Source organism: Suillus paluster (genome assembly GCF_016628075.1).
Source record: "Suillus paluster strain FC165 chromosome Unknown EDB91scaffold_183, whole genome shotgun sequence".
NCBI lineage: Eukaryota > Fungi > Basidiomycota > Agaricomycetes > Boletales > Suillaceae > Suillus > Suillus paluster.
In genome coordinates, this window is record NW_024537743.1 from 1 (window position 1) to 57,403 (window position 57,403).

The 57,403-nt window shown below is 47.5% G+C and overlaps 10 protein-coding genes across 10 annotated transcripts; 5 read left to right on the forward strand and 5 right to left on the reverse strand.

Moving 5' to 3' along the window:
• The first annotated feature begins 612 nt into the window (after positions 1–612).
• Positions 613–1,623, forward strand: EDB91DRAFT_1175549 (uncharacterized protein). The gene is given in 3 exon segments (XM_041320366.1): positions 613–850; positions 870–876; positions 926–1,623. The coding sequence occupies 3 exon segments, from the start codon at positions 685–687 to the stop codon at positions 1,422–1,424; spliced, it is 672 nt and encodes a 223-aa protein (XP_041169449.1). The 5' UTR covers positions 613–684; the 3' UTR covers positions 1,425–1,623.
• A 26,545-nt stretch (positions 1,624–28,168) lies between these two features.
• Positions 28,169–28,357, forward strand: EDB91DRAFT_1003178 (uncharacterized protein; the record flags this gene model as incomplete). The annotated part of the gene is made up of 1 exon (XM_041312266.1): positions 28,169–28,357. A coding segment is annotated over one exon (189 nt), but the record flags the coding sequence as incomplete, so codon positions are not given.
• A 186-nt stretch (positions 28,358–28,543) lies between these two features.
• EDB91DRAFT_1064206 (uncharacterized protein) lies at positions 28,544–28,996 on the reverse strand (the record flags this gene model as incomplete). Its single annotated transcript, XM_041314672.1, has 2 exons — positions 28,544–28,644; positions 28,696–28,996. The coding sequence occupies 2 exons, from the start codon at positions 28,994–28,996 to the stop codon at positions 28,544–28,546; spliced, it is 402 nt and encodes a 133-aa protein (XP_041169451.1).
• A 6,286-nt stretch (positions 28,997–35,282) lies between these two features.
• EDB91DRAFT_1256305 (uncharacterized protein) lies at positions 35,283–36,688 on the reverse strand (the record flags this gene model as incomplete). The annotated part of the gene is made up of 5 exons (XM_041324136.1): positions 35,283–35,906; positions 35,952–35,994; positions 36,037–36,125; positions 36,181–36,383; positions 36,439–36,688. 5 exons carry the CDS (start codon positions 36,686–36,688, stop codon positions 35,283–35,285), a joined length of 1,209 nt encoding a protein of 402 aa, XP_041169452.1.
• A 335-nt stretch (positions 36,689–37,023) lies between these two features.
• On the reverse strand, positions 37,024–37,959 carry EDB91DRAFT_1256306 (uncharacterized protein; the record flags this gene model as incomplete). Its single annotated transcript, XM_041324137.1, has 3 exons — positions 37,024–37,296; positions 37,437–37,707; positions 37,769–37,959. 3 exons carry the CDS (start codon positions 37,957–37,959, stop codon positions 37,024–37,026), a joined length of 735 nt encoding a protein of 244 aa, XP_041169453.1.
• A 150-nt stretch (positions 37,960–38,109) lies between these two features.
• EDB91DRAFT_1256307 (uncharacterized protein) lies at positions 38,110–41,752 on the reverse strand (the record flags this gene model as incomplete). Its single annotated transcript, XM_041324138.1, has 8 exons — positions 38,110–38,378; positions 38,434–39,288; positions 39,338–39,538; positions 39,586–39,938; positions 39,992–40,485; positions 40,532–41,314; positions 41,344–41,680; positions 41,748–41,752. 8 exons carry the CDS (start codon positions 41,750–41,752, stop codon positions 38,110–38,112), a joined length of 3,297 nt encoding a protein of 1,098 aa, XP_041169454.1.
• Positions 41,753–42,283: 531 nt separating this feature from the next.
• On the forward strand, positions 42,284–43,322 carry EDB91DRAFT_1256308 (uncharacterized protein; the record flags this gene model as incomplete). Its single annotated transcript, XM_041324139.1, has 4 exons — positions 42,284–42,477; positions 42,553–42,966; positions 43,020–43,123; positions 43,183–43,322. The coding sequence occupies 4 exons, from the start codon at positions 42,284–42,286 to the stop codon at positions 43,320–43,322; spliced, it is 852 nt and encodes a 283-aa protein (XP_041169455.1).
• A 189-nt stretch (positions 43,323–43,511) lies between these two features.
• Positions 43,512–44,432, forward strand: EDB91DRAFT_1256309 (uncharacterized protein; the record flags this gene model as incomplete). The annotated part of the gene is made up of 1 exon (XM_041324140.1): positions 43,512–44,432. One exon carries the CDS (start codon positions 43,512–43,514, stop codon positions 44,430–44,432), a length of 921 nt encoding a protein of 306 aa, XP_041169456.1.
• Positions 44,433–44,648: 216 nt separating this feature from the next.
• Positions 44,649–45,935, reverse strand: EDB91DRAFT_1088319 (uncharacterized protein; the record flags this gene model as incomplete). Its single annotated transcript, XM_041316402.1, has 5 exons — positions 44,649–44,851; positions 44,934–45,089; positions 45,139–45,531; positions 45,592–45,768; positions 45,824–45,935. 5 exons carry the CDS (start codon positions 45,933–45,935, stop codon positions 44,649–44,651), a joined length of 1,041 nt encoding a protein of 346 aa, XP_041169457.1.
• Positions 45,936–46,535: 600 nt separating this feature from the next.
• On the forward strand, positions 46,536–48,086 carry EDB91DRAFT_1256311 (uncharacterized protein; the record flags this gene model as incomplete). The annotated part of the gene is made up of 6 exons (XM_041324141.1): positions 46,536–46,673; positions 46,737–47,249; positions 47,298–47,576; positions 47,640–47,694; positions 47,742–47,972; positions 48,031–48,086. 6 exons carry the CDS (start codon positions 46,536–46,538, stop codon positions 48,084–48,086), a joined length of 1,272 nt encoding a protein of 423 aa, XP_041169458.1.
• Between the last annotated feature and the right edge of the window lie 9,317 nt (positions 48,087–57,403).

Below are 57,403 nucleotides of genomic sequence, written 5' to 3' on the forward strand. Positions count from 1 at the left end.
GGCAGCGCTGGGCTTGAAGTTATTGCCGCGGTCTGCCGCGGTATACCGGCGAAACTAACCTAATAAGTTCTGGGGAGGGGCAACACCCTGCCAATTTCAATCTCCGACAGTGACTAGTCTATAAGGGATTACCACTAGTTAGGCGTTAATGGATGGTCGCATAATGTATCTACCGCTACAGCTCAAACACATCACCAGTTGCTAAAACTTGAAGGGGGACAATGGCGTGAATTCCGAATCCAATTGTATTCTTGGTGCCACTTTTCAGAAAAACACGGTTTAGAAGGGGATGCATTCCAGCACAGGAGGCAGACAAGCAAATTTTTATTAAATTCCACCAAGAATACAATGAACGAGTAAATCTAGTGTATTCTAGATGGTCATTTACACACCAGCACAACGTAGTGGGGTGCGAGCGGTAGGTCAATGATTGTGAAGATTCGCTGCTGAGTAAGCATAATAAACGCGTCGCGTCGCGTCACATCAAACATCCTGACACTCTGCAGACCCAAATGCCAGCACGATACACAAAGCACGACCGTTGGAAACCTTCGAGAAAACGGACAATAGCTCAACAGCAAGTCACATCACGCATGAAAGCTCAGAGCACTCACACAAAAGGTCTCCTGAAGGAAAACATCCCTCCTGCAGCTACAGTTTCGTCCCCCAAATTAACCCTACCTGATGCAATCCTCCCAACATCAAAGAATTTTCACGTCCGCTACAGAAATGAGCGCCGATGCCACAAGCGGACCAGGAGTCATGTTGAAAGGCTGGAGGCAAGCTTACAAGAAGCACAATCAGCTGTTGTCGGGGCTGCCTCACAGGCTCGGGCAGATCAACAGTCACTCACAGCTGCACAGACGTCACTCACAGCTGCAAAGAGTGAGGCCAAACACTTGCGAGAGCGCAATGAGATCCTCACCAAACGTAACCATGCTCTTGGTATGCGTGTTTCTCGCGCACCTCTCCAGAAAGCACATGCCATCAAGAAGGCCACTGCTCGCACTATAGCACAAACCACAAAACATACAACATTTGCCCTGAAAAACAAGAATATAATCACTGATACTGTCCGCGACACAATCTGCGAGCTCGTAGCAACACACGACGTACCAGTATCGAGTGTTCGAGGTGTCTTTGGTGTTATCGCAGAGGACATCAACAAGATGCGCGTCGCTGAGCTGGACCTGCAGATCCGCTGGCATCGCCAATTCGATTCACAAATTCCTGCAGCGAAGGACCTTAAAGGCAAGAAAGCACCGGAGAAAAGGGCCATTCTGGCAGCTGCAGCAGAGCGGCTTTCTAGTGGGGAAGTAGGACCCAACACTGACGAGGCTGCGACGATGCAGGAAATTGAGGGACATGACACCACCAATGTTGGGGCTCTCTTAGGGGACTCCGATGAAGAAAATGACTCGTAGACGGCCGCTCCTCTTAAAATTTGATAGGCTCGTATAATCCACCTCATCTATAGTTCTTGCTGATGGCTCGGCGACCTAAATTCTTGTCGTGTAGGTGTTTGGTTACATGTCTACACCATCTCGTACTTATTGACCACGTATTTCGCCGATACTTGATTACATAATATCACACTTTGTTTGGTGGCGCTGCGCCTCCCCATAATAACTCAGCACTTGATAGAAACTCGAATACAGGATCAAAAATAGTATCCAATGTAACTACTTTATAGCTTGCCAAGGTTCCGTGCATCGTCCAACTCTTTTTTGATGAATTCAGCTACGTCCTTCACTGTCACAGTTCGTTCTTGCTTCTGACGCCAGCAGCGTCTCATGAATTGCCAATGGCGGTCATCAATAGGAGGTTCGGGATGTCGCAGAGGTTCCTCGCCCTTAAACTTCTCACTGATGACCATAAAATCGGTCCAGGTGTCGTAGGGCACGCGGCCGGAAAGTACCTGCGTTGCGGAGTTAACATGCAGATTGGCAATTTAATACCACAGCGGTGGCTGGCTGACTTGCCTGCAGTATTACACAACCCACAGAATAAATATCGCTCTTTATACACGCACGGCACGAAGATCCGTCTGGCAGGGGAATCAGTAATTCTGGTGCAGCCCATCGTACATTCCCTGGCTTGCAGGATGTGAAGTACGATTGTCCAGTGAGCTCCACATCCAAGACTGAGAGGCCAAAATCCGATAAAAAGGGCTCTCCCCGTCCGTCAATAAGTATGTTCGACTGTAGGTTTGAAAATGTCAGTTTACGAGTTAATATTACGGTTCACGAGCATACCCCTGTGATGTCGCCGTGTATGACCTCTTGCGAATGAACTAAAGGCCCGTCCATCAGAATATGCTGGCGTTTGTCCGAGAGTGCTTACGGTATGAGACTGCTGATACCAATCCTTGGAGCTTAGAGCGAGGGATATATATAAGTTGGCCTTATTTGGTGAAGTGGGATGGATTAGGTATCTTACAATGTGGAATCTCTGCGCCAGAGAGAGATCTTTATTCAATTCCAGGTAAACATTGAGTGGGCCATGCTCAACCCACGGACAAACTAGGGCTGGAAGAGGACCAAACCCCCATGTAAGTCCAAGGAGCGGTAAAATGTGTACATCCTTGAGGGCCGCCCATATTTTTGCCTCGCTGCATAGACGCTAAGATAATATGAGATCGTGGGATCACAAGGGATGTCGATGCCTTACCCTGCTCTTCTTCTCTCTGTCTTTGACATCGCCCTGAATCCTGATTGCTTTCACAGCGACCTAGAGGACAGTTAACAAGTGTGAGACCGATGGGTGTAGTTCAGACGAACCTGCTTGTTATCGTTGACCCAGATACATTTCCATACATCACTGAATCCGCCATTGCTGTCAGCGAAGGCACCCTTGTTCTTGATCTGACCACTTAGGTCAGGAAGACCATCTATGACGAGTAGGACACTAATTCGCCATGATTTAGAGTGGAACATCAGAATCGCTAGGTCACCAACATTGGTTTATCGGTTTCGTGGCTTGTAACCGGCTCTGATGCCGCCAGGTGATGTATGATGTCCATGCGAGGTTGATCCTGCAGCAAAAAAATCAACATGCTGCTCTTGATGGAGGAAATTTAATTACACACTAGGGTATGTGGACCGGACTCCAACGGACAGCCATTCTCGGGAGGCTTGGAGGGCAGAATCCGACGAACCGCCTCCCAAAATAAGGTTGTGGACCACCCACGAGTTGGGCTAACTGGTGACTCGGCCTTCTGTTCTGACATCACGAAGCAACAGGGCAGGGAGAAGATGAGGGCAACACAAGTCCTTACTTCATCTTTTATGCCAGACGACAGGTCCTGGATTTGGTAGAGTGCTGATTAGCATGTTGACTTGCAAATTCTTGAGATACCGGTTCAACAGAACTCTAAGAATAAGATTTAGATGCATTGCAGGAGCGCTCACGGCAACAGTTCAATACTTCACCGTCCCGGATGGAGTGGTTGACGCTCTAGCCACGAGGTGATCAGCACTGAACAGTTTGGTTAAGACGAACAACGGCGCTTGTGAGCTTAGATAGTGGACGATCACCATCAGAACGATCCATGTCAGATACGCAAGGTGTCGTGACACTGGCTTCTTCGTGACGGATTTGGATGCTGTAACCATATTCGCGAGGCCATGCAGAGAAGACGACCTCATTGCATCAGTTGATGACATCCTGGCACGGATAACCGATCAGTGACTGGTTCACTGATACCGAATCAAGCGTTGGGGCCAGTAATATTGCATGGTCCTTACTATGTAAGAACTTCCGAGGATACAGAACTTAGTTCAAATGATGAGCGATGGTTCTTGTTGCACGAAAATAGGAAGTAAGGTCCGTACGATTAGGCATGATTCATGATAAGCCAGCCCCAACAGATTAATCGGAAGATGTTTCATGCTGTAAGATGTGGAGCTGGCCTTTGATGTACTCATCTACGTGCTGAACAGATGGTCTGTAGTCCTTGATTGACCAGCAGTTCAGAATGAAACCCCAATGGTGATCTATGATGGCGGGGGACTCAGAGCGCAACGGTTTTGTTCCGAGAGAAATTGCAACCACTACTTGTGCGTCCCGTTTGAACTCGGAGTATGGAGCCTTGCCCGTCAACACCTAGTGCAAGGGTTAGAATATTACATGAAAGGAATGTTGGTCAAACCTGGAACATGATACACCCAAACGAATATATGTCACTTTGTGATGTTGGGATTATGGTTGCACTATCTTCTTCGGGAATTGCAAGAAGTTCGGGTGCTGTCCACCGCACAGTGCCACTCAAGGCGGACGTGAAATAAGACGTGCCCACGAACTCCACGACTATGACGGAAAGACCAAAGTCAGATAGATGGGCCCTCCCATCAGATGAGATGAGGACATTGGACTTCAGATATGATCATTATCAGCGATGAATTCAGCAAACTACCTACTCACCCCAGTGAGATCGCCGTGAACAACAGAGCATGAGTGAACTGAAGCAAAACAACAATTAGCGACTATGCTGCAGAACAGAACAAGGTACCTACGGTATTGAAGACCCGCGGAAACATCACTGAGCTGTGAAGGCATGGGTAAACTTTCAGACAAATCATACGGTACGTACCAGTTGGAAACGATTGATCATGGACAAAGTCTCGCCAAGAGATTCAAGATAACATGAAAGCGATCCTTTGTCGTACCAGGGACAAACCAGTGCGACGAATGGGCCAAATCCAGACACAGTGCCGTACAGTGGTACAACGTTATCGTGTCTAAGTCGCGACCAAACTTTAAGCTCGCGGCGAAGCCTCTATAATGACCAATAGGCGACGCTTATGAATTGGATGGAGCACGCTGACGAACCCTACTTTTTTTCTTCGTATCCTCTTCATTTACTGCTTGAGTCCTGATTGACTTCACAGCCACCTGCGGTATCGTCATCAGACTCGGACACCTTCAGAGAATTCGGGACTCGCTTACACCAACAATGGCACCATTCCTGTTCCATTTGCATCGCCAGATGTCACTCAATCCCCCGAAAGAGGTAGCATAAGAACTTGTACGGATCAATTGGCCGGTTAAATCAGGTAGGGTATCCGTTCTGAACCAAGTCATCTTCAATACCATAGGTTGAAGATCTTCAGCTATAGGCCTCACCGGTTTTTCGGATCATTTAAATCCGAGTCGGGCTGTGGGGAACTGATGGTAGATGCTCCAAGTGACAGTGCCCGAAATTGGAGTATCCGAAGCATTTTGGAGAAAAGTTGGGGCTTGGGTGTCCTTTCAACTGGCCCATGGGGTGGTGAACTTGCGGTGCAATTTTGCGCTGGCATTTCAGAAAGCGAACTCGATAGACTAGACGAGGATCTAGTGCGTAGAACATCAACTGAGTTTCGACGTCCGAGTGCAGCCAAAGTTTCGGCAGTCTGCTGTAGTATAAATCAGTTCTTCCGTAAATTGGTTACAAAATGTACTGGAAGAATCATAGTAAAGTCACTCACAGACTTGTGTTCCGGAATTCGACAACGATCATGAGACGGTCCGTCGACAGCATCGTTCGGAGCATTACCATGATCCACGTTCAAGTCTTTACCAGTGGTCGGATCCAAGCCGGGAAGCCTCTCCGAGAACAGCACGCACAGAATGGACCGACACCACGAAAGAACGCTGATGATGGACGAAGAGGCCATACTGCCTTACTGCGCTTGGGGCAATCCGTAGAACACAGTAAGAACGGCTGGTGTGCATGAAATACACTTCTAGGTTGTTAGAACCCTGTCCAAGTGAGGAGTACTAGGGTTTGATTGCCAACACGCTGCAACTATGTAAAACACACTGCAATTAAACCACATTCCATTTGCATAACACAGCAGTAATAATCCATCAAAAGTCCATCTATGTTAGCATGACAGAATATTACTGGATACGATGGAGCAATTACCTCAATACCTGTGATTGACGGCCAGAAGCTGAAGCGTAATTTGACCATGGAGCCTCGAGGGTAAGTGCGTACTAGTGGTCACCTGCATGCAAGCAACCGTGACGAGCTAACCTTAACCTTACACTTATAGAGCACGAAGATAGTGCATCCACTGCAACTTGCTAGCTTCAATACGAACTTCTCTAGCCTCCCTTAGGCACAATATGAACGTCCCGAGACAAGTTCAAGGACATCCCAACGATATCCTTGTGTAGTAGTAGTACATATGTTTGCAGTAATAGCGCCTCCATGGCAGGTGTGAAAAATTCAAGACTCTGGTTAAGCCGGGCTGCCCTTAGTCTAGGGTTAAGGTTAATACTCTACTGACGCGAATTGATAGATCTTCCCACCTATTCCTTTAATGTCACCCACCACACCATACGTGCAGTCCGGGGAGCCTCTCAATGACTTCCTTCGTTCATTTTGGCAGCGGCAAGTAGACGCAGCAGAACAAGAGACGCCAGATTACAGGCATCCTCCACTACCGCTCGCACGCATTAAGAAAGTCATGAAGAGCGATCCAGATGTGAAGGTACGTCGCTCCGTCATAAACGGTGCGAGCTTTTACTGACTACGTTTACAAAGATGATCGCAGCAGACGCGCCCATCTTATTTTGCAAAGCATGTGAAAGTGCGTCTCGTGGTACCCTTTACGCCACAGAAACTTAATATTTCCATTCTCTTCCTGACTGTGTCGGGTAAAATTTCAACACCGCTCGCCCACCAAGTTTTTATATCTGAAATAACTGCTCGTGCATTTATCATAGCCGACTCAAATAAGCGTCGAACACTGTCCCGTGCCGATATTGCGAAGGCCCTCGCAAAATCAGACCAGTTCGACTTCCTGATCGATATTGTTCCAAGGGAGGAGGGACTTACGGGATTGACTCAGAGTGCTGGTGCCGTTGCCGGGGGATCTGGGTCAAATATGACGAACTTAGTCGCAGGTGTACGTGTTATCAATGCAGCTTGTCGTACCTCTCAATGAACTTCCATTTAGCCGAGCCAAGTTGCTCCCCATCAGGATTCTGAGCATCATGCAGGCGATGAGTCTGGAAATATGCCTTCTTCGGTGGTACTTGATCAGGTAAGGATTGTGATTCACTCTGTGGCGTTAGACCCTACTCTCTCACCCCCGAGGCCCTGTTCTCTCCCACTCCTGAGAACCGTGCAGCGTGTATGACGTTCTCACCCCCCTTTTCACAGCTGCAGTCTCTATTAGCGCCATCGAATGCAATGCACGCATCGTGACCTGTTCAAGCATCCATCAGTACATGGTTCACATCACGGATTTGAAATAGGGTTGCGCCGGGTTGCGCAGGAAGGTCTACATTTTTAGCAGGGTCTGCATCGGAGCGCATTGTGGTAGGACATTCAGCATCTGCTGTCATACCTACACCGGTTAGATTTGTCACACTCGGCGCGTATTCTGCTCCCACAGAAGCTTTCAATTAGATGGTGTGAACCAAGGGCCCTATCAGACGCCTAGTCAGCGCAGTCAGTGCTGTGGCATGCTGCATTCAAAACACACAGTCAACGTGCAACTGCGTGAGAAACATGGGCCAATGTTCTACTTTCAACCTCTTCCATCTTTCATCCCAGAAATACCCTAGAAGTCAGGAATGTTCGCCGAGATTTTCGGTTAGTGACTTGTAATCGTTCAAGCAAGCTCTTGGTTGATTTTGTGACCATCATATTTCTGGCTGATGTCAAGCACACTGCACTCGGGCTCTGCTAGCTCTTGGTGCAGATTTTATATTCATTCGATCGACTGAGTGGCTATAATCTGTTACCAACCACTTTGTGAGGCTCTTGCGTGATGAGTGGTGGGATTGATTGTCAGATACAACAGAGTCCTCCTACTTCGTATCGTGATGTCGTGGCGTAAGTCTGCGACTCGTCACAAGCCTAGGACATAGCCAGCTATGAAGTGACATACGGAACTCGGTAGCGGTGAACTAAGATACTGACTTTAGATATCTGCCTGACAGCACAACATTCGGATGCGCACATATGGTGATGATATGGTGATCTCTGAAACTTTGGCTCAGAACCAGTCTTCAACATTGAGCCCGACACAGCCCCTCCTAACCAGCATCCCAATGTTGCCCTTCGGTGCCGCATCAGTATTTGGACCCGTCGAAAAACTATCGTTGAATGATCCCTGTTTGGTATAGTGTCGGACTTCTAGTCCTCTCCACCAATGAGAGCGCTCGCTTAAGCTAGGGAAAGCTTCAAATTGTCAACGTAAGAGAGGCCTCTCTCAGATGTGGGTCTTGGATGAAGATGATGTAACGCTACGGCCGAGAGTGGTCTCTGAATTAGTATATGCACCTGCATAGAAACCTCTCGGTTCCGGATCCAAACTCTTTCACAATAAGGGTTATCTGTTGAGAGACTCCTTTAAGTATTGGCTCTGTGACGTTGCGTATAGCCTTAATTTTTTTCCTGTACACCGTCTCTTGTTACTCAATCTAAACTGCTGGGTATTCGTAAGTACTCGATACGGTACACTAAAATTCCTGACTTACCGCGCATCTAATTAACTGACGCGAGTAATGTTTAGTCGAAGAAGAGTGATACCCGGTTTCTTGACTTACGGAGTCGGTCAATGTCCGCGGCAATGGATTGCAAGCGACTTCATCTTGTATAACCAGTCAAAGAAAGCGAGTAGCTCCCATCGAATTGCTTCTTCTGCAGGAGGAACGATTCTCTCCAAGTGAAATTTACTCGTTTGTAAAATTCATGCATGCTCCAGGTATGCGTATTACTTCCTGTACAGTGTATTTCGAGGAACTTACAGCTCTTTAACGTTTAAACCTCAAAACTCCCGAGGCGCAAGAGTTTTCCTGTGTCCTCGGATAGGCTGTATATTGCTCACTGCCGGGGATTTATTCAACGTTACGGTGCGAACTCGCCGAACTGGATCGCATAGCGCCTGTCCCAAGTGCCACGATTACTCACCAGGTAGGCTGTGGTTTGTAGTACTATTACGTTTGGTTATAATGCTGATCTTCAATCGGGATCATAGCAGAGAGCATAGGATGGATTGGATGATTTTTGTGTAACGGAATGAATTCTTGATGTGAATTATTATAGAACACAGGTGCACACCGTGGGTACAGCTGGAGAATCTGAGTGAATAACGCTCCAGTACATATCTAGACCCTGGTTTGCTGCATGTACTGAAAGTTCGGTTCTGAGAGAACTGGGTAGTTCGGACCTCGGAGTCCTGCCCGTATGGAAGTGCCAGAATGCAGTATTAAGAGTCAAGACCGAATCATTACATGGCGGGGCTAGCGAGGTTTACGTTTCCAATTTGACCACACGGCATATTCCTGTGGAAATTCCCGTTGGCGCTCGAACCTCGAGTATCGTACAGGTCACAGCTAGTCAACAGCCAGCGTCCTCGAATGTCAGTATAAAGGCAGGAATCTCGCAAAAGCTAGCATCATTCTGGAGAGTTACTCTAACTGTCAGACGATAAAGATCTAGCTTGTCCGATTTTATCACGCTACACGGCCACATGGTTTCTCTTTCCGCCTGGATCTTTAGTGTGTTGCCTAAAAATTGGGCATGGGGGGTCCAGCCGGAAACAGAAGTATCGCACTCGACGCACCCGGGTGTAAACCTCGATGATAATCAGTGAGTGAACTTTGCCTCTTACCGCGGCAGAGCTCCAATGTCTGGCTAATCTTTCAGTGAATCTAGACGCCTAAACGATCTTACTGCGAAAGTTGTCAAAGAGTTTACTTATGCCATTGCTCAGGGTGGCTTAGGGGACGTGTGGAAATGCAGATTCGCGGGAAAGGACAATGATGTCGAGGTTTGTATAAGTTTCGTACTAAATTCTGGCAATCTAATGTCGTTTCAAGGTGGCGGTTAAATGCGTAAGAATCGAAATTCCGGATGATCGTTTCAAGGACATCGTCAACAAGGTTGGCTGATATGATCCAGATCCTAGAATACTAGTGACATAAAAACATTTCCAGAGGTTAATGGACGACTTCCACAAGTGGAAACCCCTGCAGCACGATAACATTCTTCCCCTGTGCGGGATTACCTATGGGTTTGGTCCAGTACCAGCTATTGTTTCTCCGTGGATGCACAACGGATCCTTGAGCACATATCTCGATAAACATTATGACAGTCTCTCTGAGGCTCAAAAGTTCGGCTTGGTAAGTTTTCCTCAATATGACCGCTCCGCAAGTCATGACCGTCGTAACAGCTTGCTGATGTAGCTGCTGGTCTTCAATATCGTACGTCATGTCACATCTGGATTGCATCAAGATAAGTTGATATATGACGCTTAGTCCACTCTAACGAAGTGGCACATGCGGATCTCACAGGTGTAAGTAAACGCATATGCATACACGTGAATGTTCTTACGTCCTCTTAGAGCAACGTACTCATCGACAGCGGTGGAAGAGCTCGGCTAGCGGACTATGGCCTACTGACTACATGCTCCGACCTAAATGGGACCTCTTATATCAGGAGTAATGTGCGATGGGCTGCGCCAGAGCTTTTTGAAGTTCCCGACACCGAGGATGTGCCTGGCCCACCAAAACTAGACAGTGATATTTATTCTTTTGGATGCATCGCATACCAGGTCTGTCGACGGCGTATATTTACTGTGTTGTTTCACTCATTTGCGCTAGGTTTTATCGGGTCAGCAGCCGTACTGTGATATTCGCAGTGATCACCAGGTTGTTGTGGCTATACTTAGGGGTATCAAGCCTAGGCGTCCAGAGATCCCTACCATTGATGATTGTCACTGGGATTTCATCGAGGAATGTTGGCTCGAGATATCACAGCGACCTCCTATTGCTGATATCCGGGATTTGATGTATCGCTACAGGGATGCTATGTGTTAATTGTTTTTATATCAGACGAGTTTGGCAATCGACTTCTTGGGACTTTCGTGCACATTAGGTGGGGATTCGTAATTCGAACAAGGCTTGCGACTGTCAACCCCTACCTGGTTGTGTCATTCACGTGTCTAGAACTATGGCTGTACGGGCGTTCAACTCGTCTCTTGCTAACGAATATAGTGACGATTCATGTAGGCTACTTCTGTTCCGTCAATGTGCATGTATCAAGCCAGGACATAAATACAGATGATAACTCGAGTCCCCTTGTGATTCCCGCCATGACGTGATGGCGAACGGAGATTGGATCCAGCAAAATACCGCGATCATAGCGCGCGTGATACGGGCAGTCCGAGCAAGGACTCCGACGGGAATTGAATGCACATTTTTTTTGAAGGTACACGTTGCAACCAGACAGGTCCGTTCAATTATTCGCTGTGGTAGAACGCCCAGAGAAGACAATTCAAGCGGCATGAAAGTAGCTTTTGAAGCAGGTGGCGTGGCGGTAAGGACCCTCTGGTGAAACCAGTGGGTCTGGTAATGGTGTAATCTAGGGTGATCGTGCTGATCGGCAGCGTTGGGATTCGCTGCCATCGAGCAAGGTTGGACGGCGATTCTACATCATGATTTCCATGGAAGAGAACGAAAGGACTGGCGTGGCTGACCGACTTACTATGCATAATTCGGGAGCCGTCCGCTAGGCTCTACATGATAGCACTAAGTAAACCGACATCCGTCCATTTGGAATGGAACTTTGGAAGATGAACCAATTAATATTGGATCTTGGTAGAATGGAGTTACTTATTGTTTCCCGCGTGCCGCATCTGCGAGTGTAGGCCTCCCCTTGTTAAAAGACCATGAACTATGACTCTATCACCTAGATGCCTCTTCCTTTCTTATCCTGCTACCGGTCTTGGTTGAAGAAAATCGGGAGGAAGTTACTGTGGTGGAGAGGTCTCCCGCCTACAAGTCTCACCGAGACAGACCCCGACAACCAGCGAGTTCATAATAGTACCCTATAATGATGCAATTCCTCACATTTTTAATGCAGCCTACCTGACCTCACGGGATTCCTATCCAAGGAGTCGTCCAATCCCATAGCGCACGGTAGTTTCGGGGATGTATGGAAATGCACCTACACCGCGTCCGACCAGGAGGCAAGCATATCGTGTACATGATGTACTAGTCTAGCTAAACGATCTGAATCCATGACAGGTAGCAGTCAAGTCCATAAGGATCGACGTCGCAGGCGACGATTCCAAGGCCAGAATTACCCAAGTACCCTCGGCTTCCCATTTGCATCTGATACGCTTGCTCAAATATCATGGCTTCACAGAGACTCTTGGCCGATTTTCGTGCACGGAAACAACTGCAAACACGAGAATCTTTTGCCTCTGCTCGGTTTCAGTAACGAGTTCGGGCAACTCCCAGCGATGGTTTCCCCTTGGATACACAACGGCTCGCTTACCACATATCTTGAACAAAATTTCACAGAGTTGACTATCGAACCTAAACTTCGAATCGTGAGTTCTCCCCCAAAGGCGTTCTCACATGGTATTCAATGGACTCTTAGTTGCGACAAGTTGCTGCAGCCGTCAGGTACCGTAGTTGGGATCTTCATTAGTTGCAGAAACACTGATTTACGGCATTGTAGTTCACTCGAAGGGTGTTGTTCACGGTGACCTCACTGCCGTACGTAGTTCTCTGATACCCTCCTTCTAGCTCTGATGATCAGATCTGGAATGATAGAACAACATTCTAATAGATTCCAACCACAACGCCCACGTAGCAGACCACGGGATCCTCACCATGTGTTTCTGAGCTCTCAGGTACTTCATACATCAGAAGCAATGTGCGGTGGGCTGCTCCAGAGCTCTTTGAGGGTGCCCGAGGACGAAGAGTCGTTGACTTCTCCAAAGCCAGCAAGCGATATTTATTCCTTGGGATGCATCATGCTTCAGGTTTTTCGCATTCCTAGTTGTGTTGGTTTGCAACTGAGCCTCTGCAGGTTATGACAGGTCAACAACCCTATGCAAATGTACGGAGCGATCATCAAGTCACTGTCTTGATACTCAAGGGTAACAAGCCCACAAGGCCCGCGAGTCCGCACATCGCAGATTCTTTCTGGGATTTCATCGAGAAATGCTGGAATGATATAGGACGTCGCCCCTCTGCTGTTGAGGTTTTGAGTTTTTTAGGATCAGATCATGTCATTGCGCTAGAGTCCAAGTGAAACAGTAAATTTATCGGAGAGTTGATCGATATTATTTTATCTGCTACCTTGATTTATGTATATGTATATATATGTATATATATGTATGTTTCATTATTAGTCATATTACGTACATTATGTGAATACTAATAATCGTCCTTCTCGTCCTTCCACTCATGATTCCATTGGTATCACTAGCAGTACTGATAAGTGTATGGAGAATGATTAACGACCCTCAGCTAGGCCCTCCATACTATCCGATATACGAGTCCGTACTTAGCTTCTCAGTAATTTCAAGGATCCTTTCTAAAGCTCATGCGATCCTATAGGAAGTTAGGAACAGTGAAATGAGTAATCCCCCGTTGTGTCCGCGCTCAGCATCTTTGTGCTTGACTCATGAGTGTTGATGAGCATGGGTAGGTTTTTTCACCAATACTGATTAAGGTGCAATGGGTGCTCATGGCGGCCCGGAGAAGGCAGGCAAGCGTCTCCTCATGTACCTCTTGCCACAGTGGATTCTGTGCGTTAGCCTTCTGGAATTATTTGCTCGGTATTAGCAACTGTTCGACAACGACTCCGGAACGCCTACTCGGAGCGGTGATGGACGCTGAGTGGTATGTGCAAACTACTACTAGCTTGGTTTAAAATTTACATGCTGCAAACGTTCAATTTAGGTTTCTGCGGGGTCTTCGGGGTTTGTGGCATATATTTCCAGTGCAATCACGAGATGAAATTCTACAAGAGATGGCTGTGCTCGTGCTATTCCACCTGATCCGGAAGTCACACGACGAAGTAGAGCCGCAAGCATTCAGGATTGATCAAGGCGGTAGAAGGACCTGTTCATGATTTTAGGGCGGTTCAACGTCAGACAATCAACGTTGGATGATCGAATTCAGAACTTCGGTTTCGGCTCAGGAATACACGCATGCGGGAGGCCTGTCAGGCTCCAATGACGTAACAAAGCCTTGCCCCCGCCTGTCACGAAATGAAGATAATCATACAGGCTGTGATAGGGTCCAGCCAGCCCTTCTTTACGCCAGTAGGGATGCCTTTCATTCCGTATCTTCGGGCATGAGTCACATGGTATGAAAACCTCACGGTCAAAGAGCGACTCCAACATGGCCTGGTTGCCAATTCAGCAGGTAAGCGCTCAAGTCACTGCGACATGTCTTCATCTCAGAACTTGTTTGAACGACACCGATGGACAGCCTCCTTTGGCTGACATGGACGTCTGACTTTCTCAAAGGTCCATATTTTCGCCACGATGATTGTCTAATGCTACCGAAGCTGCTGAGAGCCAATACTGCCTCGCGCAACTGCTGCTGTTTTAACAACTGGGCTTATCAGCGCCACCGATGCTCCATCCCTGACAACATGCTTTAAGAATGTCATGTTTATTGTCTGCCGTACACGAGAAGCAGGTTTCCACTTGACGCCTGCAGAATGGGCGTTTGTTGTGGAAGGACAGCATTCAGCGTCGATCTCATTCGTCCACAGGGTTACGTTCTAGTCGTGATGTCCTCAGTTGAACCCTACGCAGTCTCTACTCCCCGCAATTGTCGGTGGGGAACTTCGCGACGTTGACATACTGAAAAGACTACATATAAGAAGCAGTTCATCGGTACCGGAGGGGTAGGAGCACCTTCCACTTTGATTTCCAGTCCACATGCTTAAAGGCCTACGGAAGGTTGTGCATTTATTACCACGCATCCTTAAATTCATCGACTCTGGTAAGCGACGAATTGGCCCGGCACCAAATGGCAAAGCATCTACTTCTGACACAGGGGACTCGTAAGTTATTTCTTTACTACGTCGGGCCAGGACTTTTAAACATCCAACTGTAGCATTGTCTGTATTCAATCAAGTGATATCATCAGGCAAACGAACTACCCAACTGCCTCGGGTGGTCTTGGAGATGTTTACAAGTGTACATGGAACTGCGACGCAAGTCCGCAAGAGGTATTTCATAAACTCGTGTTCTCTGCATGTACTAACTCTGACTTCAGGTCGCAGTCAAATCCCCACGATTCCCAAATTTAAGTGATCATCAGGCAGCTGTCAAAATCAACAAGGTATGTTGGGATACGGTCTGAACTTTGAAGGAACTTCATTTATTGTTGAATGCAGAACCTTGACCGCGAGATCCGTATCTGGGCCGTATTAGAGCATCCATATGTACTGCCCTTGTATGGCACTGTAGAGGATTTTGGCCCGTTTCGCGCATTGGTTTCCCCCTGGATGCCGAACGGGACTTTGAACTCCTATCTTGACCATGCACTCGAGAGCCTCACAATGATGGATAGGCTTCGCCTCGTGAGTTTTATTTACGAAGCCGATTGCTAGCAATTGACCATTCTCAATAGCTTCAACAAATCGCTGAAGGGCTCAAGTATCGTGAGTGACGGATTGACTCGGACCATAGAAGCGACCGACATAACTGATGCCTATGCTTCGGACTCCCAGTTCACGACAAAAACGTGATACATGGTGACTTGAGCAGTGTAAGTTTGCATATGCTGTGCATCCATGATATTCTTATCGTGGTCGTAGAATAATGTTCTTGTTGCTGCCGATGGATCCCCTCGCCTTTCAGATTTCGGTATCTCGAATATCATGGTACAATCCAACCCTGCCTTTTCCTACCACACCGGTGCAGTACGTTGGGTCGCTCCAGAGCTCCTCAATGCCCCAGAAGATCAACCTATACAATGCGCAACCAAATCTAGTGACATCTACGCTCTCGGTGGTATCATGCTCGAGGTCAGTCTCTCGTTGGCTTGCTAGTGATACTCACACCTCCCGCTTGCAGGTCCTGTATGGGAAACAGCCCTACTGGTGGCTTAAAACCGCCATACACGTTGTTTCTGCGAGGTTCAAAGACATAGAACCCATTGACTCCTCCGTCAATATCCAGCTCAATCATCTAGATTTCATGCGGCGGTGTTGGTCAATAAAGAGCGAGATTCGTCCATCGATGGAGGAGGTACTAATCTACCTTCAAGAAGCACTGTCGAATGAGACTTCTCCTATATAAATTCTCAGTTTGAAGTGATTATTTTTCTTATATCAACCCCGGTCTTGCGTCCTTTTCACCTTCATGTATCATGTTGGATATATATTCTCACTTTGCCATTTCTCTATATACTATAAGTACACCGCTGGGTCGGCACCTACATTGTGTACAGGGGAATATTTATGTGCCAGCAGACTGCATACAATACCAAGCCCTCGTGGCACATGAAGAGGGCGTATATTTTTGCCGCCAGACTCTGGGCCCTCAAAGATGCCTTACGACATGCCTGCTGCGGAGACAGGCAAGACTAACACCTTCATACGTCTCGTGCACATGATCTCTGAAATATCTGAGAGTCTTGGCCCTGTCCCTGGTATCAAATTTCCTCGTTTGTCCAACAAAAGTACTGGAGGACATGGCCGTAGGGCTCCATCGACTCGCACCACTCGTCAGTAAACTGTACAGCGGCAGACTTCGCAAGATTGTACAGCAAGCTACGGCTGCTCAAAGCATGGCAGTTCACACAGTATATGTAGCCACCTTGGGACGACTCGGAAGTTCAGGAATCAGAATCAGGCCTGCACACGAGAAATATCATTATCATATTGTACATTTTAGTAGCCAATAACTCATGTGATTGGTAGTATATCACACCGATATCTCACGACGACACAAAACCTAATTCTTAGGACCCAGAACCTGCATGATATGGTCGATCGTTGGGCGCTCTGCCGATATCCTATTCAGACATCGCGTTGAGAGCTGTCCATACACCCCATAACTCTGTATGCCGTCGAAAGGCTCCCGCCCTTCAAACACTGCACTCATAACGGCAAATGCAGATTTGATCGTCTCGTAAGGTTTCTTTCCTGAGAAGATCTGGAGCAATTATAAGAAAGCTATTTCAAGAATTAATGATCCGACTGACCTGCAACATCACGCAGCCATACGAATAGATATCCCCAGCTTTGGTTGGCTTCTCGTCCCCGAGCGCCTCAGGGGCCATCCAACGCGTGTTTCCTGGATGACAGGAATTGAATGTGGTGTTTTCCGCCTCGGCAAGAATTATTGATAGACCAAAGTCCGCGAGACGGAGGCGACCAGAGCTATCGACCAAAACGTTGGTCTGGTCACAATTCATTAAATTCGGCCGCATGCTACATGTAAATTAGGATGAGACCTACCCCTGTCAAGTCGCCGTGCACAATATCTCTCCCGTGCACTAAGGGACTCTAGTCTTTAGTATATCATGTGATCGTTACATTCATGAATGAGACATACGATAACTGAGGCCAGAAGCCACCTGTTGTATCTGAAATTGTGTAAGTATTATAAAGCCAGTGCGATAGCCATCCACTTACAAGTTCTAGTTTCCGATGGTCAGACAGTTTGGAAAACTCGCGCCTTAAGTAATCGTTCAGTGATCCGTTTTCCATCCATGGAGATACTAGCGCAGGAAGTGGCCCAAAATCTTCGGTGACACCCTCGAAAGGGAGGATGTGGTCGTGTGACATCTTGATCCAAACATAAGCCTCACGGCGAATTCTCTGGGATGGTGAACAAAACCATCAGCGAGTGGAAATGCGACTCCTTCATGCCCTAACCTTGCATGTTCTTTTTACTAGTTCTATATCACTTGTGTGAGGAATCCTGATTGATTTGACAGCGACCTTGTTTGTGATCAATAACAAGTTGTCTAGTACCCACTGTTTCTAAACTTACAGTGCGAGTCTCGGATTGTGTAGACATAGAACATTTCCAGACGTCACCGAGCCCTCCTGAACCATTAGCAAATTGTTCAAGTCTTTGAATGGCTGTCGCATGAATATTGGGTGGCTCAACCTTGAAAGCAACTCGGTGATCCTGAGGCTGGAGATTGCCATTTCCCGTCTGTCGAGGGTAATCTGTGACCGCCGTACAAAATGAATGGAAGGACATGAACTTACCGCCGGATTTTGAGAACAACAATTACCCATTGCAAGACAATAATGCAGTAGGCGGCTCGCAGCCTGCTAGCAGCGTCCAAGGCAGCGAAAAGCAGCTGTGTGGTGCCACTATTCACGCGACTGGTTTTGCGGGTATATATTTGAGAATTGCGACGCGTGCAGAGAGCAGTGAACCATCACGGCAACCCGTGGGCCGTCCGACCGGCACATCATAAAGGCCTATCTCTCAACAGGTTACAGTTCGAATCAAGTTCGAATGAAACTTTGACAAAGTTGCTGTGGCAAACTCAAAATCGGTTAGTCAGATATTACGGTTAGCATCAGGCTTCGGCGCCGACACCATACTGTATGTTGGTCGTTCAACGTCACCAATTCCTGTCCAAAATACGTTGTGCAGTGCACTAGCAGTGCCTTCGTCCTTATTGAAGAAGCTGTGGTCACTGGTGATACATAATATTCTAGGAGGAACCGATAAATCCAACTCATATTGCAGAAGTCCAAAAATATTCCGTTATGTATGCGCAAAGTATGAAAATTTCATGGACAAAGATAAATCTTCCCATCAGACTACCAACTGAGTCAGTGCACACTGCACTCATTGTTCGGTGACTTCGGCTATAACGCCTAACTTACCATAAAGGCGAGTTCTTCAGGGCTCTGGAAGTTCTCGATGAGGTATGTAAGGCATCATGTACCACCACACACCATATACAGCAAACTAATATGGGTCCTGTGCGATGGTTCTCACAGGTCACCACCTACTAATCTACGATTACCTACACACTTAGCCGCGCCCTGACCAAATCATTGAGCATACCTGTTCGACTATTTGAAGATCACGAAGCTCGTGTATCCGCAGTCACAGTTTTCTCTGATAAACGGCGTATGGTCACATGCTCGTACGACGCGATGCTTCGTCTGTGGGACCTGACGACAGGTGTAGCGTTGAGGCTCGCCAGGGGATAGTCCACAGAAATATACCGTTTCTGTAGTTCCTCCACCAAATGAGAACGCCCACTTTAACACTGGAGATTTTGGAAAGCCTCACGTACGAACGCAGTCTAGGGAGCCTCAGGCTAAGTTCGATTATCCTTACTTGTACGTCTGTCGCGCTTAGGACTTTCTTAGTTTCGAAGGAGACATTCTTACATGAACCGGATGACATTCCGGTGCGGCTGTTTGTTCTATGAATTATGAATTGCATTCGAGTCTCGTCCGGCTTCATCCAGGGTTCCTAGAACCTCTGATGCAGTGACTCGGGATCAGATTAATATTGCTGAACTTTTGTGACTTGAGCGCGCGCTCGCACAATCTTACGGATCTATCATTTTTACCTCATCTTGACGGCAAGTGCTTAGTATCCCAGATGTGACATCCCGGTTGTGATACTCTAGGTTTGTTCGGTTTTGGCAAAGTCTGGAGACTCGGTCGATCTTATCCTCCAATGACAGGCAAGAGCTCTACGATCCAGCGCTACACAGTCACCGGCGCAACCCCTTAAGAACAAGACAGGCGTCATGATCTGTCCAACAATTTTCCTTCTATCGACGCCACTTATCGGTCGTTAACGCGGGGAGCACCAATTATTGACGCCTTTCGGTCTGTTTTAGGCTACATAAAGGTCTTATAGCTTGCTTTATGCAAGAGCAATGCAAGAGGCTATGCAGGTCGTAGGAAAGCGCCCATAGCACGACTGCACACAGGAATTGGGATTCCTCGCTTCCTCGGTCTTACCAAAAACTGTTTCAAGACATCATGTCGCGTCGAGATCTTTCATGTCGTGGAAAGCTGCTAGTCCTTGCAATTCGAGTCTGCCTCCAACAAATCAGTTGGAGAAGCTGAGCACTCAGCAAAAGTCCCGCACATCACCGTGACAAGTTTGGAAAATAAGTAGAATAATTGTAAGTGAGTAGGGTTGGATGGAGAAGTTACGACAAAGTGAAGATGGAGGACTTCCAGCGTCAATCTTGTATCTGTGTGGATCCACATGCATGGATGAATATCGATGAGTCACACTATGTACATAATACAATCAAACATGCGCATCGTAGGGGTATCTTCTTTCTCCGAGTCTGATGGAAGACGTGCATAAATCAATCGCCATGATGTGAAGATAATTGAAACAACACAGCCATAGTACTATTAACCGTCGCACAAGATGCTTAGGCCTCGGAGCAGGACGCTCACTGAGGCCTCGTTGCTAACCTAATAACTAGTAAGCCCTCCGGCCTTGGCAGGCGTCAGGCTCAAACAGGTCCGACAATGACATAGGGCCTCGTATGATCATGGTATTTATTTTTACCCTTACGGCGTTGTTAATTTGTCTCTTCAAGAGTGGGCACATATAAGGATGTCCGCTGCGTCTCCTTCGTCCCATCAGTTGTCTAACTCTTGTCACGGTCATTTCGAACACTGAGACCTTTACTAGTACTTCGGAATGGGGGATTACCTAGCCGTAAGTCGATAGGACTTATGCATTGATTACAAACTAACTGTATTAGCAGGAGACCGACCCACTGGCAGTCTTCAAGATCGGATTCGAACCAATTCATGTTCCTACGACAGCTATTCAAAGACTTGAACCATTTCCTAATGGTTCAGGAGGGCTCGGTGATGTCTGGAAATGTTCTATGTCTACACAATCCGAGACTCGCACCGTAAGTTCAATGGGTACTAGACGCCTCGTTATTAATCATAATCAAGGTCGCTGTCAAATCGATCAGGGTTCCTCACACAAGTGATGTAGAACTAGTAAAGAAAACAGGCAAGGTTAGGGCACGAAGGAGTAGCAATTCCACTCGCTGATGGTTTTGGTTGCGTCTCAGAAAATTCGTCGTGAGGCTTATGTTTGGATCACGTTGTCACACGACCACATCCTCCCTTTCGAGGGGGTCACCGAAGATTTTGGACCGCTTCCTGCGCTGCTATCTCCATGGATGGAAAACGGATCACTGAACGATTACTTAAGGCGCGAATTTTCCCAGCTGTCTGACCATCGGAAACTAGAACTTGTAAGTGGATGGCTATCGCACTGGCTTCATAATACTTACACAATTTCAGATACAACAGGTGGCTTCTGGCCTCAGTTATCGTACGTCCCATTAATGAACGTAGCGATGCGGCATGATATACTGAAGACTGAAGTCCCCTAGTACACGGGAAAGATATCGTGCATGGCGACTTGACAGGGGTAGGTCTCACCCCAATCTACATGTAACATGGCTAAATTCAATGAATTGCGGTCAGACGAATGTTTTGGTTGATAACACTGGTCGCCTCCGTCTCGCAGACTTTGGGCTATCGATGATCCTCGCTGAGGCGGAAAACGCCACGTTCAACTCATGTCATCCAGGAAACACTCGTTGGATGGCCCCCGAGGCTGTCGAAGACGAGAAGCCAACCAAAGCTGGGGATATCTATTCGTATGGCTGCGTGATGTTGCAGGTCAGTCGGATCATTAATTCTTGAAATAGTTTTCTTATAATAGTTCCAGATCTTCTCGGGAAAGCAGCCTTACGAATCGATCAAGAAAGTAGGTGCCGTTATGAACGCAATGTTGCGAGGTTGGGAGCCTTTCAACGACATACAGAGTTATGGGGTGCATGGACAACTGTCAATGCGATGCTTGAATAGGGAACCAGCCGAGCGCCCGACGATCGACTACATCGTGCGAGATCTGGGTCCCAGTAATTAGGTTCTGTGTTGTCGCGAGATATCGGTGTGATATAATGTACTATATGATAGCGATCCTTTGCAATATTTCTCGTGCGCAGGTCTGATTCTGAACTTCGTGCGAGTCGGTGGAGCCCCAAGACCCTCCTTACTCTTTGTTCCCGAGCAAGAATTAAGGCGTGCACCCACTCGCGTGAAAACACATTCGCGTCCCTAGCCAGACGATGTCATATCGTCCCATAAGACAGCGAGCCTGGATGCGGGTGTGCATGCGAAGGTATGATGGGTTTCGCTTTTACAGTATTATGAGTCACAGGTACCGAGCCCCCGGACATGCGACTCTATATTATACTCAGAGACACTATTCTATGAGAGCATGGAGGTAGTCAGAATAAATAAGGCATGAAAAAGAAACACTTTCGAATCGAGACCTTACGTAGATGAAGTTTCATGGGAGATAGCTTTCTCGAGAAAGTCCGACACGTCATCCACTGATGGACGATTCTCACTCTTGATTGACCAGCACCGCCGCATGAAATCAAGGTGATGTGCTGGAATTTGCATGGTGTCAATAATGGGCTCTTGGTAATTGAACTTTAATGCCACGACTTGCAGGGCAGTCTTGATCCACCAGTAGGGAAGTTTCCTGTATAACACCTACAGAACCTGTCAGGTGTCGTAAACAACGTAAATATGAGACTGGCCTGAAGCATGATACACCCAAGAGCATATATATCACTGAATTTAGTGGCGCATTGCACAGTTTGGCCTTCCTGATGGACGATAAGCTCCGGAGCGGCCCAACGAACAGCGCCGGTGTGGTAGGAGAATGCCGGGTTGGACTTTACCATGATATTCGAAACACCGAAGTCTGCAAGGCGCGGGGATCCATCGGCAGCAACCAGGACATTGTTCTACAATCGTGATCAGAGGATAATGGATGCACATCGTATGCAGACGTACACTGGTAAGATCACCGTGAATCACGTTGTCATCGTGGACTGTCCAAAGCATCGTCATCACTTCAGCCCATGATTGCCATAGCCAATCCGTTGCTCACGGTATTTGAGCCCCTCCGTAATCTGTTTAAGCTTTGAGAAATAGTAAGCTCCGGTAATAGGCTTCGTACAAAAACTTACAATGTGAAGGCTACCCATAGTCGTGAGGGTTTCATGCGCACGATTAAGGTAGAAGTTCAATGTTCCGTTCGGCATCCAGGAGGAAACCAATGAGCGAAACGGCCCAAAACCTGTTACGGTGCCATGCAAACGTAATACATATTGATGTTCCAGTAGGGTCCATATCTTAATTTCGCGGTCAAAATTCTACGTTCAGAGTTCTAACAGAAATGAAATTCAGGCACGTGGCAGTAAACACACATGGTTTATTTTGGCAACTTCGGCTTCAGTCAGACTTGGAAACCGTGGCGATTTGACCGCAACCTGAGCATAGAGTGAGCACAAACATGGAGATGATGGATGTGTGAGATACCTCTTCTGGACTTGCGCCCCTGTTTAGCAAGGTACATTTGTACACGTCTCCAAGCCCACCCGAAGCTATCGGAAAATTGGTTTATCTGATGACGATGCTTGGGTCCAGAACGAAAGAGCCGTGCGTTGATGTCTGAGGAGTCGTGATCTGAATTAAAGAGACAAGTTGCGAGCCATCTTTCTCAGAAATGGGATGGCATCCACTTTGGTCAGACTCCAACCCATCCGCCTGTGGGGAGAAGTCCTCTCATCCTAGAGCAGCCACGATACAAATAAAACAAAACATTAGTCATCATACTATAGCCGAAATTTTGGAGGACAACTCCCCCACAGAGCGACTGGTAAAACTTGTTATGGCGCGATAGTTGGGCCTTGTTTGTCCCGCCCAAAAAATTTCAACCTGCCGCCTATCTCACACACCGGTGGTTTCGGAGTTTTGACACAAGCAAGATTTTAATCAAAATAAGGTTGATAAATCAAGGATTTTCACTTCGAATTTCGACTTGAGAACAACGAGAAATTTGGATGAACGGGGAAAGGACAATACAAAGTGACACATTTTGACAAACATTTTATGCCCTGTCTCAATATTTGAGGTTTTCAACCAGGAAAATATCAATATACATTTGAAATTTTGTAATAAAAGGTAAATACAAACTTTTGAGTGCAAAAAAATGTTGTGTAAAATATTATATAATGATAGGCATTTCCCATGACAGTTAAACCCAAAATTTTTCTTGCGATGAAATGTGATAGGGGAAATGTGAAGTTTGATGCATGGGAAAATGACATGTGCATCCAGTGGGCATTCATTGCGCGTTCATAAGGGATTTGTTGGGCATTCAGCATATTATTAAGGTAATGATTATGGTAAGGTGGTAATGGTATTTGGTATTACATAGTCATGTGTGACTGCTCTACAAGACAAATCTGATCAAAACGCAAATTGATAAATGTCAACGGAGTAATTGCAATGTCTGTAGTGTTCTTCTTGAGGTGACACTTAACTACATTGGAGATAGAACCGCGATGACTTCTGTGCAGAACAATACACTGTTGGTTTTTTTTGTGTGGGGGAGCTGTGCTCAGATCTGTGGCAGGTATATGATAGTGCTGAATCGCAGTGGCTGCACCATTCGATGAGCAGAACACTGCAACATAACCCTCGGGGGCAGGTCCATTCAGACCGAGGAAGGGGTCAGCACAAGCCATCAACACAAATTGGTTGTGTAGCCTGCCTCCCATGAATGAGGGCGAGACTTTCAACATTGCGTGATAAGTAGTGAATTTGGAAGAAAACTCCTTGTTCATCAACCAAGCTAACGGGCCTAGGATCAAATAAGTGGGAATGTTGTGGACAGTTCTATTGAAGGACTCACTCTCTTTGGGTTCCTCCATGCTAGCATCAATGTTATCCAGCATGTTGACAGTCCAGGGGTCAGGTTTGGCCATCTGTGAGGGATTGAGGCTAGATGAAGGACCCTTGGGGCTGGTGGTCCAGGTGGTCCAGGCGGTCCAGGTGGATGACGACATGCTAGGATCTACGATGGAAGCTGACAAGCTCGAGGGAACCTTTTCAGGGGGGGGGTGGCGCTTTGAGGTTGCGGGGCTAAGTACGATCTTTTCCGCATCTCACAGAAAGATAACATGTTGGTTCCTTCGAGCATGGTACCATTCAACCTCATTCCATACCTAAATACCTATGAAATTAATTCATTGCAAACATGTGTGTGTCGCTTACCTGGTAGCAACGTCCTTGAGTTGATTTGTGGTGCGCTGCTGCCCATGCATGGCAACGGTACAATTCTCGGAGGTGAAACTGTACAGCATGGCTCGGTAGCCCTTGCGGTCACCCCCAATAATGAAAACTTCTTGGCCGATGTCCTTTTTGAACACATCCAAGTTGGCATTGTGTACTTTGATCACGAATCCGATGGGAATGTCAACCTGTCAGAAGTCAGACATGCATAAGTCGAGGAGAATTAATACTAACTAGCGAGCGGTCAATCTCAGAGAGTAGGGTCAAGCAAGCATTTGGAAAGTCAACGCTTCGCACGACCCCTTTCATCGGATACTCTGGCCCATGGGCGACTCTCACAACATCTCCAGGCTTGACATCATAACCCCTGTCTTGCGTATACTGCAGTGTCTGGAGGTTGGGGATCCGCTGAACAACTGCAACAGGAACTGGGATATTCAACAATCCATCCTGGAACCACAGATAATTCCCTCCCTTGGAGAGCCAGCGCACGATGCCAGATTTCCCCATGTGCTCCCCCACAAGCACATCTATGGAATCCCCAATTTGGATGGATTTAATATTAGGGAGAGGGTTAAAAGGTTGCTGAGTTGGCAGCCGTGCTTGCAGCGTGTGACTCAGAGGGCGACGATCTAGGTAGTACTTGGAAACTTCCAACTATGCCTTGTATTAGATGTTTTTTTTTTAAAAAAAATTGACAAGAGACATTTACCTCTTCCTTCGAGATGTCCTGACAAAGATGAAATATATCATCTACCATTTGAATGATGTGCCCTTCCACACCTAAGTATGGACCTCCTACCACTCAAACTGTGTTGCCGACCCGAAACACACGCTCTATGTCCTCTAATTGGATGTCTATTTCCTTTCGGCGACCACTCAAGGTCAGCTCCAAGGTGACAACACCAGCAGGATGGTCAGTTGAAATGACCAGACCAATTTCTGAACTAAGGTCTCCTTTGAGAATCCTGGCCCAATCGCCTACGCACAAGAACTGCATGGCAAATGCAACTACAGTTGACTTGAGAAAGGACTGGCCCCACCCAGATTGTAGGTGGAGTTGAATGTCATCAGCATGAGGGCAGACGACACGTTCTAGGCGATCACAATGAACACTTTTAAGTAGGAGGCCCATATAGTATCTTTCTCCTTTGTACTTGCATCCTACAACTTCCTCGCCGCGATTAATGTTGGAGACTGCGTCCCCGTTCGGAAGGCGGGATTGGTCGAGTAGTGACCAAGATCCCCGAGGCATGGGATAGGGGAACTAAGACCGCGACAAAATCATTCAGTAAGTCAGAATCAAAGACTTGGGCTATGTCGCCCTTGTACTTGTCATGCTTAAACATCACCCACACTGGGTTGGGAAATGTTGCGCAAGACCGCTTGACCACTTCATGTTCTTCATCCGGTATATAGACATATTTTTTCACGGCGAGGTACAGTGATAAAGAAAGGGATTTGGTGATGGTTTTTGGGCTGTCTGCCACCACGTAAAGCTGGCCTGCTAGCCAAGCTGACACTGTAACGCGAAAGTTCTTCTTCCGAAGGTGTTGAGCAATATAGTCTGTGACATTTCCTGTAATTTATCGGTGAAAAATGATACATTACATCGTTAGAAAGACTTACGGTTGACATGAAGGAGATACATCCTCCTGTCTTGCAATCAAGCTGAAGTCAAAGCGATCAAGCCAGATATCGAGGAGGGAAGACACTGGTGATCTCACGATGAGTTTTGCTGTGTATCCTCGAATCTATTCGAGAGGTCATTGATGACCGCGGTGAACTTATCGGCCAATGATGATCCTGGCAAGTGTGAAACCTTCCACGACTCAGATGGGCCGTCGTCATCTGCTTCCTGCTCCTGCTCCTGCTCCTGCTCCTGCTCCTGCTCCTGCTCCTCCTTTTCCTGCTCCTCCTCGTCATCTTCTTCTGCATCCAGATTGAGGTAGGGATTTTTTAACTTTGGTTGCTGTTTAGTAGATATATATCAAGGTATCAGAACATTTCACTTACTTTGGCTGGTCTACGCGAAGGTCGAATGCGCGCCCGGGACAATCGGCTGCCCGTAACAGAATGATCTTTTGGTGTACAGAAGGCTGGAGGTATGTGCCTCGCCTTTACAATGCGAAGGTTTTCCAAGGCGACATTGTCATCACTGTCACCAGAGAACAGCACATCTCGTGATTCCTTCCAGTCGTCTTCAGAATATTGATTACCGAGGTATGATAGAAAGGCTTCCTCCATCTGAGAGTACGTCATGTCGGTGGTAAGGAACTCTTCTAAAATTCTCCATGCACCCTCATCTGCCAGGGCTGAGGTCTGACTCTGACTCCCTGTGATACGCGTGCATGAATAACAAGATCGACAATATCGTATCGCTACTCACCTTCATCTGTTCTGATGCACTTTGCCATAGGTGCATCATCATTCAATGCAGTGTGTTTGGACATTCTTTCTGTAGTTCTACACAATTGGTTTCAGCAGCATTACAAATGAACTTAAAATGTCACATACTGTATTCAATACGTTAAGTCTACGCTAAGTATAGTATCACAAAGTTCAATTATGTGTCAAGGTAGTGGTAGTGGAAAGAAAACTATCAAGGCACAAGATCAGTATTTGTAGTGAATGACTAATTGTGGACTAGTGCAACATTACCCATTGTGAGGTATTGTGGTGGACTTCAGTTTTTGCGCAGAGTTGAAAACCTGAGTCCTCCCACCCGCCAAACTTAGGGGAGCATACTGGGCGCGTGCGCACAAATATAAAGAATAGGCGATGATCACCTGCTACTAATCAGTGCTATTCTATGTATTTACACTTCTTGTACAAGACAGTCGGAAAAAAGATAAATTTGAGAAGACGGCCATGATATAGAGAATGACTTACACAATTGAAACCCAGTTGTGGGCAATGATTATGTAAACAGAACATCTCAGAACTTTCGAGACTGGTCACATGGCACGCTCCTACCCAGCGGACGTTTTGAGGGTGGGGGTCCCATCCTACTACTGAGACTAGATAAAATTGTAGTTGTTATTTATTCCCACAGCCAAAATTCAAACTCCCCACTTCTCCCTCCACCCTCTCTACGACTGCTGGCATAAAACATTAGTAAACAGTGCAGCCACAGGTCCATGGCCTGGTCAGGTTTATGCGTTGCACTTCAATTTTGGAAACTGTCCAAAAATGCTATCGGCTGAACTGCCAACATATATTCAAATCTGCAACAAAACACAAGAGGCTTTTGGTTGTCGGCCTTGCCTCTGGCAAATCGAAGTTGTACACATAATCTTGAGAGGTGACAAGGATGTCATTTCGATTGCTGCGACTGGTTCTGGCAAGACACTAACTTTCTGGATGCCTTTGCTATTCAGACCACAGGACATACAGATCATTGTCACTCCGTTAAACCTTCTCAGAACTCAGAATGTAAACAACCTTGCTAAATCAGGTATTGAAGGGCGCTGATGTCTTGAAATCAACATTGAAGTTGTCATATACGTATCCAACAAGCAACGTCTGGCCCATCACCTGTATGTGTGTGATGCTCTCATGCGACAATGATCAGATTGCATTGAGAATTGTAGCGGGGGATGTTGAGATGCCCATTTGTGCGAGCGCGTGAATGACTCATTGCGGTGTGTTGCATGAATGCAAGAAAATCCCGTATATACTTTGCAGTGCATTGCATTTTTGATTCGAGCTTTGCAGCATAATACTTATGAGGACAACTTTTTTATAATGTGTGGAGTTGAGTTACAGTTTTGAACATATGAACACACATACAATTTTGACAATTGCTCCATGACACTTGGCCTTAATGTTCTCGTGTGAGTGCGTGGTTCCTTCATTTTGCACTTCAACATTACTATCATCCTCCCTCCAGTATTCTTCATCATCTGCATCATCACATATGACCTCTGTTGTCTGTCCGCTAGCAGACAGAACATCACCCAGCATCCCCCACAACTCTGGTGCAAGACTTTGCATGTCTCTCGCCATATCTTCGAGCTTGAAATCCTCCAGCTGGTCGGATGAGGCATTCAGGGCACTGAATTTCCACCCAGTTTCTTGCCGTGCCATTTGGTTGATTGACCGTGCATATTGTTTTGCAGTCATTGAATGTGCCCACTGACGAATGAGAGGTTCACAGGCTGGGTGTTGGAGCAATGTATCACAAACCAAAGCTGGCTAGTGGGTAAGGCTCTTGATGCAGGCATGCTCTGAGAATGTAGAGTGGTTCACGATCAAACAAATGAAGTCGAGAGTAGTGATGTTATGATATTTGAGTGCCTGTACAATACCCCAGAGTTGCGAGTCGCTCATAGTATCTGTACTTTGTCTGATCGGAGATGCTTTCCTTTTCTGTGCTTATCGTTGGGCCATAGACCTGTGGCTGCACTGTTTACTAATGTTTTATGCCAGCGGTCGTAGAGAGGGTGGAGGGAGAAGTGGGGAGTTTGAATTTTGGCTGTGGGAATAAATAACAACTACAATTTTATCTAGTCTCAGTAGTAGGATGGGACCCCCACCCTCGAAACGTCTGCTGGGTAGGAGCGTGGTCACATGGGCGCTTCGGTAAATCTCCAGCAGAGTTTGGATTATAGTTGTTCTCTATATAATGGTGTTTGTTCACACTGTCGACTTCTTTCAGATTTTCATTTTAAGGGAGGCATTCATTAGCTACTATAGCTCTACTTTTCATATAGCTAAGCTAGTAGTCTGTTTCATAGTATGATTGATTTGTAGTCTGTTTCCTATAGTATTGACTTAGACTCTTGAACGTTCGGACATTGGGCGTTCTAATTATAGCTTTTTGCGCGCTCAGAACATAGAGTCGGCGCTCGCCTGCTCATCGCAATCATGATACAGATGGTAATTCATGCCTGCATGCATAGCTTGATTTGGTGTATTGAATCGATTCATCACAGTGACACTGTACTAGATACCGAGAATAATCACGGCCTGCAACTCCCCATCATGCCCCATGTCATTGTCAGCTCCAGTCTTTCCTCACCCAGTACGTATCTTATTTTCATTCGAGATTACTACCATCTCCCCTCGGTGCTCAATATACTGCTCTACCCAGACACGGATGTCATGATTCGTTGGGTCATGCGGTCGAGCCAAGTTTTGCCAGATATTCCCCAGTGACTCTAATGAAATCGATGTGTTCATTATAACACACTGCAATTAGGGTAAGTCGTCACACTGCGGACGAATGATAACTTATGACTTACGACATGGCTAACATATGTGAGCAGAGCTATTGCGATAGCCAACTGTACAATTCCCCACACAAAGTTTTTGAGTGCCCTCCTGAGTGGACGTGGCGTCTCAAGATTGTCCTGTTGGCGGCTCCAGATGGAGATGACCGGCTCTGCATCGTTCTGAGATGTTGCCCCAACAATTATACTGTGGTAAGTCCCATCATAGGTCTTACAGTCTGTCAGATGCCTACTCTAACTCAATAAAAATACCACACTGTAACAGTCTGTACTCTCGCCTTGTTGGCATGCCTCAACACTTGCTTGAGGGTTCCTTCGTTCTTGTTGAAAATGTATATAACACCTGCGTCGCTGCCACCGACCACCATGTCAGTCTTTTTGCCAAACACTACTTGTTTCGGAAATGTTTTGACTGGGTTAGTATTGTAGGTTCGGATGCACACTGCATCGTCCAATCGGTGCAAGCTAAATCCATTCATCACATTGTCAATGAGGAACAGTGTTTGGGCGATGTCCATGGAAGCGTGCCTGCTTTGGTTAAATGGTAAGGAACGCCAATCTTTTCCTGATGAAATTGCTCACATCATGGGTCCAGCATTGTTCGTGGCAATAATAACTCCATCTGTGCCCCGAAGAGCATGTCTACAAAGTATGTTAGAATTATCGTGAGGATTGCTGTATTGATGTACACCTCTCCGTCATACATTCTGAAGACTAATAAGTTTCAACTTGCAGTGCGATTGAAGTGTATTGTGCATGGAATCGTGGTAGAGAGCTCAATGCTGAAGATTGGAATTAATGGTCCTTTGAAGTCAAATGACCAAACTTGAACATGTTTGTCCCATGTCCCAGTAGCAATACAAGTGTCGTCCCCAGCATGATCATAGGTAAGGCACATGATCTCTTTACCTGTGCCAATTCTTCTTGACACTTTGGTGTCAAAGTCCTCCATGCCTTCACCCTGCTGTTGCCAAATACCAATGAATCCCAGTCCTATGCCATAACACAATGTCTCTTGTGTCACCTCTTGGCAGGTGATCCAGGATGCACATGTCACGGGATTGGCTGGATTGCGAAGGCCTACATTTTGACATGGAGACAGGAGCTGAAGTCGCCGTCTGAGGTCCCAAATCCTCATCTCGTCCGAGCCTACTTCCTAGTAAGTCAATCTATGGGACTGTCGCATATTCAACTTACCACCACTTGCCAACAGACTGCCATTGCTTGAGACAGTCAAGCAATTGATCGTGTTCTTGTGTCCAACGAGGCGCACTTCAAGGCGGTATTCCTTGCAATTTTTGGTGGATAGGAAAAACATTGGTGGTCATGATGTAAGTCAATTTTCTAATATCTTTGAGGTCTTTAATACAATGTATATACCATAGTTGGATGACATGGTATACATAATAACAAAAACACTTGGCGACAACAACAGGTAATCTGTGATGACATCTCCGTGGTGACTCCCTAGCGGGCACATGTCCCCGATCAGGGTCCTTACAAACTTTGGGGATAAAGCATCGTCTAACTCGTAAGATTAGTCCTGTCATGCCTCATACCTCTGCACCTGTCAATGCATTCTATCGGGTGGATGGTCCTCCACAGCAACTTCCATCATTAACGTATCACACAGAGATGCTCTATCCGACGGCATCATTTATCTTGATCTCTCCACAAGAAGAGATGGCATTCTCTACCCATACGCTGCGGGGACACATTCATACTCCATCGCGTGTTTTCACAACCACGTCATTTCGTGCAACCACACCCATCCCTGTTTGCGGTTCCACTCCCAAAGTCACCAAGTCAGTATCATTTTTAGCAGACGAGGTTTCCCAGAATGGTGAGCCAGAACAGATGTCAATGTGGTCTTCCATCTTGTCAACGGAGTCCAATGACTCCAAAATTCCCAAACCAGAGGGTGAAGCAGGGCGCCCAGGTCGTGGAGGATACAACTTGGAAAAGGCACTTAACTGGGATGCTGATCGGTTCAAGAAGTTCAGGGTAAGATCCTTTTGCTACGATTCAATCTCATATTCATACCGATGTTAGGAGCATTGCCACCGATCGATCAATAAATATTGCGACACTAGCAAGAGCAAGACAAACCAAACACCTAATGTGTTGACCTCTGTTGAGAGCGAGGTATGTCTGCAGTTTTTACACTTATTTCCCTCTAACTTCCCATTGAGGCTGTCGCTCACTTTCCCGAATTACATGACTATATGGGGTGTTGGCCAGTGGGAGATTTTATTCAGATGCAATTGAAAAACATTTCCACTAAGGAGTGACAGAAACACGCAAAGAAGAAATAGTTATAAGTAGTCTGAAGTAGTCTGGAGCAGAAGTAGTTTGGTCTGATGGAACAGAAGTAATTATTTGACATGAATGGAATGAGTTCAAACTTTGTTGTACCTCTAATGTTAACAAGGTCATGTGTTGTTTCACACTTAAAGCTCCATGATATTGGATATTAGAGTACACTTGTTCTATAGACCGTGCCCATTTCTATTCGGCTAGATGATCACCTCATTGAGGTGAGTGTTCTTTAAAGATAAATTCCACAAATGCTGAACCAGTCTCGCAAGACAAGATGTCCCGCCTGATGGCTTTTTTCCCCCTCATCCTGATGAGGATCCAACTGATTCAGCTGTTGAGTCTTGCTCGCTCCTGGAGCTTCACCCTGTGCACACATATCCACCCACACCCCAGCCTGCCTCTACCATGATCCACACTCGGCCGCTCGAGCCTACCTCGCTCGGTGAGGACTTCACAATGGCACTATATAAACTGTTGGTGGCTCTCTGTAGGATGAGAGAGGAAGAGGAAGATGAGCATGTCAGACTTCCTATACCTCTGTTCATATCTCAGCTAATGTACGTATATTTAGCCAAATAAAGTTGTTCTCAAGGAAACAGATCATTCATCTGGGCTGCGTGATGATGTGCATGAGCTATGCTATAGCTACCATGACCTTTTGTTTCGAAAGCACCACGTGCAGGTAAGGCATCATTTCGCATCATACATGATCATGTCTCACTCACCTCCAGATGGATGCTCACTCACACGAATCGGAGATGCAATCCGTCATCAGGCAGTATCGTGACAAGAGAGCCCCTTCAGTAACTTTGGCCTGTGTTACACAGCCACCTGAAGTTGAGATTCTTCCGAGTGACACGGCCATACGAGGTGGGCCCAGGTGCAAGATGGGGCCGATAGGGACAGGTGGGCCCGTGGTATTTAGTGGTCTCGATATTTATGGCTCGGCCCATGGGTAACAACTAAGAAGGCCCATACAGTGGGATTAGATATTGACGACCAGCCCAGGGTGGTGATGTAGAATCGACGGTCGGGCCCATATGGTGGTATAGAATATGACAGCCAGGCCCATATGTTGGTGCAGAATTTGACCACTGGGCTTTGTGTGGTAATATAGAATTGATGGTTGGGCCCATATGTCAGTGGAGCATTTCATGATCGGGCCCAGGGTAACCAGGTTATGTAGGATGGACAGTCGGGTCCATACAATGGTGTAAAATACGACGACCGGGCCCGGGGGTGATATAGAATTGACGGTCCGGCCCATATGTCGGTGCAGAATTTGACGACCAGGCTTCATGTGGTGATATAGAATCAACGGTCGGGCCCATATGGTGGTATAGAATGTGATGGCTGGGCCCAGGGTGGTGATGTAGGATGAACAGTCGGGCCCATACAATGGTGTAAAATATGACGACCGGGCCCAGGGGATGATGTAGAATTGATGGTCAGGCCCATATGTCAGTACAGAATTTGACGACCAGGCCTCGTGTGGTGATATAGAATCGACGGCCGGGCCCATATGGTGGTATAGAATATGATGGCTGGGCCCAGGGTGGTGATGTAGAATTGATGATTGGGCCCATATGTTGGTGGAGCATTTGACAATCGGGCCCAGGGTGGTTATGTATGATGGATAGCCGGGCCCATACAATGGTATAAAATACGACAACCGGGCCCTGGGTGGTTGTGTAGGATGGACAGCCGGGCCCATACAATGGAATAAAATATGCCGACTGGGCCCAGGGGGTGATGTAGGATAATCGATGACCGGGCCCATATGGTGGTATAGAATATGACGGCCGGGCCCAGGGTGGTGATGTAGAATTGATGATCGGGCCCATATGTCAGTGGAGCATTTGACAATCGGGCCCAGGGTGGTTATGTAGGATGGATAGCCAGGCCCATACAGTGGTATAAAATACGATGACTGGGCCCCAGGTGGTTGTGTAGGATGGACAGCCGGGCCCATACAATGGAATAAAATATGCCGACCGGGCCCAGGGGGTGATGTAGGATGGACAGCCGGGCCCATACAGCTGTATAAAATATGATGACTGGGCCCCAGGTGGTGATGTAGAATCGGGCCCATATGTTGTTATAAAATTTGATGACCGGGCCCAGGGTGGTGATGTGGATCTGAAGAGAGCATTCGGCAACCGGGCCTAGGGCAGTAATGTAGAAGGGACGGTTGGGCTCGTATAATAGTATAGAATTCAACACCTGGGCCTAGGGTAGTGGCGTCGAATTGACGGTCGGGGCAATATGGTCGGGTGCATCTTGATGATTAGGCCTGGGTTGGGCATGTGCCAGTGATGACCGGGCCATATCGTGGTATAGAATGTGATGACTGGGCCCAGGGTGGGGATGTAGAATTAAAGGCCGGAATTTGACAACCGGGCCCACACAGCGGTATAAAGTAGGCTGACTGGGACCAGGGTGGTGTGGAATACTTACGGTCGGTCCTCCATTGTCCAGGTTGAAATGAAGTAAGGCCCTGTCAAGTGTCTTCACAAGAATGATTGTATTAAAGGTGCAGTAATGCATTCAATTGACATATTTCTGGTAGGTGTTGGTGTTGGTATGTAAGGAGTGATGTGAAAGGACCAGATATCTTAATATTGTGAAGAATGGGGTGGGGTAGTATGAAGCCAGGAAGGGGATCTACAGGTTGCCATACATAGGAAAATCGGCCTGGTTGTACTTGGGCACCTGGTATGTATTGAGGACGACTGTTGGTATGTAAGGAGTGATGTGAAAAGACAAGACATCTTAATATTATAAAGAATGGGGGTGGGGTGGGGTGAGGCCGGGAAAGGGATCTACCTGTTTCCATACACAACAAAATCAGCCTGGTTGTACTTGGCCAACTGGTATGCATGGAGGTCGACCGGATTGTATGTGGCATAATCCGGACAGGGGGTTCTGGCATAGTTGTGCACGCTATCCCGGAGGAACCAAGCCCATACCATCCGATCTCCCTCGTCAATGTGGATGCCATGTCTGACTAGGTGGCCGGAATAGCTCACCATGACGCCCGGGTTGTATACCAGCTCGATTCCGAGGTTGGTCAACTGCATGACAGCATGTGGGTAGCTCCCGATGCAAGTCAATATGTCGAATGCCTCGGGCAGACACTTCGGGTCTCTGTGGTCGGGGGACTGACAGTTGCACATGACGGCGGCACCGGTGTAGACGGAAGCCCAATGCTTAAGCAAACGATGCATGTCATGCAAGCCTTGCTCCTCCGACCAACGACTGAGTTTGATATGAGTCCTCACGGAAGCCCAGTAAAGCTTAGGGTGCATGACATGCAAGGCGGCAGATGCAAGGAGGGCGGGTCTCTGCATATCCATGATCATGGACAGGCTCCTGTCGCCCTTCAAGGAGGCAGAGACCTCTGGTTTGAACCCATCATCCAGATTGTTGGGAGGAGGGCCATAGCACTGCCCCGTGTGAATAACTGTCGACGATCGGACAGCCGGACTCACCTCATATCCTTGTTGGAACCAGCAAGGTGTTATGTTGATGCATCTGGGAGTCAAGGCAGGATCCTCGGGAGGTCAGAAGTTGGACCCCCAGGTCCTCCAATTAGCCGATTCCTTGTTGATGATGCTCTTCTTGAGTAGATCACCCATGGCGAGGGTGGCCATGTACATGTCGTTCTATTGGGATCTCGGTCAACTACTTTGGGAGGATAGTTTTGTGTGAGGAACTCACCTGCACCCAGGGACTCAGGGCATTGGGGATGTACCAGAGAATGATACTGTGGCCGGAATCGATTACTACCGAAGGCCAGTCCAAGAGCATCTTCTCGGGCGGAGGGAATCTTGCCAACAACTCCTCTTCTCGGGCATCTTTCATACCAGATTCTCGTTTTGCAAGCGCCTCGTTGTACCGGATGACATCAATGTCCAATTTGACTGAGTTTGGGGGATCCATAAGCGAGGGGGTGCCGGAGAAGACACACGGACTTACTCAGGTGTCGATACGCCTCGGCCATGAGCCAGGCAAGCTGACCGCACGATAGCAATGTGGGGACATCCATCCCGGGTGGAGGGTCCACCAAGGATCCGCCAGCTATGTGGGCAAGGAATTGTTGCTCGACCCATTCACTGGCGCAGTTCGTGGCATGCAAGGCCCAGTCTTCGGGTATCACAGGCATCAGGTTCATGCCATTCCTGAGGAAGGCAATGTGGCTGGCATAAGATGATATGATGTGGGACATGATAGGCAGGGCGAACGAGATGGCGGGTGATGGATGTCGCTCAATTTTATTGACATGTCAACTGAGCCTCATGGGTCCAGTGATGCCGAAGGACGTAAAATCAGGGGATGTAATAGCACGCATGTTCAGGGGCCGAGCGCATGGTGGCGAGGCCAAGGGAGATCTTGTGGATCTGTAATGAAAGAAGCATGGCGCATGGTCGTGCTAAGTACTGCTCCCGAGGCAGTTCTCCACGTCTTACAGCATTGCATTGCAATGAATGGTGACAAGAACTGGGCATTCACACACACAGCTACCGAAATTATGTACAACGATCTTCTACCGAGATCGTAGGCTCACTGATATTCACCCAGCTCCTGCATCGCCTGGGTCCCGTCTAACAACTGCTGTGATGCCGCGATGGCATCATGGAGGTCGTCTACCGGACCCTCGAGGGCGGTCATGACCTCCAAGGCAACATTTGCATCTTCCATCTTCCTGGAGAGCCATTGCTTGAGCTGAGCACCGAGATCTCCGAGATTGTCTTTGATGACCCGGAGATTGGTCAACAGGGGGTCCGGACCGACATCATGCCTGCGCATCTCCGGCAGCAGCAAATATGCGGCCAGCTGATGGAATTGTTAGTGTGGGATAATAGGCGAATATCAGGAGTTGGATAAAGAGAAGGGACTCACAAGCTGTTGCATGTGGCATTTATACAATCAGATGACTTCTTCCACTGGGACACGGATGGGCATCTCGAACGGACGGACGTCGAACCGGTCATTCCACCAACTGTGGGCATAGTCGGAGATGATCCAGTAGCGACCATTAGGTCGCCTGCCATGTTGAATTGGTGGGTGTGGAACAACTGGAAGAGGCCATCGTCATCCATGATTCCCACCTGCCAGTGGGTGAGCATCATCACGACCTCGTTGAGATATTCCAGCAAGGCCGGGGAAGTGTTGCTAGTGGCACATATGTTGATATAGGGGAATACAAATCTCTGCGAAGTATGCCTCGGCTTCCCAGACCAGATGCTGGACGAAGGTTCTTCGGAAGGAAGACGTTTGAGACACTTGGCTCTGGTCCAGGGCCAACCGGATCGCAGTAAACCGCGAAGTCGCATATTTGAATATGTTTGCGGCATCCCAAAGGGAGACGTTGGTCGGGACCGAATTCAGCTGGAAGATCAGCGATGGATATTGCATGTTGATCAGGGCAGTGGAGGTGCAAGGGGGAATGAAAATACAGCCATTTAACCACCAGTATAAATAGGCAGGGAGGGCCATTGTTAGGGCCATATGCGGTGACGGGTCCACATGATACACAACCGGGCCGGAATGAAACATTATGAAACCGCATTGTTTGCAAAGACCATGGACTACATACAAAAGAAGATCGTAGGATAAATGTATTGCTGGGAACACCCAATGATGACATCACCAGTCGTGACCGAATGTCAGGTTGACCTCAACAAACCAGGCGTGAGCATCCTCGGCCAATCGTTTGTACATCTGAGCCTGTCTGAGCGCATAGCACCTGTTGCCCACCTGAGTGGGGTCACCATTCTGGTGTGTTCGACCGAGCCACGTTGCGGATCTGTGCATGAGGAAATTGATTGTCCAACGCATCTCATGTCCCACGAGGATGAACTCTTCTGCCCAATGATCGCGCAGAGCCTTGGTCCGAAGCCAATGCACCCTGTAAACTGGGTTCCGGGTCGACATGGGCCCAACGATGAAGTCCCAGGAAGAATGACTCACATTCATTCATCCAGTCATCGCTAACCGAATCCCCTTGTACATCTAGGGACCAAAACCATGGCAGTGTGGAATTTCTCTGACCGCGGGTATTGGGATCCGCAACGGCAGAGGTGGCTTTGAGGTGGCTTTTTTCCAACTCCCGATATTTTTGCAACAGCTGGTCTGCCCCGAGATTCTGGAGCTGGGCCCTGCATTTCTTGTAGATCATGCTGTTGAGGTCGATCACCCATTCCACCAAGTGGACCTGGGCCCAAGCCTGGGTGGTCCTGGCTTGCGACTTGGCCGGCCGGACTGTGGTCCTAAAGAGAACCACCTTGTCGGCCAGGTGCACTCTGATGGCGTGCAGCATGTCGTTTGCCTGTCCCTCCCTTAGGGTGATCTCTTGTCTGATCAGGCCCGCTACGCCCAATTCCCTGCATCTCTCCATTCCCAAGTTGGACGGGAGAGGGATGACCACTATTTTGGGTCTGAATAGAGCTGTCGGGTGACGGACTCCCGGTGCTCCATCATCATCAGCATCTTCATCGCTGGATCCACTGCCATTTCGCAGGAACTTGACATCCATGTTGGGGATACAATGGTCAGAATCATAGTCATCTCCAAGATACCTCCCTGCTGTTGCAACAAACTCGTCAATGGAGTGTTGCAGCCTGATCCAGCGACGGCCCATCTCCAGCACCTGATTCTTGGTAGGGTGTCTTCCCATCCTCCTGATGTCCATTGCTAGAGTGATCTGCATTTCCTCGATGGTGATCCCAGATGCAAGCCAAGTGGCAGCTCCTAGCTGTGGTCTTTCTCCCAGGCAATGGATGGACGTCTGCAGTAAGTCGACCTCGACCTCCTTCCGGGTTCGTGCTGCCAAGGTCAAGCATCAGTGCCGCGACCAAGATATCTATGAACACACGAGACTTGCCCTTTTGCAACTGCACATCATAGATGTCCAGGGCTGATGGATCGTCTATCTGAGAGGCTTGTGCCGCTCTCTCCTGCGCTTCCCACCGCTTGACCATTTCTGGATCTGCTGCATCGTTCAATGCATTGAATGCCTTGGTGCTTTCGGCAACCCCTCGTTTGGCCTCTTTGTATTTCCGGGACAAGAACAGCCCTGTTGGTATGAGATTTGTTTCAGGCATTAGGTACGGCATGACTAACCCATCCAAATCATCTTCATGTAGTTGCAGTCATTCATTTGATAATCGAGGCATTCCTGTCGGTGCGGGGTCGACATTCCCCGGGTGGAAGGAGATATGATGTTCAGAGGCGCCCACAGTGTTTCCATGATCTCCCCATCTATTCTGGCGGCCCCTGGGATGAAATTGGATGCGTACCGAACATAGCACTTGTCTTGGTGGCCATGAACGTGCCACAGTCCTATCCCCGGGATAATGTCCATTCCCGAAGGAAGGCTGAGATGAAGGCTCTCGTCCACCCGCTGCTGGAGGTGCTTGTTGTACTGGCAATTGACATCATAGAACGTCAATGCCTGGCAAAGCATGTTCATCTGTCTGCTCCTGAATGTCAACCTCCGACGCCAACTTCCATGTCAGGAACCTCCTACCTTTCGCCCTTTTGAAAATCGACCATCGAATTAGGCATGAAGCACCCGTGTCTGGCGCATGCACACCCTCCTATTCCCGTGGCTTCTAGCTTGTGCCGAGATGCATTGGCCTGGTTCACCGCCCTATGGTTGTTGCATTCAGACCTCTGCGCCGAATCCTTGGCGAGCCCGAGATGAGCCTGGTACCTGGCTCTGGCTACCATGAAGCTTTGCCCGTCGGTGAGCCAAACTTCGTCTTCCGGGTGTGTCGGGTGCAGATGCTCGGCTTTAAAGTTACCATTCATCACCAATGAACATGAATACAGCCACTCAGGCATTGTGTCATCATCTTCTGTTGGTAAGGTCACGTTGATTCCGGGCTGAGGACATGCAGGGCAGAAAAGAGCCAGCTCCCCATCTTTTGGGTCCTTCCTGTCGTGACTGAATCCATTCCATTTCAGAAGCTTCAGCTGCCACCATTGTCTGCTCACTCTCATCAACTCCCGGTATCGGTCCTACCGAGCTTTAGCATCAGGTCCGGAGGAACAGATGCATACATACTGGTACTAAATGCGGGAACATGCTGGATGTGATGCGCCTCAATTTACTGTAATAGTTCATTGCCAAAGTCCCACACTCCAGGTTGTCCAGGATGAAATCGTCCAGCAAAGCAAAGGTGAACGCAGTCTTTGGGCGGGTGAATGACGCCGGGAACAGTCCAATTTCAAACAGCTGCTTGTCTGGGGTTCGGGCATCAGCGCATTGGCAGAACCAAACCCACATGGTGTGAACGCCCGATGTATCGACCACCGTGATCCATGTTTTTCCTACCACCGGCGAGTCTTTTGCATAGGGGGGATACTCCTCCTCTAAGAATACATCACCTGCTCCTGTGTCGTCAACGTCTTGGGAAAATACATAGTAGGCTGATGCAGATGGGCCTTCACCGAAAGCATCACCGGCATCACATGCACCTGGAGTTCCTGCCGTGGAGGATGCAGCAGATTGTCCCCCATCATCTGTGTCCTCCCAGTCCCAATAGTGGTGTGGGCAAGATCGTCCTCCATGCCCGAGATGAATCTCCATGCCTAACTTCGTCAGTGCGGTCCTCTCAAAGAAATCTCCGTTCCATTGACTGATCCAGTGAAAAGGCAGCTGAGCGTGTTGCGTCTGGCAGCACTTGGTGCAGAACATCGGCTCGGCAAGACAGTTGTGGCACTTCTGCACTCCATCCCCATCGCACAAACAGCACACCCTGTCAGGAGGTGGGCCCTCCCATTCAATCAGCATATCTAGGTAATCCTCTGCCATCACCTTCCACTGCTGGAGATACTCGTTTGGACCCTAGGTATGTCGTGTCAGGCAAGCCAGACATCGGTGAGGGTGAATGGACTTTGACTTGCCATGGTCTTTTTCTTTCTCTTGTTCTTCCATGGGCCCTGTGGAATTCGCATGGGATTGATGTCTCCCTGGTCGTCATAGCCTCCATAAAAGTCGTCGGAGAACCTATACATCAACCCATCCGAAGGCTGCTTGGCGGGAGACTTGGTCGGGGACAACCGAGCTGACTTGCTTGTGTTGGTGCGTTTGTCTGGCACCCACCGAGCTTTGAAGCCTCGAGTTGTTTTCTTCGGTCTCCATTTCACCAGGTGGACGGTCCCTCGAGTGGTGCACTCCTGCGCCTTTGACTTGCCCATGGCGAGGTCTGAACTGATGGTGGTCGGGAGTTGATCCGTTATTGCATCATGCTCCCTTAACAGGACCCTCGCTAAATCACCTCATTTGTTATTATGTTGATGCATCTTTGAACAGCAATGATTCATCAGCAATTTAATTCCTTGAGCCATACCCGTTTGAATAATGATTTACGCCTCAGGCATTAGGATGGTCAAGGAAGTAGACATGCTTTTATATTGTGATTGCGAAGTTGATAGACGGCGTCAATGAATTAATATGCTCTATCATTAGAAAGATCAGGAAAGTCCACATGCTTCTATGTTCTCATTGTATTTCAAAGTTCTTGGCCCGGCCCAAATCATAGGATGGTCGGCCCTGCTAAGATGCCCCGGATATGCTTTCAATCTTTCAAATCAATCTGAAGTGATGCTAGCACAAATGCACAACAATTTATAATGGGATTGGCCCGGACAATCACAATCTTGGTCTTGTTTGTCAAGCCCCAGTCACCCTTAATTTACAGTGGCATGGATACCGATTGTCCAAAGGCTAAACAAACAAGCTGGCTCAAATTAAACCTCTCGCCAGACACTTATATTTCCCTTCTGTCATCCTCATATTCCTACATCTTTTCCCATGGCAGGGAACAACTCGGAGGCAGATGAAGAGGCTCCGAAGCAGCTGCCTTTGAATGAAGGGGAGGTGGCTGTTCTGGAGTCCTACCTTGAGCAATGGGACTCGATGTTGGGTCAAGAAAGAAATGTGGTCTGGGGGGATGCCATGACGGAGGCTCGGCTGAAGGCCCCTGGCATGGATGCCAAGCTGTTGAAGTCCTGAAAGACGGTGAGTGGGTCTTGCCATATATCCCAGGCATTTGCTGATGCGGTCACTGCACAGGTCTACAGAAAATGGTTGCAGAACCATGTAGGGAAGAAGAAGGATGCCAAACCTCCCATCAATCTTGGGAGGAAGTGGACATACCAGGCGGTCGTGGGGTCTCTCAGGAAGAAGGAGCTGCTGAAGAAGATCAAGGACGAGACCGGTGTGAAGCCCGGCGAACCCGAGATGATGAATCATTATGCCAAGTATCTGGCAGAAATGGTGAATTCTCTTACCGAGAAGGAGGTGGAGGAAGCAACTGAGATGGCTGAGGAGTGGAACAAGCAAGGAGTTCCACCCAAGGTTCAGGCTGACACGGCGAAACAAAAGAGCGACGACATTCTCCAGTATGTGGCCAGCGAAATGTTCAAGAAGGCCAGGATGCGGCTGTTCATGCTGTCGGCTTGGAAGAATGAGGACGGAAAACTCCTGGTGTCAAGGTGCATGAATACACCTGTATGACTGAAGAACCGGATGTCTCAACAACCGACAGTCATGACTACAACGACGAGTTCGGCAATGGGGAAAGTTTCAGCAAGACGGGCGACTGGCAGGTGATATTGCCGGAGTGGGAGTCATATGTGTCAAAACAGTTCGGTGAGCATCCGAAGCATCGTTCGGGAGTAAACACAACTGATCAGTATGGGATCTGCCAGACAAGGAAGTGGAGGATGACACCATGGTAAGGAAGGGAAGGAAGGACAACACATACGTCCTCAAAATAGGATGTGATGGATTGCCCATCCTCCCGGACCACGGCAAGATGGATTCAGACACGCGGAAGGCTGTCGTCTGAGCATTCCTAAATTGGCATTATCATGAGGCAATCCGTTTGACTCTTCGGATTATCTGACGTGGGCGAGCAGAGGACTGCAGCGGCAGGCCAAAGGACCCAGTGCCTTGGAAAGAGGTGATACCTAGGCAAGAAGAGCTCATCCCTCTGATGTACCTTCCAGAGGGATGAAAACTTCGGGAGCCATCAAGAATGAACCGGGAGGAAGCAATAGAACTGTTGGACTTCTGGTACAACCGACAGGAGAACATCCGGGACGTCACATTTGAGTTCTACGGCTGGTGGAGCAAGGCCGACAAGGAGGTAAAACCCCCTGTCGCCGAGGCAGAGGCAGATACACCAGTGGATGGACAGGCCGAAGAGAATCCGGGAGGAAAAGCAAAGACAAGGGTATCGGCGAGGCGAAAGTCTGTTTTCTGGGCGATCGTTCCTTCTGACAGCTCTGATGACGATGAGGACGGCCGGCCGACAAAGACAGCCAAACCAGCCAGGCAGCAGGCAGCAAAGACAACCCATTGGCCAAAAACTCGGGTTGAACCTGCAGACTCGGGGGACAAGTTTCATCAACCAGATTCGCCAGATGAGTCCTCGGATGAAGAAAGGCCAGCTACCAGGAAGGGCAAAGAACCTGTGAAACAGAAGGCAAAGAGACCTAGGAAGGAGGTTGCGGAGACACGCGGCGAGGATGAAGCTCTGGAGGTAGAGAGTCGCCCAGTTATGAAGACCCATGCTCGCAAGCAGGGCACTGCTCCCAACAACAGGCTTGTTGCCCCCACAGCTCCACAGAAACCATCTCCCACAACAGATGAGCTATCTGCCTCCCGAGGAGTGCCGACTCCTTTGGACCGACCCAGGAGGGTAGGGCCTGCATTTCAGCCTGGCGGTGCATTGCAGCACAAACCTAGTCGTGTACAGAAAGACGGTCCGGCAGTCATCTTGCAATGCTCTACCAAGAAACACAAGCTGGGCGGACCACATGGGAAGAAACGTGCTGCCGAAGATGAGTTGGAAGGATCACCTGCCAAACGCACATGCAGCAAGACCACAGATGTTCTCCCAAAAAGATCCAAGAAACCCAACTCCAGATATGCCACCAACTTCATGTGGTCTTGATACTTCCAAAGTCGGATGACGCCCTTGAGGCTGTTGGACTCATTTGCATATTGTTTGTACTGTATATTGCGGGTATAGTAGCAATTACAATGTCACCCCTCTTAATATTTTGTTCTCCCGGACATGAATGCATTACCACTGGGTATTATTGCAATGGTCAGTCTTCCTTCCAGACCCTAACAAAATGTACATATATTCTACCGAACCGAAACCTATCTACTGCTCCGACTTCATGAGAGATTTGATGACTTGGTCCACCGATTTCAACAGTTGGCGTTGAAGTTGGATCATGTGGTGGAGCCTGCACATGTCCGTACCAACTGCGGTCACCCGATCCCGGGCCTCTGCGAACCCCCCAAGGATGCGCCGATTGTCCATGAGGATTTGTGCCGGTCCCCGAGAGAGATCGCGGTCATGGACTGCATTCTCGATGATGGTGTATACATGTCAGTCAGCTGTGTGATCATCAGCGGTGACCAATCAGGAGGTGAGAGGGTGTACTCATGTCGCTGCCGATGGCGTTCAGCCGGCGGTTCTCCCAGAGAATAGCATCCTCGGCTTCATCATAACTGTGGCCCTCCCCGTTGTCAGCGTCCAAGTCCATTGGGCCCAATGAGGCCGGTATGGGGCTGAGTGGACTCAGAGCTGTTGACCGTACTGCTAACACCGGTGAGCATTGGGATCCACAAGAAAGACATAGACATACCTTGGTGTTCTCCCCACCCGAGATCGTAGGACGGTTCATCTTCACCCGTGAGATCAACGACCTCTTGTTGCATTGGGTGTTCACTTGCGGGTGTTGACCCCCACCCGAGATCGTACGAGGGTTCGTCGTTGTCGTTGTCGTCATCGTCGTCTTCTTCTTCCATCCAGTGTTCACCCGCAGGTGCTGGTCCCCATCCGAGGTCATACCTGTGTCCATCGCCGGCACCATCAATCGCATCTTGCTGAATGGGCTGTTCACCCGAATGCGTGGATCCCCACCCGAGATCATACACCGGCGCATCGTCTTCGTCCATCACAACTTCGGGTGGTTGACCCAAAGTCACATTCAGGCCCCACCCGAGATCATACCCCAGGCCTTCTTCGTCACCGTCATCTTCATCATTGTACATTGTCAATTATATGTGTACAGTAAGAACTAACCAAAAACACTTACCTCCGGTGTTATCATCTACCGAGGGAGATGGGTTGCTGGACAATGCAGCAGATGGGACATTCCACCCGAGATTGTATGATGGACTGTCGTCTACCAGCCCATTGACCTCTTTGTCCAAGTCTGCAGATCTTTCGGGTGTTGATGGTTCGGACATGCCCTGGGACTTGTCGAACATGGCTGTTGAGTTGTGTGATGTTAGGTGAGTTCAGTAGAAGCATCAATAACGACTTACCAGCCAGTTCCTGAATCGACTCCTCCACCCCGGCGAAAGAGTGCTCATATTCATCGGGAGTCGAATCTCCGATGCGGCTGTTGAGAGTCTCGATCCAAGTCTCTGGACTCATGTCATATCCTAGATCTGGTCAGCTCATTGCCCCCGAAGAACATCAGAAGATAAATGAATGGACGTACTTCTAAATTGCAGGTGCTGGAATCGCAACCGCACCCTCGGCAGCTCCCACTGGTCTATGGGCACAAAATCACCCCACCATTCTGCAAGGGATGCCTTGCATTGAACTTCAGCAGATGACTTACCAGCCGAGGCCACGTGTTGCTGAGTAGTTTCTAGAGGACTCTAAAAATGCACTCGTCAGGTTGACATTGTGTGGTCTGGCAGATGTGTGGTCGGGTTTGGGAAGGACGAATTAAATAGGGACGGCAGAAAGGTCCACTAGTGGGTCTTGTGGGTGCGGTGGTCCGGTTGTTGACACGTTGGCCAAGTCAACAATGGCACTTGATAAGGGCTGCGGCAATGGTAGCATTATTCAATATATTGGCGGTGATAGAACAATGGGCATGCAGTTCCGGCAATTCCCACGGGCATGCTGTGGCCGCAAAGGTTGTTCCTATATATACCTCATCTGAACTTGTGCTCCAACATTTTCCTCCAAATTTTTCATTCACAATCTGAACCCGCACTTTACTCCTGCTGCTTATTTTTCACAATGTCTTCCGCTCAAGATGCCAACGATGCTCTCGACCTTGTCTCTGACAAGATTGCCCGGCTGATCACCCAGTCGGAAAAGTTGAAGCAAGGTGATGCAGCTGCCAAGTCATTGGCACATGAGATTGCCATAACTTTGGTAAGTCTTCTCTTTTTTTTTTTCATTTTTGACTTTTGATGACCCGGTTGATCTTCTTTTCAGGTTGGTGCATTCGCCCAATATGGGAATGCTGTGACTTCCTTTGCTCCAAGGCTTTTGTCTTGCGCAGTCGAGATCCAGGACAACAGTAGTCTGAACGGTAAGCTGAGGGGTCTGCCCGACTGGACGCAGATCTCGGATGACGACCCTCACATCCGGGTTCACCCCCTTTTTCACAAGACCGTCGGCTACACCCGCCCGGCTGGTCCATCGACACAGGAGGCTCGCCTGGCTTCACCCGTCCCACCGGCTACCACATCAACCCGAGAGGCGTCGATGACCCTCTCCCCCATCACTTCTCCCACACCCACACCATCACCACCACCCGCCCCCGCCCCCAAACACAATCTCTTTGTGCCGGGTACAAAGCGCAAGGCCTCGACTCCCGATCCTGAACCTTCGGCACCGGAAGGAGATGTCATCATGGTGGTACGTGCACCATTGCCGAAGAAGCTCAAGATGGAGCCGGCAGTCTGGAAGACCGCGACACCGCCGCCCTCGGTCAGCAATGAAGATGTGAGTGTTTTTTGTTTTATTCTAAAATATCTTCCTAACTTTGCATAGTCTGCTGAGGACACACACCCCATGCGCCTCTTCCTGACCCAATGCGAGCGGTGTATCAAGGACGACGTCCCTTGCACCGTGATGCTGGGCAAGAAGAACGGTGAGGTCCGGAAGTGCTGTCGCAACTGCGATGGCAAGAAGACCAAGTGCGTCCGTCTGTTCGCAGAGCAGCAGCGCCTTCTGTGGGCTGCCGTCGCCCTCAAAGGGGTTAAGGCTCCTGCTGCCGCAGAGAAGAAGGCCCAGAATGGCACCCCAAAGAATAACGCCCCACCTACCCAGGTAAAATACAGAACTCGGTCGAGGGCACCAGTCAGCACATGTGCCACCTCCCAAATTCACCAGGCACTCACTGCCGAAGATGATGCTGATGCGGAGGGTGATGATGATCCAGAACACGGTAAGTCAATTCCCTCATCACAATAAATCTTAATTAATTTCCTTCAGTCCCAGCCATCATGCTCCCGGCCCAGCCCGGTCCGGTACCAACCCCCACTGTCGACAATGACGTCAATGTCGACTTCGCTCCTCCCGACGATCCTCCGACCCGCCCAAATGTCCCCAAAGCCCGGCAGGACATTGGCCCCAACCCATCTGTCGCACAGCCAACGGCTCTTGATACAGTGGCTCAAAAAACTGTCCACATGTTTTCACATTTTTCACTATCTATGATATTGTGTGAGAATATACAAACACATCAAGGACATGCTGGTACCATATTGTAGTACTACTTCAGGGCTTCCAATTGAGCCCTATGGCGTGGGAATTGGTCGAGATATGGTGGAGATATGAGGCTTACAAAATGATGACTCATGCGGACAGTTTTTTGACTCAAGTATTTTACAGTGATAATCAGGTATTCTAGTACATTGTGTGACCTACCTTGGCTTTAATTACTGCCTCTATCCTTCTAGGCATACTATTAAAACTATATCTAACTATATAAACCAGAATGTCTCATGTGTCATGGTCATAATTACCATAAAAGCCGTCTCCTCTACTCAAAGGGATAATATCTTCTCTTTGTCCTATGCTGGCCTCTCTGCTCATCAAATTTCCTCTAGAACTGAAGTATGCAAGTCTACTGCAGCCAAGTGTATCAAAGAAAGCCACCTGGACAAGGAAAACTCTTGTGAAGGACGTCCACCTCTGCTAATAAGGGGGCTATCATCCAACATATCACTACAGGAAAGGCTAATAATGCCCTCCAAGCCACCCATTATACCAATTCCACCATCACCACCACTGTCTCTTCACAAACTGTGAGGAATGTTCTCAAGGCAGCTCATCTCAAGGCAGTAACAAAGAAGAAATGCCTCTTATCTCTATTAAACATAGGCTGAAAAGACTACCTTTGGCTTGGCCCATCAAAACTGGACTGTAGAGGACTGGAAGCATGTTATATGTTCAGATGAGACCAAAATCAATAGGATTGGGTCAGATGGGAAGGTATATGTATGGAAAAAGAAGAGGGATTTTCTAACAGACAGAGAGGTTAGTGAGGCTGTCAGATTTGGAGGAGGTTCTCTAATGGTATGGGGCTGTATGAGATGGAATGGTGTGGGTATGCCCGCTGAAGTTGAGGGGAGGATGGATGCTGAGCAGTATGTGGACATTCTAAATGACCACTTGCTGCCTAGCATAGCTGACTCAGGGATTGATGAAGAAGACATCATTTTCCAACAGGATAATGATCCCAAGCACACATCTAGGAGAGCCAGACAATGGTTTAAAGAACATAATATCAATGTTCTTGACTGACCAGCACAGTCCCCTGATGTCAATGTCATTGAACATCTCTGGGGAATACTCAAGAAGATGCTTCAAGCCTATGAAACCCCCCCTAAAGGAGTATAGGAGCTATGGGAGAGAGTAGCAGTGGAATGGGCAAGGATTACAGCAGAATATTGCCAGAAATTGATTGAGAGTATGCCTAGAAGGACAGAGGCAGTAATTAAAGCCAAGGGAGGTCACACAATGTACTAGAATACCTGATTATCACTGTAAAATACTTGAGTCAAAAAACTGTCCACATGAGTCATCATTTTGTAAGCCTCATATCTCCACCATATCTCGACCAATTCCCACGCCATAGGGCTCAATTGGAAGCCCTGAAGTAGTACTACAATATGGTACCAGCATGTCCTTGATGTGTTTGTACATTCTCACACAATATCATAGATAGTGAAAAATGTGAAAACATGCGGACAGTTTTTTGAGCCACTGTACATATGAAAATTGCACAACGTAAAGTTACATGCGGCTTGCAGTCAAGTACTAGCCTAAGTAGGTTCCCTTATTCTAACCCAACTAAGCTAGATCTGGCATCTGGCCAAAGTCATGGCGACTGACATTTTGTTTGCTTGCTGCGGGCGATAATCAGAAACATATTTCTGACCAAAAACTTTCCAAAAAATGAAACCTGATGGATCAATGGGAGACAGTGTAAAACTGCCAAAGCTACTCACTGATTCCACCAAAGCAAGAGGTCATCAACTTCTTTCGCTGCTTCAGGCGTTGGAGGAAGCTCAAGGTAGTCAATGATGTTGTCATAGAATTCTTGGTTGTTGAATTCGTCATCAACAATGCACCAAGATCCTGCACTTGACAGCACAAATCTTAGCTAAACCATCTAATCAGCAAAGCGCGCAGATATTTCAAGTTAAATGGCCTGTACCTGAATGGACACATAGGCTACAGCTCGAGGCTGGATAGATCTCATATTGAGTAGTGTTGAAACGTCGCACTGAGTGCGATGCTCGCCACTATTCTTGCTCTGTGCAGAATGAGTCACTGAGTCAACAGGTTCCTCATCTGTGGAACTCGGAGAGGTGAAAATATGTTTGAATGCCTGGAGACTGCATTCAGTATGCTTCTACCACACAGATTAATTTTACCTTTATAAGTAGTTCACCTTTAAACAAACCATTGGCAGGATTCTGGGGGTCATAGTGTCCGTTCCTGTAAAGGAATGAGGGCCATGAACAAGTGGTAATACAAAAATCAGGGTGGTAGTCTCGAATGGAGGCTCGAACACTTTGAAGATATAAGTTAGTTATGGTGCAGCTCATAAAAGAGCCCTTATATGGGATTGCTCCAGTAGTAATCGACTGGGCACAGGAGTCTGCCCATCATGTCGTTATAAAAACCCCAACCAGATTTGTCCTGCCTGTGAATGACAGGATTTGGTGTGGGAGTATGTTCCATTAGCCATTCGGCGACAGCGTGCTTAAGACGAGCAGAGTCATCTCCTCTGGCCCCATCAGAGCTTTCATTCAGCTGGATGCAAGATACAGCGATGTTTTGTCAGTGAACTGTTTTTGGGAGTCTCACCTTGTTGTATGCAAAAGCAAGAACTTTGTGCTCGGCTGATGACCATAGCAATTTACAAGCTGAGGGACACCATACCATAAGTTTCTTGAAGGAGCGATACAGCCTATTTTCACTGGAACATGACCTGAGGGTTAACCAGTAAAATTTGTAAAGATGTACTTACTCTGGGTCATCTGAATCCATCATGTCTGCGTTGGATTCATGGACAGCACCCAGTCCAATGTGCCTATTGAATTCTGCTACCAGATCTTCAACACGCTCGGTCAGGCATACAAGCCTTTGAATTGGTCGGCCATAGTTTGCATTTGACTCATCACTTTGAATATTTATCAACCTGTTATACTGCATTTTTAAACACTAGACGTATCTTTTCTTCCCAGGGAGCCCACGGACTCAGATGTCTGCATTTTCTTCCTCAAGTGCAGCAATTCATCTTTTAAGAGCGACTAGCAGGTGAATTTCATTATTGTCCAGTTCAGATGGAGATGGGGATGAGGCCACCATTGCTCATGGATGAGAATGTCAAGTGGGGACTTGGAAGTAGGCATGACGGTCAATTTAGCTAAGGAAACATAACAGAAATGAAGCATGGACCTTGAAACAGCTAACTTCTTGGGGATCCTTGGCCTGGTACCAATAGTCCCCACATAACCGTCATGTAGGAATATTGGCTCCGTACATTCTTCAAACCTGCATGGACGGTACATATGTCATATACGCATCGACTGAACAGGTGACAGGATTGCCTAATCAAGTGAACTGACAGCGATTACGTGAAATCTTGCGGTCAACTTGAGTAATGACGGAGCAAGAAAACCCCGATGTCTTGAATGAAATGGAAAGGCAGGGACTCTAAACCAAATCAGAAGCGGAGACACTAAACCAAGGGATAATCACCTGAATAAAATGGAGAGTAGGAACTCTAAACCAAAATTATGCCCATACAATGTCCGCAGTACCGAAGACAATGATGTTTTGCGAGTGGAACAAGTCAATCACTGCAGAAACGAGATTTTAGCCCTATAGGGTTAAGGTAGAAGTAACAATAGTAAATATACCATAACCAGAGAATAGCTAATGTGTGAATCCTCACCGCCTGAAGTAGAGAGAGGTGAGCCTGGTTTGAGCTTTTGGTAGAAAAACACGCCCAGGCTGGCATATTGCATTAGATCATCAGGGTCAATTTCCTCAAGGTTGCAGCCAAAAACATGTGCATGGAGTCGGAAGCCGTAAGGCCATACCCAAACTGGCAGCTCGAGCAAGTTCAAGTAGCCCCATACACATGACATATTCTGGAGAGGAAGAGTGCCTAATATGTGGACCTGCACGAGAGTAGGTAAGCAAATGGAGTTCCACAACTAATCAGTGATATGCACATGCCATGGACCTTTGAGCTTGATAACTTCATAACCTTCATCATCAATGTGGACCTCCATCTCTACACAGGCTACTTTCTTGCAGTATTGGATAACAATGAGGAGAAGGGCCCCGACAGCCAAGGGAAGCGGGTGCCACTTCATTGGTGTTTCCATCCATGCCAGTATAAGCCATCCTAAATTGGCGAGGTCAGATGGGGCATGGTTTTTTTATCCACAAAAAGGCATACTGTAGAGTGGGATGCCATGGGTGCTTGGCAATGGCGGTGTAGTCTCTGGAGGAATATTGGCCCTAGTTGAAAATGATCTTCTCAAAGCACCCCATTTGAATGAGCGCACAGTTCCTGATAAATTGGTTCTATGCTTCACAAAGACTCGCAAAAAAGGGCAGAAGAGCTGTTCGCAGTAGACGTGATAGCATGAGATGCGGCCTGCAGGGGTCTCTTCCCCTTCACAATGGCTTTATAGAACATTATATAGGTTGGGGATATAGCTCACAGTTAAAGAAAGTAACTGCTTTCACAGCCGCTGTTACATTGCTGTGGAGAGCTGAGTTTTTCAACAGACAATGGCCATACACCTTCCTTCGGCAAGATAATCACCCATATATGGCAAGAGCTTTGGATTCTAATAACATCAAACAAACAGCATTATCATTCAGTCAACCACAGCTTTGAAGTTCTAATGTGTATGCTGGGGATCTGTAACATGATTCTGGCAAGGCCACATCCTAGTCTGTCTCTCCTTTATATTGTATCTAACGACAGAATAGGTACCAGCAGACAACGCATTTGCTACAATCCTCCAACACGTCCAAATGCCAAAAGACTTCACCAAACAACAACTCTTCCAAAATGCAGCACCTCTCTTCATGTGTCTCTGCAAATACCACTGGTCAACCCACAAGACCCCGTCCCAACAGGTGGCACCAATGATGGCTTTGATGATGGGATTCCAAATGCTTGCATACCTGCTGGTGTTCAAATCAACGAGGATATTGTAAGTCCAGTCCCACTCCAAGTCTTACCAACAAAATTAATGATCCATGATAGCATGAAGGCAAACTCAAATTCCACCACCATGGCTGTACACACCCCTACGAAGCCACTCACTCAGGTAATTTTGTGTTCCCAGTCAAGTACCTGGACGGTATCAATACTGATTACTACTACATATTGCTCCAGAAGAGTCTACATACATCAAACAAGATTTAACTGCTATCAAGCACTGAGCAATATCACATGCCATAGTTTTCGACCATGTTACAGACCTCAGTAAGGATTCCACTTTGCCTACTGATGGCCACCTCAATTCTATCCACAGCTTCTAACACACCCACAATTTCATCAATTAGGTACCTGAGTCTGTCGTGTTTCCGTGATACTTTAACTTTTTTTCCATTGGTACTGCCCTGATCAAAATTGTGCTAAGCCTCCATATGATGGTAAGTGCATAATTTGAAAGATAAAGCTATGCATACTCACATTATTCAACTTGTCCTGTGACCTCTTTTGCTTTAGAAATGGCTGTGGCTTATCAACGTCTTTGAGGTAGTCATTCTGAAGTTGGAAAGACTCCTTTCTGCAGTCCGGAAACTGATCTGTGTGATGCTCTAGGTCTGGGGATAAATGATTCAAAGTCGAAAATCTTACCAAAAGTGTAACACCCACAGGAATATACTGGACCACCTTGCCTGTGCGCCTGACCTGGCCCAGGGCAGGAGTCCTTGTGACTTTGTGGAGTGGAGCTCCTTGAGCAATGGACACCTTGCCTGCTCTATGAGCTCCAAAGGTAGTATTGATCAAGATCGCCTCAGTGTTAGGTACCGTGCCGGCTCAGGAAGCAGAGGGGTCGGGGCTTGGCTTCAGCTCTTGCACTGCACCCTTAGCCAAGTACGTGCCCCGAATTTGGAGCAGGTCCGATGTTGTCCGACGATAGGACAAGTGGACCACTTAGGTCCGCTTTGAGGGTCGGGAGGTAAGAGCTATTAGCAGCGGGCCAACTAGGAGCGGAGTGGAGGAGGTAGAGGATAATGTGGAGGGTGGAGAGGAGCAGGGGGAATGTTTGATAGGAGTGGAGAAGTAAGGAGAATACTTAGAGCACGGCTCTAAGTCAGAGCGGAGGGTCGGAGGTGACAACAAGGTGAAACTTGTGTCCAGAGGAGGCAAGGTCCTACTGAGAATTCTCACAAGTAGTAACTGCAAGAAGACAAGTAATATTAAGACTGAGGAAAATATCTAAGTACAGGATATGTTATATACTTCTAAGTATGAGGCAGTGATCAGGATAACTATGTTGCAAAGCTATGTACCAAGGATATAATTTGTAAGTACTTACACAGGCGAAGACATAAGTCGGAGCGGATATCAGTATGTATGTGTCAGATCAGTGATAGAGCGGTAAGAGGAATTACCGGTGATCCAGAAGTAAAGGTCTATGTACCAAAGGGGAAAGTATATATCTAAAAGGGGAAAGTGGTTCCAGTTGAATGGAGATGTTATGGAAGGGGACCGGTTGGGCAGTTGGGCGGTCGAGCAGAAGTGTAGAAGCGGAATGCGGACTGTGATTGGACGGAGCGGAGGATGGATGGAGCGGAGGTGGTCAGAAAGCTGAGCGGATATTAATATTGGAGCGGACAGATCAGGTATATGACACTCAGTTCCATCATTAAAGTCAGAGGGCTGGGAGTCAATGCTATTCGAATCTGTGTGGGACATCTTTGCTGGTTCCTCCTTCAAGTTGAGTGACTGTATTTAAATTTAAGTCACTCTGCATTTCAAACTTACATAAAAATGACCCTGGTCTGATACAGAAATTTCTTTCGATTCTTGTTGACCCTACATTCCAACATGCCAATCTCTCAGTCACCAGAAACAGCAGACACAGCCTGAGATGGCAAGGTGCTTAATCTTATTACACGAGCAGAGAATTCCTTACCAAGCAGTGCTGGACTTGACCTCTGCCGAACATGAGGATACTAGTATGTACGTACCTACAATGTTCTTCATTTGGCAGCCAAAGAATTACTTCAGAACTGTAACAGACCACTTACAACTAGGCTTGACTAAAGTCTGTTTAGATCCCTTACGGAAGCGGGGACTCAGACTTGACTTGATTCAGATGCCAGCTCATCATGTGAGCACAGGGATTTCACAAGCAGCCAAGCTTTCCGGAATGTGGGTGCAGCAGAACATATTCTTTAAAATTTTTCAAATGTGAGCACAGCTAATACCATCCAATTGCCGATAATTTCGCAAACATCAGATCCCATGACCACTAGTACAATGTACATGTTCCACAAGCTTTCCCTCTACTGGTGATATTGGTCAACCAATCTTCATTGCGCCAGTGCCCCACACTTCTGACCATCAAAAATTCGGAGCTTCAAGCAAGATGAGTCCAATATACTTATGCTACTGCTTCCGTGCTGCCATTGCTGCTGTGAGTCACTTGTATCCATGGAACATGATTTTAGTTTCTCAATAAGACTCGCATCACATCATGCACCAGTTGCACCAGCCATGTCTCCCAAATGTAAGCCATCCTCCGCTACTAGTACCCCTGCATCTGTACTTCAAAAACTGCAGAATTCTCCTGGAGGTTTCTATGCTGCTACACCGAGACTTATTCATCATGTCAAATATTTCATAGGTGGACAGGACGGAAATATTCTTATCAGCAAGGGAGGAGGGCTCCAACCCACAGAATTTATCATTCGTAGCATGTTCAAGATCAGTCACAATGATTTTAATTTCACCCCGGATGCAAATTTCAATCCCTTAAATGTATTTCATGGTTGCTTTGCAGATGTAAAATTGAGCTGTCACCTTACTGCTGGTCATAACAATGCCTTCCGATTCTCATCAGAAGATTTCCCGGACGTCCTTGACAATCTTGCTTATTTTGAGGGATTGATTCCAAGGGCGAGAGGATATGAGAAGCTTAGTGTTATTCATAATTCACTTGGTCAGAGATCGATCAAACTGATGCACAGTCCTCTTTGAAGTCATAAGTATACTTGTCTATCATGCACGTTACCGTGACTATGTACTGAATACTACCACGACAAAACAGGTCAATAAAGAACATCCTGAGCAAGATACTACTAGCGAAGTTGATGGTGACAACAACTACTTGACAAGTAAGCCACAAACAACTCTTGTGTCCATCAGTATGCTAATTATTTTTATGTGACTGCAGACTTGGATGGCCTAAGCTCCGACTTCGACATCACCACTTGGCCGGTGGCTGACCGATGCAAAGGTTGCTTGCAGGACCTCACTTCGACACATATAATTCACCCCTTGCCAGCATATGACTTGGATCATAACCTCATCCTGCCGTCTGAATATGAGTCAAAGCTAAAGGGAGCACTTGTTGAAGTGCACATGGCATTTTGCCATCATCAGGTCAAAAGCACAAAGCATGACATTTTCAGTGCTGTTTTACGAGAACTTACTATCCTATCACCCCCTGCTGCCATGCCAAGCAGTCCCTTCAAATGTCGCTGTATTACTGCGGTCCTCAATTCCAAACCTGTCCAAATTGCAGCCAAATGCAAGGCTAAGATGGTAGGTCCAGAATATACTGGTGTTTGTATTAAATTTAATGATCTCAATCTGCAGGCTAGTGGCCATTCAATAAAGCAACAAGGCAACCCACACCAACGCCGGCATGAAAAATGTTCGAGGAAGTACCCATCCACTACTTATGGATACATGCTGCATGTTTCCTTTCATTCACATCGCTCACAGGCTGTCAAACAATACTCATGTGTTGTTTTCATGCTCTCACTTTCATTTGCTTGCTGTTGTACACTACTGAAACTGCTGTATTATTGACCTACTCATAAAGTAGCTCATATTCCTGTTCTGATGTCAATTATTGATTACCCGCATTCAAATTTTGCATACATAGGCTCAGAACAATGCACTCAATTGTACCTCACTGCTTTGTACCGTCATGTTTTCAATGCAATGTCTGATTACTCTAGGCAGATTCAAATGCCTGATAATAACAAATCATGATCATTGTTGCTAGTAAGATATAAACTTTAGGCAGTTTGATATTTGCCTGATATTACATATTTAATGAGACTATCTAATGAGGTTTTTTTTGCAGGAATTGAGATGGTGAAATCATTTGGAGTAAGAATGGTAAAAATCTAAGTGTCTGTTTATCATTTGATACACCTTTATAATGGCATATCAAGTGATATACTATTATTCCATTGTACTGTGTTAACATGACCAAACAGAAATGGTTAAAATTGTAATTTAAATATTATCATATCGAGCTAAGTGAATTTCAGTGATGCATACAGGTCAAGCTAGTCAACAGCCAGTGTCCTCAAAAGTCAGTATAAAGGCAGGAATCCACAATAGCTAGCATCATTCTGGA

Coding starts and splice junctions, on each gene's coding strand:
- EDB91DRAFT_1175549 (XM_041320366.1), top strand. CDS start 685: ATGCAATCCTCCCAACATCAAAGAATTTTCACGTCCGCTACAGAAATG.